Below are 72,089 nucleotides of genomic sequence, written 5' to 3'. Positions count from 1 at the left end.
TGGAGAATTATCAAGTTTATAAAATAAGGTATATAGTTCCTATCTTCAAAAGCTATCAATAGCTTTCACATACTCACTTTACAGTCAACTTCATTGGACTTTTTGTTGCCTAGTCTTGTTTTCAAGTCTAGAGAATGAGTTTGTTGGTTAGATGAGGAAATTTCTCTTTGACATCATCATGAACAAACTATTACTACACCTGCCCATATACAGCTGATTCCGTAGTCAACTATACATGTGTAATTCCAAATGAGATACCAGGAAACTGTGGAAGAACCTGAGAAAAGTTGGTATTTAGCCTCTAGTTATTGAAGTGCAAAGAAATAACTCAATAATCTACCTAGTTCGTACCAAGAGTGGCCCAGGCCCAGACTCAGGCCACCAACAGGATCACTCTAGACTTCTTTTTCTACAGTCACAGTTTAACATTAGCGTGAACTGCTCATTCTCTGGGTTTTTTTTTTTTTTTTTTTTTGGTCAAAGCAGTGTTTTCAGGATCATTAAAGTTTTTAACTTGTGTTTTTTAAAAAAATTATTAAGGCAACACATAGTTTACAATAATAGGGTTAAAAAATTTTGTTTCCTTTCCCAACCATTTCCCTCATGTTGTCTCCCACAAAATATGGCAAACACAGGCATATTTTGCTATAATACAATGTATGTATTTCTGAAAATCAACAATACTATGAAAAATTGCACAATTAATTCCATACGACTTATGGGGAAAGTGGAGTGAGGGGCACAACACTTAGAAACTTCATCATTGATGTTTAAAAAGAGATAGTGAGAAACCTAATAAAAACAGCAGCGTGGTTTTACATATATTAAGAAATATGTAAATACTACAATAAATACGGTGCTTTATCTTTAAAAAAAAAAAAAAAACCTGCAGTTTGCTTGAGGAAATGGGTATAGTATGGGTGACAGCCTATGAGCTATTGTGAAGTGGTGGAAGGAAAGAAGGTTATCTGAAATCAAAGGGAAATTTGTAACACCAGAAGTGGTACAGCGTAGCTTATAAGATACCTGGTGGACTGAGGTGGCGGGTAGATGTTTGAGGTACACAACCACTACCTCAGCGTTTTGTGTATTCCTACACAGCTGTGTTTAGCTGGTACAATTTTCTACTTTCACCTGGGGTTTTTGTTGATGAAACTGTGCATAAGCAAACACAAAATTATTATGTTCAAATTGTTCCCTAATATCATGTTCCATCAATCATGTTGGAACAATTCATGTTTTTGAAACAAGCAATAGAGCAGAACTGACCAGCAATACTAATCTCAGAATAAACAGACTTCAAAACAAAATCCACCACAGAATACAAGGAAGGATATTATACAATGACTAAAGGGACAATCCACTATGAGGCCATAACCATAATAAATATCTACACATCCAATGACAGGGATCCAAAATACATAAAACAAACTCTAACAGCAATGAAAAGAGAAGTTGACAATTCTACAATAATAGTGGGAGACTTCAACACACCACTCTCGGTAAAGGTCAGAACATCTAGAAAGAAACTTAACAAAGATATACAAGATTTAAAGACCACAGTCAACCAAATTGACCTCATAGATGTATACAGAATGCTCCACCCAACAGCAGTAAAGCTCACATTCTTTTCCAGTGCACATGGAGCGTTTTCCAGAACAGATCACAAAGCAACCCTCAACAAAATCCAAAACACTGAGATAATACAAAGCATCTCCTCTGACTACAATGCTATCAAAGTAGAAATTAATAATAGGAAGAGCAAGGGAAAAAAAATCAAATACATGGAAACTGAATAACACCTTGCTTAAAAACCACTGGGTAATAGAAGAAATCAAAGATGCAATAAAAAAAAAAAAAATCCCTTGAATCAAACAAGAACTAAAACACATCATACCAAAACCTCTAGGACACAGCAAAGGTAGTGCTCAGAGGTCAATTTGTAACAATAGATGCACACATCAAAAAAGAAGAAAGGGACAAAATCAACACATTAGCTAATACGACATGAACAAATAGAAAGAGAACAGCAAAAGAAGCTCACAGCCACCAGAAGAAAGGAAATAATAAAGATCAGAGCAGAAATGATGAAATAGAGAATAGAAAAACAATAGAAAGAATAAAAAAAAAGCTGGTTCTTTGAAAGGATAAAAAAATCGACAAACCATTGGCCAAATTAACAAAAGAAAAACAAGAGAGGACACAAATAACACAAATAAGAAACGAAATGGGGGACACTACAACATACCCAATTGAAATTAAAAGTATCATGAAAGAGCACTATGAAAAACAATACTCCAACAAATTTGAAAACCTAGAGGAAGCACAAATTTCTAGAAACACGCTAACTTAGGGCCATCACATAAATAGACATACGCATATCCATGTTCACTGCAGCATTATTTACAATAGCAAAAAGCTGGAAACAAGTGCCTATCAACAGACGAATAGATAAACAAACTGTGGTACATACCACAGTGGAATACTATGCAACAATAAAGAACAATGATCAATCTGTGAAGCATCTCAAAACATGGATGAATATGGAGGGCATTATGCTGAGTGAAGTAAGTCAATCACAAAAGCACAGATATTGTATGAGACCACTGTTGTAAAAATTCACAAAAAGGTTTACACACAGAAAAACAATCGTTGATGGTTACTAGGAAAGGGAGGGGTTGGGAGGGAAAAACACTAACTAGACAGTAGATAAGTGGTAACTTTGGTAAAGGGTAAGACAGTGCACAATACTCGGGAAGTAGCATAACTTGACCAAGGCAAGATCATGAAAGCTTCATAGACACATCCAAATTCCCTGAGGGACTGAATTACTGGGCTGAGGGCCAGGGACCATGGTCTTGGGGGACATCTAGCTCAATTGGCATAATGTAGTTTATAAAGAAAATGTTCTACACCCCGCTTTAATGAATAGTGCCTGGGAACTTAAAAGCTTGTGAGCAGCCATCTAAGGTATTCTACTGCTCTCACCTCAACTGGAGTGAGGGAGAATGAAGAAAAGTAAAGACACAAGGGAAAGATTAACCCAAAGGACTAATGGACCACAGCTACCACAGCCTCCACTAGACTCAGTTCAGCACTAGATGGTGCCCAGCTACCACCACCGAATGCTCTGTCAGGGATCACAACAGAGAGTCCCAGACAGAGCTGGAGAAAAATGTAGAACAAAATTCAAACCCACAAAAAAAGACCAGACTTACTGGTCTGACAGAGACTGGAGAAATCCCAAGAGTATGACCCCCAGATACTCTTTTAACTCAGTACAGAAGTCACTCCTCAGGTTCACCCTTCAGCCAAAGATTAGACAGGCCCATAAAACAAAATGAGACTAAATGGACACACCGCCTCAGGGGCAAGTACGAGAAGGCAGGAGGGGACAGGAAAGCTGGTAATGGGGAACCCAAGTTCAAGAAGGGGAGAGTGTTGACATGCCATGGAGTTGGCAACCAATGTCACAAAACAACATGTGTGTTAATTGTTTAAAGAGAAACTAATTTGCTCTGTAAACCTTCCTTTAAAATATAATAAAAATTAAAAAAATCATCTCACTAGCCCCTAATTCCCTTAAGGACAAAACTGTGTCTTTTATCTCATTATTTCCAGTAAATTGCACACTGCCTGACACAAAATAAGTCAGTCCTCGGTGATGTCTGCTGATTATAGGAGTGTACATTCTACTACCAAAAATCAAATTAAACCCATTGCCATAGAGTCCATTCTGACTCATGGTGACCCTAAAGGACAAAGTAGAACTGTCCCATAAGGTTTCCTAGGCTGTAATCTTTACGGGAGCAGATCACCAAGTCTTTTCTCCCATTGAGTGGCTGGAGGGTTCAAACCGCTGACCTTTCGGTTAGCAACTGAATGCTTAACCACTGCACCACCAGAGTAATGGTCATATCATATTTCCTAATAACCTTATTCTGTTTCAGAAGCTATAAAAGAAAAAATGTTTTGTACATAATAACTGGATACATAGAGACATGGTAACAATGTCTTAACTCAAAAACACCTGACTGTATCATAACGCAGCACAAGGATAGAGATGTTTCACAAGATGAAAGATGGAGGAACATGTAAATCTAAAGACGTATGGTAGAATTTAAGAAAAAGAGTGCCATCTAAATGGCAGACTCTAAAATACCAGACCCAGAGAGCCCTTTTATTACTTTACTTCTGTGGCAGGAATTTATGGCTCAGGGTTCCTACCATCAAATTCTGTAAACGTGAAGTTCCTTATCTGTGCTGACTTGTGTCCAAAATCTTCATCTGGTCCTTAAGAACCAAAGAGAAATTTAGCTTCTTTGAAAGGATTTAACAAATATGTAGCAGCTTCTAAGCCAAAAATGAAAAACTAGCTAAGCCAAGGAGACTATCCAGAAAGAATGTTTTGTAATGTTCTTTGTCTGAAGCACTAAGTAGACACTGTAAGTTCAGATGTTTTGTTCAAGAAACACCTACGTAGTTTGGTAACTAAGCTGTTTAATTAATTCCCTGTAATTCATAATATTTTCTCAGTCTTCTCTATTTGTTTTAAAAATATTTCAAATGGGAAGATTATCAGACAATCAGCACAATCTTAATATGAATAAGTTGGATTTTAAAACAGTACACGGCCAGTTTTTATGTTATAAGGTCTGTCTTCATTACCTAGTGCTCCCGTAACAAAAAATATAAGTGGGTGACTTTAAAGAACAGAAATTTAGGGTCTGACAGTTTTGCAGGCTAGAAGTCTGAATTCAAGGAGTCACAGGGCTAGCTTCTCTCTCTTTCTGTGGGCTCTAGGGAAAGATCCTTGACTCTTTCCGCTTCTGCAGCCCCAGGAGCTTCTCAGAGTTCTTTGGCTGCGTGTAGGTGTATCTTCACATGGCATCAGTCTTCCCGTGTGTGCGTCTGTGACTATTCTACTCTTTTTATAAGTCACCCTCGGAAGGGATACCCTACTCTGGTATGACTCATTAACATAACAAAGGAAAACCCCTTTTTCCAACCAGGGTCATGTTTACAAGCACAGTGGTTACGACTTCCACGTAACTTTTTTGGGGACACAATTCAATCCCTAATGAGGCCTATTTGAAACTACAAGATAATAAAATAAAATCCTACGTATTTGGAAAAATCTGTCATTAAATAGTTTGGGAAGATCAAAATCTATCGGAAAATTATCATTTTAAAGCAATTTTCAATAAAACCAATAAATTGGGGAAATAATATGTCTGTCAGCACATAGTAATTGTAAGACTACAAGGACCATTAGATATGCTTTTATTTGTAAAAGAAATGATTAAATACTATCCTTTGCACTAAATTGTAGATTCTAACTAGGAAGAAAGAGATACACAATGTACCATTCCCCTAGGGTCAACTTAACTTCAGTGATCAAAATGATTAATGGACTCCAACAGCAACAAGCACACCTAACACCCAGATCTGGGTTTCCTAATACTATTCTCCAAGAGAAATGGCTGATTCTAGAACTGAAGCAGGAAATATACAAGATGAGCCTGGAGCATCTTGTAGTGCCAGAAAGTAAGGGAGTGATAAACAAACAAGCAAACAAGAACAAAACAAAAAAAAAACCCACATTGATGAGAGAACATCAAAGGTACACAGGAGCCAACTGAAAAAAACTCTCAGTGGCCAAAGCTGGAACACTTTGAGCAACAAAATAAATAAAGTAATATTGAGTTACGACCTAAAGTATAAAGGTAATATCCATAAGCCCACACTGACACAAATAAATGATGGAAAAATTAATGAATTAAGGAGAAGAGACAAATTTTCCATGCAGGAGAATTAGAAATAAATTATTTCCCTATTCCACCCTGAAGGAAGGGGAGCCTAACTCCTACTCATTAAGTATAGACATAGTGATTTCCTTCTAAAGATTATAACAGAAAAGGGGAGGAAAAAAAGAGTAATGTTACAATGGAAAAACTTGACAAACACTACTTCAGCCAGGTGGTCAAGGTTAACATCAACAATCATAAATCATGTTGGTAGTATGTACCCTTGATATGATGTGATGAAAATGGCACTTTATCTCTGTAATATTCCTCCCAGAAACCCATAACCCCAGTCTAAGCACGAGAAAAACATCAGACAATCCCAACAGAAGAGCATCCTACAATATATGTGACCAGTAATATTCAAAGCTGTCAAGATCATCACAAACAAGAAAGTCACAACCCAGAGGAACCTAAAGTGACTAAATACAATATCGTATTCTGGATGAGATCCTGGAACAGAAACATGACATTAGGTAACATTAAGGAAATCTGAATAAAGTATGGATTTTAGGTAATAATATATCAATATTGGTTCATTAATTGTGACAAATGTTAGATGCCATCGAGTCGGCTCTGACTCATAGCAACCCCATGTACAACAGAACAAAACGCTGCCTGCTCCTGCACCCTCCTCACAATCGTTGTTACGCTCGAGCCCACTGTAGCAGCTACAGTGTCAATCCATCTCTTTGAGGATCTTCCTCTTTTTCACTGACCCTCTACTTTACCAAGCATGATGTCCTTCTCCAGGGGCTGATCCCTACTGATAACATGTCCAAAGTATGCGTGACACAGTCTCGCCATCCTTGCTTCTAAAGAGCATTCTGGCTGTACTTCTTCCAAGACAGATTTGTTCATTCTGTTGGCAGACCATGGTATATTCAATATTCTTCATCAACACCACAAATCAAAGCCATCAATTCTTCTTCAGTCTCCTTATTCATGTTTCAGCTTTCGCATGCATATGAGGTGATTGAAAACACCATGGCTTGGGTCAGGCTCACCTTAGTCTTCAAGGTGGCACCTTTGTCTTTCAACACTTTAAAGAGGCCTTTTGTAGCAGCTTTGCCCAATGCAATGTGTCTTTGATTTCTTGACTGCTGCTTCCACGAGTGTTGATTGTGGATCCAAGTAAAATGAAATCCTTGACAACTTCAATCTTTTCTCCATTTATCATGATTTTATCATGATGTGGTGCAGTGGTTAAGTGTTCAGTTGCTAACTGAAAGTCAGTGGTTCAAACTCACCAGCCAGTCCATGGGAGAAAGATGTCGCAGTCTGCTTCCATAAAGATTTACAGCCTTGGAAACCCTACAGGGCAGCTCTACTCTGTCCTATAAGCTCACTCTGAGTCGAAATAGACTTGACTGCAGTGAGTTTTTGGGTTTTTAATGTCAGGTCCTAGCAAGAAGTGAAATTCTGTGTGGGGCAGGGGGAAAGAGTATATGGAAACTCTGTGTCCTAAATATTTGATTTTTCTGCAAAGCTAAGACTATTCTAAAAAATAAAGTCTATTAATATATTTTTTTTTAAGGGCAAGAAGTACAAGTAGGACAAAGATTCCCCTAAAAATACTGATCTAGTTTCAGTAAGGACTAACTTGGTGGAAAACCAAGTGACGAAATGGAAGACAATCTAGTATATCCTTCCAGAAAGGATAAGTATGCTGCCTTTGTTATTACCTGCTTTTTCAATAAAAGTGCACTCGGCAGAAACTATACCTTGTCGCCTGTGATTCAGTTCTGACTCATGGTAACCCCTCGTGTTTCACAGTAGAACGGTGCTCCACGGGGTTTTCCTGGCTGCAGCTATCTTTATGGAAGATTGCCAGGACTTTCTTCCCTGGTGCCACTGGGTAGGTTTGACACAACAACCTTTAGGTTAGTAGTCAAGTGCAAACCATTTGTGCCACCCAGGGACCAGCAGAAACCGTATAAGGTCTAATACATTTCTGTCTCTTTGCTGCAAGAGATATGCATAGTGCATAGTGTATACCCTCTGCCTTCCAAGAATTTACAATCCAGATAAGAAGAAACAAGATTAAAAATACAAGAGCTAAATATATAACAACAGTTCAAGGGACATCACAAAACAATGCATTATCATTTATAAAGTGTTTGTGTAATCACAATCTTTGTCTTTCTTTTGAGAAAGTATATTTAATATCCAATTATTTTTACAGTTAGCCATGCCAAGCATTACACTGTTGTGCTTGCATGACAATAAATATTAACTTATTACAACATAAGATTCAGAACATAGCCAGCTTCTATAATGCAAATACTTCAATAAAAAGAAATGAATCCTTTGTCTCTGAGTCATAAAAACCTTAGGAGGGATTTATATATTTTTTGGCAAGATGAATTTTCAGAAGGCTTAAACAGAGAAGTACAAAGTTGATTTTGAATAAAAACAACAAATATTTTAATGAAGTGATTAACTGCTAATCACTGAGAAAATACATGACTCCGTATTCCTTCAGATTTGCCCAAGAACTTGGCTGTATGTGACCAACAAAGAAAAATCACTTGGATAATGGATCCCTTCACCCTCAGCCCCTACTTACTTCTCCCTCAGTATTGCTCACTTCAGTGAGTAACCTTTTCTCCCCCACCTCCCTAGTCAGTCAGACTTTCTCCCTGACTACTCCTCCAATAATGCTCTCAAAAGTTATTAATGACCTCCATGCTGCTACATTCAATGATCAATTCTCAGCTCCCATCTTACTTGACCTCTCGGCAGCATTTATCATAGTTGATCCCTCTCTCTTTCTTAATACACTCTCTTCACTTTACTTCCAGGACATTACAACCTCTTGGTTTTCTTCCTATCTCATTGGTTTCTTGGCCGTTTTTTCCTCTTTTCCCTCCTTAATGTTGGAGTGCCCAGAGCTCAGTTCTCTGACCTCTTGTTTTTTTATCTTCTTTTATTCCCTTCATGACCTCATCCATTCCTAATGGTTGTAAATACCATGTTTTTGGATTCTTCAGCTAAACAGTGGAAGAGATGATTTATTGTGCACATGTCACACTCAGCCACAACTGAGAACAGAACTGGTCCAGAATGTCATAGGTCCAGGGCAATGGATCTAAAGATATGAGCAAGGTGGACCTCTCAGAGGTGTTCCGACCAAATGGCGATGGAAGTTCTAGATCCATCAAGACAAGTTCTAGACAGCAGCATACAGTCAACAACTTGTACCAGTGTCCCCAGCCTCCAGCATTCCATATTCTCTTTACTGTGGCTTCCATGAGTGCACATGGTAGCATTTACTTGGACCTCTGTCTCATCTTCCTTCTTTTGCACTTCAGCCCACGTATTTGCTTCTTCCTTCACCTGGTGTTCATGGTTAGAGGTTTCTAACAAGATGGCATTAAGGCTGAAAGAGCGATGACCCCCAAATTTACATCTCCACCCAGACCTTTCTCCTGAGTTCTAGACCTGAATATCCTAATTTTTTTTTTTTTTTTGGATGTTCATAAACTGAACTAGCTACTGATCTCCCCCAACCTATGCTCAAATCAGAGCCTTCCCATCTCAGTTGAAGGCAACTCCATACTTCCAAAAACCTTGGAGTCATTGTTCCCTAACTTTTTCTTATTCCACATCCAATCTGTCAGGAAATCATGGAGGCTCTACCTTCAAATATATCTAGAATCTGCCCACTTCTTGCTACCTCCACTGCTATCACTTAGGGCCAAGCCACCATCAGCTCTCACCTAGATTGCTACAATACCCCCAAACAGGTCTCCCTGCTCTTTTCTGCCCTGTAATATATTCTTAGGAGCCTGGTGGCGCAGTGGTTAAGGACTTGGTTGCTCACCAAAAGGTTGGCAGTTTGAACCCACCAGCTGCTCTGCAGTGGTGGTCTGTTTCCCTAAAGATTACAGCCTGGGAAACCCTATGGGCAGTTCTACTCTGTCCTATAGGGTCACTAAGAGATGGAATCAACTCGAGGGCAATGGTTAATATATTCTTAGGAGCCCTAGTGGTGCAATGGTTAAGCACTTGACTGCTAACCCAAAGGCTGGTGAATTGAACACACTGGCAGCTACAGGGGAGAAAAGACCTGAAGATCTGCTCCCATAAAGATTTCAGCTTAGGAAACCCTAAGAGGCAGTTCTACTCTGTCCTATAGGTTCTCTAGGAGTTGCAATAAACTCAGTGACACACAACAATATATTCTCAGAAGAGCAACCAGAGTAAGATTTTAAACATAAATCAGATCATGTCATCCTTCCGCTCAAAACTCTGAAATGACTCCACATTTTATTCAGAATAAAACTCAAATCCCCCAAGGGCCTTCAGTGCCCTATGTAAGAAAGTCTACTGTTAACCTCTCTGACTTCATCATCCACCATTCTCCCTCTATGTGCTGTGGCCACACTGGCCTCCTTGTCCTTGAACAATTTTCGTCTTCTCTATGAGGATGACTCTGATCACCCTGTTTAATAATCTGCTCTGCCAGCTACTCCATTTAACCACCTCTGCTTTTGTTTTCTTTTTCCATATCACTAACACCTTCTATTTGAACTCACCCAGTAGCTTCGTGGAAGACCTAGCAATCCGCTCCCATAAAGATCAGATCCTAGCAGTTCTACCTTCTCACGTGGGGTCGCTATGAGTAAAAACGGACTCCATGGGACCTAACAATAACAACACAGCACCTTCTAGCATACTTTAAATTTTATTTATTTTTATGTTAATTTTATTGTCTTTCTCCTCCAATAGGATCTTTACTTATTTTGCACACTGACATATCTCAAGCATCTAGCACAGTGTGCAAAATAAGTACTTGTGAAAAAAAAATGAATAACTGGCTCACTCATTTCCCATTGGTTCAAACCAAATACATTGAAATCATCCTCAATACCTTATTTCCCCTACGTTTACTGAATTTATCAGAAAATTCTTGCCATTCCTGCCTCTAAAATATATCTAAAACTCAACCACTTCTCACTTCCTCCACTACTATTGCTTGACTACAAGCCACCATTACTTATGACCAGTACTGACACAATAACCTTCTACTTGACTTCCTCACTTCTGCCTTGTTTTCCATTACAATCTATCTTCCACAGAATAGCCAGAGAGATCATAAAAATCTTAATCATGTAGTATCACTCTTCTCTAAATCTTTAGTGGGTTTCCATCACACTTAAAATAAAAGCCAAAATCTTTACCTGTTTATAAGGTCCTACTTGATTTGGATCAACCTATGCTCTGAATTTATTTCTTGTCTCTCTCCACTTGCTCACTTCTCTCCACCAACGTTGACTTTCCTGCATTTCCTCAAATAAACCAAATTCAGTCTTGCCTTATTACCTTTGTACTTGTTCTTTCTTCTGACTCTTCCAGATTCCAGAGTTTCACAGGGATCAACCCCTCCATTCACTAAGTCCACTCTTCAATCTCAGAGGCTCAAGGACTTCTGTGACCAAACTATATTAAAGAGTCCCCTCACCCACTCCCAGTAACGCCCTCTATTCTGCTTTATTTTTATTCCTAGCATGCTGTTGTTCTTAGATGCCGTCTAATTGATTCCAACTCATAGTGACCCTATGTACTATAGAACAAAACAATGCCTGGTCCTGTGCCATCCTTACAACTATTGTTATGGTTGAGTCCATTGTTGCAGCCACTGTGTCAATCCATCTCATTGAGGGTCTTCCTCTTTTCTGCTGACTGTGTGCTTTACCAAGCATGATGTCCTTCTCCAGGGACTGATCCCTCCTGACAACATGTCCAAAGTGTGTAAGACACAGTCTCGCCATCCTTCCTTCTACGGAGCATTCTGTTTGTACTTCTTCCAAGACAGACTTGTTCATTCTTTTTAGCAGTCCATGGTATATTCAATATTCAATTCTTCTTCTGTCTTCCTTGTTCGTTATCCAGCTTTCACATCCATACAATGAGATGCAAAATACCATGGCTTGGGTCAGGCAGACCTTAGTCTTCAAGGTGACATCTTTGCTTTTCAACACTTTCAAGAGGTCCTTTGCAGCAGATTTGCTCAATGCAATGCATCTTTTCATTTCTTGACTGCTGCTTCCGTGAGTGTTGATTGTGGATACAAGTAAAATGAAATCCTTGACAACTTCAATCTTTTCTCCATTTATCATGATGTTAGCTTATTAGTCCAGTTGTGAGGATTTTTGTTTTCTTTTTGTTGAGATGTAATCCATACTGAAGGCTGTGGTCTTGATCTTCATCAGTAAGTGCTTCAAGTTCTCTTCACTTTCAGCATGCAAAGTTCTGTTATCGGCATAATGCAGGTTGTTAATGAGTATTCCTCCAATTCTGATGCCCCGTTCTTCTTCGTATAATCCAGCTTCTCGGGTTATTTGCTCAGCATACAGATTGAATAGGTATGGTTAAAGGACACAACCATGACACACACCTTTCCTGACTTTAAATCACTCAGTATCCCCTTGTTCTGTCCAAACAACTGCCTCTTGATCTACGTACAGGTTCCTCATGAGCACAATTAAGTGTCCTGGAATTACCATTCTTTGCAATGTTATCCATTATTTGTTATGATCCACACAGTTGAATGTGTTTGCATAGTAAATAAAATACAGATAAATATCCTTCTGGTATTCTCTGCTTTCAGCCAGGATCCATCTGACATCAGTAATAACATCCCTGGTTCTAGGTCCTCTTCTGAATCTGGCCTGAATTTCTGGCAGTTCTCAGTCAATGTACTGCTGCAGCCACTTTTGAATGATCTGCAGCAAAATTTTGCTTGCATGTGATATTACTGATATTGTTCGATAATTTCTACATTCGATTGGATCACCTTTCTTAGGAATAGGCATAAATATGGATCTCTTCCAGTTGCATGGCCGGGGAGCTGTCTTCCAAATTTCATGGCATACACGAGTGAGCACTTCCAAGGCTGCATCCATTTGTTGAAGCGTCTCAATTGATATTCCATCAATTTCTGGAGCCCTGTTTTTCGCCAGTGCCTTCAGTGCAGCTTGGACTTCTTCCTTTAGTACCATTGGTTCCTGATCATATGCTACTTCTTGAAATGGTTCAATGTTGACTAATTCTTTTTGGTATAATGTCTCTGTGTATTCGTTCCATGTTCTTTTGATGCTTCCTGCAACATTTAATAATTTCCCCATAGAATCCTTTACTATTGCAACTCGAAGCTTGAATTTTTATTTCAGTTCTTTCCACTTGAGAAATTCAAACATGTTCTTCCCTTTTGGTTTTTTATCTCCAGCTCTTTGAACATGTCGTTATAATACTTTACTTTGTCTACCCGAGCTGCCCTTTGAAATCTTCTTTTCGGTTCTTTTACTTCATCATTTCTTCCTTTTCCTTTAGCTGCCTGACATTTGAGAGCAAGTTTCAGAGTCTCCTCTGACATCCATCTTGGTCTTTTCTTTCTTTCCTGTCTTTTCAATGACCTCTTGCTTTCTTCACATTTGATGTCATTCCACAACTCATCTGGTCTTTGATCATTAGAGTTCAATGCATCAAAGCTATTCTTGAGATGGTCTCTTAATTCAGGTGGGATATACTCGAGGTCCTACTATGGCTCTCGTGGACTTGCTCTGATTTTCTTCAGTTTCAACTTGAACTTGCATATGAACAATTGATGGTCTGTTCCACAGTCAGCTCCTGCCCTTGTGCCGACTGATGATACTGAGCTTTTTCACTCTTTCCACAGATGTAGTCGATTTGATTCCTGTGTATTCCATTTGGTGAGGTCTGTGTGTATAGTCGCCATTTATGTTGGTGAAAAAAGGTATTTGCAAGGAAGAAGTCGCTGGTCTTGCAAAATTCTATCATTCAATCTCCAGCATTGTTTATATCACCAAGGTCATATTTTCCAACTACCAATCCTTCTTTGTTTCTAACTTTTGCATTCCAATCACCAGATATTATCAATGCATCGTGATTGCATGTTTGATCAATTCAGACTGCAGAAGCTGATTAAGACCTTCCATTTCTTCATCTTTGGCCTCAGTGGTTGGTGTGTAAATTTGAATAACAGTCATGTTAACTGGTCTTTCTTGTAGGCATATGGATATTATCCTAACACTGACAGTACTGCACGTCAGGATAGATCTTGAAATGTTTTCTTTTCCTTAATTTTTGTTGTGCTTTAAGTGAAAATTTACAAATCAAGTCAGTCTCTCATACAAGAATTTATGTACACCTTTTTTTTTGCTATATACTCCTAGTTGTTCTCCCCGCCAATGAGACAGCACACACTTTCTTTCCACTCTCTATTTTCATGTCCTTTCTACCAGCTTCTGACCCCCTCTGCCCTCTCATCTCCCATCCAGGCAGGAGCTACCCACATAGTCTCACTAGTTTACTTGATCCAAGAAGCTCACTCCTCACCAGTATCATTTTCTATCCCATAGTCCAGTCCAATCCCTGTCTGAAGAGTTGGCTTTGGGAATGGCTCCTGTCTTGGGCTAACAGAAGGTCTGGGGACCACAACCTCTGGGGTTGTTCTAGTATCAGTCAGACTATTAAGTCTGGTCTTTTTATGAGAATTTGAGGTCTGCATCACACTGCTCTCCTGCTCCTTCAAGGGTTCTCTGTTGTGTTCCCTGTCAGGGCTGTCATCGGTTGTAGATGGGCACCATCTAGTTCTTCTGATTTCAGACTGATGTAGTCTCCAGTTTATGTGGCCCTTTCTGTCTCTTGGGCTCATAATTACCTTGTATTTCTGGTGTTCTTTCTCCTTTCCTCGAGGTGGGCTGAGGCCAATTTATGCATCTTAGATGGCCACATGCTAGCGTTTAAGACCCCAGACGCCACTTTCCAAAGTGGGATGCAGAATGTTTTCTTAATAGATATTATTATACCAATTGATCTAGGTGTCCTCTGAAACTGTGGTCCCCAAACCCCCGCCCCTGCTACGCTAGCCTTTGAAGCATTCAGTTTATTCAGGAAACTTCTTTGCTTTTGTCTTAGTCCAGCTGTGCTGATCTCTCCTGTATTGTGTGTTGTCTTTCCCTTCACCTAAAATAGTTCTTCTGTACTATCTAATTAGTGAATATCCCCTCCCTCCCTCCTGCTGCACTCTTGTAACCATCAAAGAACATACTCTTCTCTGTTTAAACTATTTCTTGAGTTCTTATGATAGTAGTCTCACACAATATTTGTCCTTTTGCAACTGACTAATTTCACTCAGCATAATGCCTTCCAGATTCCTCCATGTTATGAAATGTTTCACGGATTCATCATTGTTCTTTATCGATGTGTAGTATTCCATTGTGTGAATATACCATAACTTATTTATCCATTCATCCACTTATGTACACCTTAGATGCTTCCATCTTTTTGCTATTGTAAACAGTGCTGCAAGGAACATGGGTGTACATATATCTGTTCATGTAAAGGCTCTTATTTCTCTAGGATATATTCCAAGGAGTGGGATTGATGGATTGTATGGTAGTTCTATTTCTAGCTTTGTAAGGAAGAGCCAAATCGATTTCCAAAGTGGTTGTATCATTTTACATTCCCACCAGCAATGTATAAGTGTTCCAGTCTCTCCACAACCTCTCCAACATTTATTGTTTTGTGTATTCTGGATTAATGCCAGCCTTGTTGGAGTGAGATGAAATCTCATTGTAGTTTTGATTTGCGTTTCTCTAATGGCCAATGATCCTGATCATTTCCTCATATATCTTGTTAGCTACCTGAATGTCTTCTTTAGTGAAGTGTCTGTTCATATCCTTTGCCCACTTTTTAATTTGGTTATTTGTCTTCTTGTAGTTGAGTTTTTGCAGTGTCATGTAGATTTTAGAGATCAGAGGCTGATCAGAAATGTCATAGCTAAAAACTTTTACTCAGTCTATGGGTAATCTTTTTACTCTTTTGGTGAAGTCTTTGGATGAGCATAGATGTTTGATTTTAGGAGCTCCCATTTATCTAGTTTCTTTTCTGCAACGTTAGTAACATTATGTATACTGTTTATGCCATGTATTAGGGATCCTAGTGTTGTCCCTATTTTTTCTTCCATGATCTTTATCACTTTAGATTTTATATTTAGGTCTTTGATACATTTTGAGTTCCTTTTTGTGCATGGTATGAGGTATAGGTCTTGTTTCATTTTTTTTTTTTGCAGATACATATCCAGTTATGCCATCACCAATTGTTAAAGAGACTGTCTTTTCCCCATTAAACTGACTTTGGGCCTTTGTCAAATATCAGTTGCTCATATGTGGATGGATTTATGTCTGGATTCTCAATTCTGTTCCATTGCTCTATATACCTGTTGTTGTAACATTACCAGGCTGTTTTGACTATTGTGGCAGTATAATAGGTTCTAAAATCAGGTAGAGTGAGGCCTCCCACTTTGTTCTTCTTTTTCAGTAATGCTTTATTTATCCGGGGCCTCTTTCCCTTCCATATGAAGTTGGTGATTTGTTTCTTCATCTCATTAAAAAATGTCGTTGGAATTTGGATCAGAATTGCATTGTATCTATAGATAGCCTTTCGTAGAATAGACATTTTTTACAATGTTAAGTCTTCCTATCCATGAGCAAGGTATGTTTTTCCACTCATGTAGGTCTCTTTTGGTTTCCTGCAGTAGTGTCTTGTAGTTCTCTTTATATAGGTCTTTTATGTCTCTGGTAAGATTTATTCCGAAGTATTTTATCTTCTTGGGGGCTACTGTAAATAGTACTGATTTGGTGATTTCCTCTCTGATGTTCTTTTTGTTGGTGTAGAGGAATCCAACTGATTTTTGTATGTTTCTTTTGTATCCTGATACTCTGCTGAACTCTTCCATCAGTTTCAGTAGTTTTCTTGAGGATTCTTCAGGGTTTTCTGTGTATAAGATCATGTCATCTGCCAATAGAGATACTTTTACTTCTTCCTTGACAATCTGGATGCCCTTTATTTCATTATCTAGCCTAATTGCTCTGGCTAGGACTTCCAGCACAATGTTGAATAAGAGTGGTGATAAAGGGCATCATTGTCTGGTTCCCGATCTCATTGGGAATGAGTGCAGGCTCTCTCCATTTAAGGTGATGTTGGCTGTTGGGTTTGTGTAAATGCCTTTTATTATGTTGAGGAGTTTTCCTTCTATTCCTGTATTGTTGAGAGTTTTTATCATGAATGAGTGTTGTACTTGTCAAATGCCTTTTCTGCATCAATTGATAAAATCACATGATTCTTTTCTTTTATTTATGTGGTGGATTACATTAATTGTTTTTCTCATGTCGAACCATCCCTGCATACCTTGTATGAATCCCACTTGGTCATAGTGAATTATTTTTTTGATATGTTGTTGAATTCTATTAGCTAGAATTTTGTTGAGGATTTTTGCATCTAAGTTCATGAGGGATATAGGTCTGTAATTTTTTTTTTTGTGGTGTCTTTGTCTGGTTTTGGTATCAGGAATATGCTTGCTTCATAGAATGAGTTTGGGTGTATTCTGTCCTATTCTATGCTCTGAAATACCTTTAGTAGTAGTGGTGTTAACTTCTTTGAAAGTTTGGTAGAGCTCTGCCATGAAGCTGTCCGGGCCAGGGCTTTTTTTGGTTGGGAGTTTTTTAACTACCTTTTCAATCTCTTCTTTTTTATATGTTTACTCAGTTGTTCTACTGGTGTTTGTGTTAGTTTAGGTAGGTAGTGTTTCTAGAAATTCATCCATTTCTTCTACATCTTCAAATTTTGTACAGTACAATTTTTCATAGTAATCTGATATGATTCTTTTAATTTCAGTTGGGTCTGTTGTAATATCGCCCACCTCATTTCTTATTTGGGTTATTTGCTTCCTCTCCTGTTTTTCTTTTGTCAGTTTTGCCAATGGTTTACGAATCTTGTTTTTTCAAAGAACCAGTTTTTGGTCTTGTTAACTCTTACAATTGTTTTTCTGTCCTCTCTTTCATTTAATTCTGCTCTAATTTTTATTATTTGCTTTCTTCTGGTGCCTGAGGGTTTCTTTTGTTGCTCTCTTTCTGTTTGTTCAAGTTGTAGGGATAATTCTTTGATTTGGGCCCTTTCTTCTTTTTGATGTGCGCATTTATTGCCATAAATTGACCTCTGAGCACTGCTTTAGCTGTGTCTCAAAGCGTTTTCATTCTCATTGGATTCTATGAATTTCTTTATTCCATCCTTAATGCCTCCTATAACTGAGTCATTTTTGAGCAGGGTATTGTTCAGTTTCCAAGTATTTGATTTCTTTTCCCTGCTTCTTCTGTTATTGATTTCTACTTTTACAGCCTTATGGCCTGAGAAGATGCTTTGTAATATTTTGATGTTTTAGATTCTGCTAAGGCTTGCTTGGAAACCCTGGTGGTGTAGTGGTTAAGTGCTGTGGCTCTGAACCAAAGGGTCGACAGTTCAAATCTGCCAGGCGCTCTTTGGAAACTCTATGGGGCAGTTCTACTCTGTCGTATAGGGTTGCTATGAGTCGGAACCAACTCGACGGCACTGGGTTTGGGTAAGGTTTGCTTTATGACCTAATATGTGGTCTATTCTAGAGAATGTTCCATGTGCACTAGAAAAGAAAGTATACTTGGCTGCTGTAGAGTTGAGTGTTCTGTATATGTCTATGAGGTCAGGTTGGTTGATTGTATCATTTAGATCTTCTGTGTCTTTATTGAGCTTCTTTCTGGATGTTCTGTCATTCACCAAAAGTGGTGTGTTGAAGTCTTCTACTATAATCGTGGAGCTGTCTATCTCACTTTTCAATGCTGATAGAGTTTGTTTTATGTATCTTGCAGCCCTGTCATTGGGTGCATAAATATTTAATATGGTTATATCCTCCTGGTATACTGTCCCTTTAATCATTACATAGTGTCCTTCCTTATCCTTTGTGGTGGATTTAACTTTAAAGTCTATTTTGTCAGAAATTAATATTGCCACTCCTGCTCTGTTCTGATTGTTGTTTGCTTGATATATTTTTTCCATCCTCTGAAATTTATTTTATTTGTATCTCTAAGTCTAAGGTTTGTGACTTGTAGGAAGTATATAGATGAATCATGTTTTTTTATCCATTCTGCCACTTTGTGTCTCTTTATTGGTGCATTTATTCCATTTACATTCAGCATAATTATGGGTAGGTATGAGTTTAGTGCCATCATTTTGATGTCTTTTTTTGTGTGTATGTTGTTGACAGTTTCTTTTTCCCACTTAAATTTTTTTGCTGAGTAGTTTATCTTTACATATTGTCTTTTCCTCTTATTCATTGTTGATTTTGTTTCTGCTGAGTCTCTGTTTTTTCTTGTACTTTATTTTGATGACTAGGATTGTTAGTTTCCTTTGTGGTTACCTTAATATTTACCCCTATTTTTCTAAGTTTAAACCTAACTTTTATTCTTTATATTACCTTGTCTTCCTCACCATATGAAAGATCTGTGACTACATTTCTTAGTCCCTCTTTATTGTTTTAATGTTGTTTTCTTTTCCATATTGACATCACTGTTTCCTTGTTTTGAGCATTTTTTTATCTTGATTTATTTTTGTGATTTCCCTATCTGGGTTGACATCTGGTTGCTCTGTCCTGTGTCCTAGTCTTGGGCTGATATCTAATATTATTGATTTTCTAACCAGAGAACTCCCTTTAGTATTTCTTGTAGTTTTGGTTTGGTTTTTATGAATTCCCTAAACTTCTGTTTATATGGAAATGTCCTAATTTTGCCTTCATATTTGAGAGACAGTTTTGCTGGATATATGATTCTTGGCTGGCAATTATTTTTCCTTCAATACTTTATATAAGTCATCCCATTGCCTTCTTGCCTGCATGGTTTCTGCTGAGTAGTCTGAGCTTATTCTTATTGACTGTCCTTTGTAGGTGACTTTTTGTTTATCCCTAGTCACTCTTAGAATTCTCTTTAGCTTTGGTTTTGGCAAGTTTGATTATAATGTGCCTTGGTGACTTTCTTTTGATATATACCTTATGTGGAGTTTGATGAGCATCTTGAATATCTTCTCATCTTTCACAATATCAGGGAAGTTTTCTGCCAACAAATCTTCAACAGTTATCTCTGTATTTTCTGTTATCAACCCCCCCCCCATTCTGGTACTACAATCACTCATAGGTTATTTCTCTTGATAGAGTCCCACATGGTTCTTAGGGTTTCTTCTTTTTTAATTCTTTTACCTGATTTTTCTTCAAATATATTGTGGCCAAGTGTTTTATCTTCAGTCTCACTAATTCTGCCTTCCACTTCCACAATTCTGCTTCTCTTTCTATTGAGTTGTCTAATTCTGTAATTTTATTGTTAATCTTCTGAATTTCTGATTGTTGTCTCTCTATGGATTCTTGCAGCTTACTAAATTTTGTCATTATGTTCTTGAATAGCCTTTTTTAATTTCTTTAACTGCTTTACCTGTGTGTTCCTTGGCTTGTTCAGCGCATTGCCTGACCTCCTTCCTGATCTCATTCCTGATGTCTTGAAAGTCTTGTAAACTAATCTTTTGTATTCTGCATCTGGTAATTCCAGAAAGGCACCTTCATCCACAAGATCCCTTGATTCTTTATTTTGAGAGCTTGTTGAAGGGTTAATTGTCTGCTTCTTTATGTGATTTGATATTGACTGTTGTCTTTGAGCCATCTACAAGTTATTGTATTAGTTTATGTTTGCTTACTATATCCTAGCTTCTTGCTTCATTTTGTTTTTATATGCCCAAATTGGTTGCTCGAATGAGCTAGCTTGATTATTTTCACCTTTGAAGCTCTAACGTACTGTCACCAGATGGCTAGAGCTTTCATCAGGTGTATGAGCCTAGGAGTCCTCTCAGTTTTCTTGCATGGATTCAACTCAGGTGTCCAGGTAGTTGGTCAAGTGTGTGGTACAGGCTCTGTCCTACAATCTTAGAGGGGCAAGCGTGATTGGTGTAGGTATAGGTATCTAGTTGCAGCAGGGGGTCAGGCTCTCAACAAGGCAGCGGGCTGACTACCATCCAATGAGTGCCTGTGAGGAAAGCAGGTCCTTGTTCCCTAGAGCACACAGGTGGGAGGGTTCTGCAGACACACCATGGGCACCCAATGCTTTTGGTTGTAAGGACCGGGAGGTACCAATTATCCCTGGACCCCTGTTATGGGTGGCTGGGTGACCTGAGTGGAGCCACCAGTCCTTAGGCCCCTGATGTGGATAGAGTGAGAACCCTTTTTAATATGCAAAGTGGTGTAAAACATCAAACACCCACCTCTTCACCACACAGCTGAAACAGATGCAGTCTGCCAACAAGGGCCTATTCTCCTGAAATAGGCCCACACAGGTCCATGCAGGGGGCAAAGGTATTCAAAGTCCACGGACCGTTTATGCCTGGACAGGAGGCACTTCTGTCCTGCTCTCCCCAGGTTAGTGGAGCTGGCAGGTTATCTTTTCCCCCAATTATGAATTTATTCTTTCTCCAAGGCTGGGACAATGGCTCAGAGTGCTCAGCAGGGCCCATCTCAGGCCCAGGGGAATTGACAGCCACTGAAGCTGGCCTTGGGGCTGGGGGTGCAGTAAAATATACACAAGTATTTAGCTTTTTTACTTAGCTTTTGCTGAGAGCGCCGCTCTTCTCTGGTTCCGGAGGTGTGAGTAGGCTGTGCAGCCAGCTTTTTCTCCCAGTCGCTCCCAGGAATGATGCCTGAGGGTTCTGGTGATTCAGATCCAGAACTCCTCTGTGCTTCTGAACCATCTCTCCCTCCCTCTGCTGCTCAATCCATTTTCTAACTTTGCCTTTGAGGGCTCGTAGCTTGTCGTAAATACAATCATTTCAGTTCTTTCTTCAGGTCTTTGTTGTAAGAGGGATCACCGGAAGTGTCTGACTACTCCACCGTCTTGACCCCACCTCCTTGAAATGCTCTTTTTGATGATGAGTGCAACACCATTCCTCTTCAAATTTGTCATTCCCAGCATAGTAGATTATATGATTGTCCGATTCAAAATGGCCAATACCAGACCATTTGATCTCACTAATGCCTAGGATATGAATGTTTATGTGTTCCATCTCATTTTTGACAACTTCCAATTTTCCTAGATTCATACTTCGTACATTTCAGGTTCCAATTATTAATGGATCTTTGCAACTGTTTCTTCTTATTTTGAGTCATGCCACATCAGCAAATGAAGGTCCCGAAATCTTTATTCCATCCACATTATTAAGGTCAACTCTACTTTGAGGTGCAGCTCTTCCCCAGTTGTATGTTCAGTGCCTTCCAACCTGGGGGAGCTCATCTTCTGGCACTATATCAGACAATGTTCCATTGCCTATTCATAGGGTTTTCACTGGCTAATTATATTCAGAAGTAGATTGCTGGGTCCTTCTTCCTAGTCTGTCTTAGTCTGGAAGCTCAGCTGAAACCTATCCTCCGTGGGTGGGCCTGGTGGCATTTGAATACTGCAACATGCAGGCTCCCACAGTACAACAAATTAACAGACACATGGGGGATATATATATATAGAAAGGGAGGGAGAGAGTCCTGGTGGCATAACAGTTAAGCATTCAGCTGCTAAATGAAAGGTTGGTGGTTCAAATCCACCCAGCAACTATGTGAGAGAAGGACCTGGCAATCTGCTTCTGTAAAGATTATTGCCAAAACCCTATGGGGAAGTTCTATTCTGTCACTTGGGTTATTATGAGTCAGAACCAACTCAATGGTACCAAGCAACAATAATGTATATACATACACACACACACATATATGCATTAAAATATTATATATTTAAATATATTAAAATATATAATAATGTTACCATATTTTATATATGTGGTATACGTGTATGTACCCCCCACAGAGAGGTATCTTCATAAGCGTGCTACGCTAATTTTTTTTTCGAAGCAATATGTGGAAGAGGATTGGCATGGCAGCACTTGTGAGGGTGCCTCGAGGTGGGGTGGGACAGCTGGCAAACAAATGCAGAAGGTGTGCATTATTTTCATAAAAACGCAGTATATAGTGACATTGTTACATATTTTTTAACTGGTGCTATATGACCCAAAAGAATATACTGTCCATGAAGGCTTTTTTTCTGCTCACTATTCTAACCCTGGTGTCTGGAACAGTCTTAGTACACAGTAAACCAAAACCAAACCAACTGCCATCGAAGCGATTCTGATTCATAGCGACCCTATAGGACAGAGTAGAAGTGCCCCAAGGAGTGCCTGGTGGATTCGAACTTCCAACCTTTTGGTTAGCAGCCGTGGCACTTAACCACTACACCACCAGGATTTCCTAGTATATAGGCACTCAAGAAATATTTACTGAATGAATTACTAAGAGATTTGCTTTAATCCTTAAGCTGGATAAAATAACAAATGGAAAGGTCTTTATATAAGATGCAGATTCAGTTAACGAATTGAGCTTTGGTTACCAGAATAAAGTATGAGGCCACTCAAAACAATTCCCACTGCTACTTGGTTCCAAGGCACAATGTAAATTTTGGGCATAAAAAATGTTCTGTGTTCTTATGAAGAAATGATTTTTATTCTCTGCTATTCAGTTATTACCTCATGGTACATTCTAAAATGTAAGAAAAATGCTTATATGAGACTGAATGACCTAAGAACAAGGTTTCGCTTGACATCAGAGTCATAAATCATAATCACTTGGACACGGTCCCATCATCCAGATGCTCAAACCTCTCCAGCGCCACTGGTGTCTCATGATGATCTTTGCTTTTCCCAGGTTCCTCCTTTTTTAAATGCAGGCACTGAACAATTCTAACTTTTTTTTTTTTTTTTTAATGCTGGAGGCAATAGCCTGTGCTGACCCAGGGATTCACAAAGAAAAATTTCTTTGAGGTTTCTCCTGCTACAAATTCTTGCATCACAGTCAACACTTTGCTAAGTTTTTATGGCTCAAGCAGACAGATCAACTCATAAACCATAACGAAACTTCAATGTGCTAGTTCCTGCAACATTATCATTCATATACCTAGGTTATAACCAGAAAAAAAAGAGTGATAAGGAAAAAAAAGAAAGTAAAAGAAAAGATATTTACTGACATATAATTGCTATGGTTAGTTTTATTATGCTTTGGGTTTGAGTTTTGACTTTGCTGCCATAAATGTTGATTTCTGATAAAGTTGCATCAAAATGTTGAATTTCTTCCCCTAGTTTTTAAGTGCTAACCACGTGGAAATAATTACAATGTACCATTATATATACATAAATTGTTTTATTACAATTCATAATAGAACACAGAAACATCTTCGAGAATTGGCCAAAATCTCAACGATGGTGTACGCGGTAATCCCTGAGCTATTTGCTAAATATATGAGCAAATGGAGCACTGTTTATTTAGTTCTTATTAGCTTCCCATGTGCATTCTTGGAATGAGTTTGTAAGCTTTCTGTTTAAGGGAGACCACAACCTGAAAATCTTAAGGCTGAACGGAATCGTTTGCAAAAGTTTTCTCTGATCTCCTTGCCTGTTTTCAGTGACTTCTCCAGCGCCACTGGTGTCCCAGAATGATCTTTGCTTTTCCCAGGTTCACCCTTTAAACGCAGGCACTGAACAAGTCTAACATCGTTTTTTGACTGCTAGAGGCAATGGCCTGTGCTGACCTGAGGACTCACAGGACTTTAAAGTCATGTGTCCCAGAGAAAAATGATCTTCACATGGCTGGGCTGAAGAGGTCCCAGGCTTGTTTCTGATTGTTCCTTGCTATGATTTCATCTGTAAACACCCACTTCCCAGTTTAAAATATCAGGGGGAAACATTTTCTCCTGTAGGTTCTCTTTTGGTCCTTCTTAATGTTACTCTAAATACAATTAGAGCTTTTGGTATCTTGAAAACTAAGGGTAGAATGAACCTGAAGAGATTTTTCTAATTCATCTCCCTTCCTGAGGGAGGATAACTCCTTAAGGATCCCAAAAAAATAGTAACTTGGTACTAATACTGCTTGGAAGTAAAGATAGTTCTATCCTAAGCTAGCCAACCTAATTGACTGTTTTACAGTCTGGGCCTCTCTCAAATCATGTTCATCAGGGAAAATCCACAAAACTTTTCATGGAGAAAAATCTTTAAGCAATGTATTTAAGAGCCATACTATGGTGTATTGTCTTGTCATTATCATTTATAATTAAGAACATTCAGCATGTATGAAAATTGTGTATGTAAAATGGACTAACGTTTGCCACATTTGGGTATAGAATATTTTATAAAGTAGTGACAACACATATCCTTTGCAATGCAATGGCCTCGAGCAATTTTTACTGGAACTATGTAAATAAACCAGATCTTTGAAATTGAAGCATCAGAGAGGTTACAGGATGTTTTATGGATTTGGACCTTTGCGACCAAGTTTCCAATTTTTCTTTCAAAACACAGAAAGAGAGAACAAAATTTATACCAACATTTCTAACACTAGTAGGTTATTTTCAGCTATTTTATTTTAAATAATTTAATATTGTACAATTATACAGAGATATATGAACAAATAAAAATATTCTTTAAACTTAGATACAAAATTAGTTTTTAATTTTAGAGCTGTCATTTGAACCGGGACCAGCTAGTGTTCTGGGGGTGAAATACAGGGAGAAAAGTCAATTAAACTATTGGATTACAACATAGGGATATTTCAAATAATAATATACAATGGATGCCTTTCAGGGTTTTAGAAATCACATACCATTTGATACTAAATTATTTTGTCCCATTTTTTCTCCTTTCTCTGTATCTAGTATCGTTCAGAGCTATATTAACTTATCAAGCTCTATTCTTCTCATTCCTATGTCACATCTGTATTAAGAAATTAGGTACTGGAGTCTATAAACTCTGAAATGATTAAAACCTGTTTAAGAAAAGAGTTTTGTGACTCTCATGTGTTAACTGGAAATGTCTTACCACTTAAAGCCTAAGTTGAATTTGTTTGGAGCTTGCTCCATTCTCTCTGGAAGATTTCTGCAAATTCATGGGGAGCCTATATTTTCATGGTTAGCAACCCTGCTGCTTCTGAATTAGTTCAGTTCCTGGATTATCACACTGTCCTATAAATGCCAACCATACATTCTACACATCAACACAATCATGGGACTTTTTCTCAGTCCTTCTTACTCATCCCTCTGCCCTCACAAAATACCGCTCACATAAGACATCTGTGTGTGGAGACTTGACTGATTATTTGGGGAGATGGAAAGAGCAATGGTGGCCCTGTTTTTAAAGGTTTTTCTGCATACATACACAGAGAGAGAGAGAGGGAGGGAGGGAGGGATGGAGGGAGGGGGAAAGAGACACAGAGAGAAGCATTTGAAATGAGGCTAGTGGCTAGCAGAGTCCTACAACATACACCAGTAAGTTTTCTTTTTATTACCTAATTTTAAGTTTTTTTTTAATTTTAAGTAAGGAATACAGTTCCATCATTCACACATCAAAACCAGACAAAAAAAGCATACACCCTGTCTACCATACTCACCGATCCACCAGAGTTAGCCACTTTTATTAGTTGCTTGTTTATCCTCTCAGTGTCTGTGTTTGCAAGAACATAAAAAAAAAACTTGTTGCCATCAAGCTGATTCTGACTCACAGCGACCCTATAGAACAGAGCAGAACTGCCCCATAGGATTCCCAAGGAGTGCCTGGTGGATTCGAACTGCCAGCCTCTTGGTTAGCAGCCAAGCTCTTAACCACTGTACCACCAGGGCTCCTTGCAAGTATATATGCAAATATAAATATATGCACATGTTATCTACTTTCTTAAACAAATGATATATTGTATACATTGCTTGCATCTTGCTGTTTTCATTTAATAATATATCCCGGAGATCTTTCCCAGTGTTACATGAAAAGCTTCCCCATTCATCCCTACAGTAGTCCATTATGTGAATGTACCATAGTTTTTTAACCACCCTCCTATTACTAGACAAATTGGGCAATTTTCAGCCTTTGGCTATCACAAATGTTGCTACAATGAGTGACCTCTTCTATTCACCATTTTTTACATGTTACTGTTGTTTTCATGTGCTGTCAAGTCGACCGTGACTCAAAACAACCCTATATGACACAGTAGAACTGCCTCATGGAGCTTTCCAGGCTATAATCTTTATGGGAGCAGATCACCAGGCCTTTTCTCCTGCAGAGCTACTGGATGCATTTGAACTGCCAACCTTTCAATTAGCAGCCGAGCACTTAACTGATGTGCCACCAGACATAATTTCTAGCATAAATTCCCAGGAGCAGAACTGCTAAGTCAAGTGGTATATGCATTTTTCATTTAGTTCGGTATGGACAAATTGTCCTTCATAATGCTTGTACCTGTCTTTACACTAGCAGGGTTTAAGAGTGCCTGTTTCTTCAGAGCTCTGCCAGCACAGCATGTTGTAAACCTTCTGGATTTTTGACAATCAGATGCATGAGAAGTAGTATTTCAGGGTAATTTTAATTTGCATTCTCATATTATGCATGAGCCATTCCTATTTATTTTTCTCTAAACTTTTGGTTCATGTTCTTTCCCATGTTTTTATTGCTTCGTTGGCAATTTTCTCCTTCTGTATTTCTAACAGTGTTTCTGTATTAGAGAACCCATATGCTCTTTAGCAGGGATAGGAGTTGCAAATGTCTTTTCTAGTTTATAATTTGCCTTTCAAATTCATATAGCCATGAAGAAATGTTCGGTTAATTTTTTCCCACAGAGTTAAATTTATCAGTTTTTTTTGTTGTTTTGTTTTGGTTGGTTGGTTGGTTGGTTTTTAATGGCTTCCATATTTTGAATAATTAATAGGAAAGTCCTTTCTCACTCTAAGTTTAAAAAAGAAATCTACCCATGTTTCAATCTAATTCTTTTATCCTAATGTAAAGGTTTGAGATATCTATACATATCTTTTTCCAGGTAGCTAGCTCTTTCAACACTATTCTAAGGAACGGAAAGTCTATTTTACCCCAATTATGTGACATATCACCTTAATTACGTTCTAAAATCCAAATGTGTTTGTGTCTATTTCTAGACTTTTTACTCTCTTCCTTTGGCCTGTCACTTTCATATACTGGTATTATATGGTTTTGATTATTAAGACTTTATCATGTGTTTTACTATATGCTAGGAATAGATCCCTTCGTTGCTCTTCGATAGTTTTCCTGGTTGTCCTTACTTGGATATTTTCCCAGTATCAGCTCATTTAGTTTAAAAAAAAAAGAAAAATTATTCATATTTCTATTGGGATCATAGTAAATTTTTAAAAATTAATTTAGGTTGACTTCTATCATTCTCTCCAAGAACAAGGTATGCCTTTACATTTTGAAGTCTATTTTTGAGTTCCTTGGGACTGTTTCAAACTTCCATCACATAGGGTTTTCACTTTTCTCATTAACTTTTTTACTAAGCACCAACTCTTGGTTGGCTAGAATTTGTCCTCTAGTAGTTACTGCAACAGGACACACGTCAATAACATTTCATGGGTTCTTGTGTGTTCAAGACTGAAGTAGAGCAAGTACCTTTGTACTTAAAGGACAACTTGCCTGGATAAAAAATTCTTGGCTTCTACTGTCTTTGCTTGAACAGTATTTTTGCAACCTCTCCTAGCATTAAATAATGCTGTAGAGATGCATGATGCCAGCCTGATTTTCTTCGGCTTATGAGAGACTTGATCTTTTGCTTGGCAGTCTTTTAAGCCCATTAGAGTTTAAAGTCCGAAAGTTTAATTACACGTATCATGGTGTTGACTCTTCTGTATCAATTATTTCTGAAAAATTAGATAGCTTTCAAATATGTAGAATCAAGTCTTCTTTAATTTCAGGAAAGTTTTCTTAAATCATAGTTTTAAGTATTTAACTCAAAGTCCTCTTTCAGCTCAGCTCTCCTATACTGTATTTCATATTTTATTCTATTTCACTGGCAGACTCTAACACTTCGGAGTGCCTATTTAATATGAGACTCCATGAGCTATTTTACATATGTTATCACAAAACATGGAAACCCTTGTGGCTTAGTGGTTAAGTGCTATGGCTGCTAACCAAACGGTTGGCAGTTCAAATCCGCCAGGCACTCCTTGGAAACTCTATGGGGCAGTTCTACTCTGTCCTATAGGATCGCTATAAGTCAGAATCAACTCGACGGCACTGGGTTTGGTTTTTTTTGGTTTATCACAAAACATATGTATATATGTTATCACATAACCTGTGTACATATGTTACATATTTACAACCCTGTGAGAAGGGCACTGCTATTGTTGTTAGGTGTCTTCAAATCAATTGTGACTCACAGTGATCCTACGCACAAAGGAACAAAACACTGCCCAGTCCTGTGCGATCCTCACAATTGTTACACTTGAGCCCACTGTTCCAGCTACTCTGTCAATCCATCTCATTGAAGGTCTTCCTCTTTTTCACCGACCCTCTACTTTATCAAGCATGATATCCTTCTCCAGGGAATGCTCCCTCCTGATAACATGTCCAAAGTACGTGAGATAAAGTCTCACCATCCTTGCTTCTAAGGAGCATTCTGGCCATACTTCTCCCAAGACAGATTTGTTCGTTCTTCTGGCAGTCCATGGTATGTTCCATGTTCTTCACCATAATTCAAGGGCATCAATTCTTCTTTGATCTTCCTTATTGATTGTCCAGCTTTCACATGTGTGTGAGGTGATTGAAAATACCATGGCTTAGGTCAGACACGCCTTAGTCCTCAAAGTGAAATCTTTGCTTTTGAACACTTTAAAGAGGTCTTTTGCAGCAGATTTGGCCAATGCCATACATCATTTGATTTCTTGGCTGCTGCTTTCATGGGCATTGACTGTGGATCCATAGGCACTAATATTCCCATTCTACAGATAACGGCCAAGGCTGAGAGAAATTAATTTTCTTACCTAAGATCTCAAAGCTAGTAGATGTCAGAGCTAGGATTTGAACCCAGGTGTTTTTTCTCCAAAAACCATATGCTTTCCAACATATTATCATTATAAACAAAAGGTAGACATACACAAATTATATAATTACATACAAAGGAATATTCATATAGTTATTCTCATGCGCCCAATTATTTGAATACAAGGTGTGATACTTAATTTTGTGTGTCAATTTGGCTAGGCTATGGTGTACAGTTGTTTTTTCCAATGCAAGTCTACACGTTGCTATGAAGGTATTCAGATATAATTAACATTCACAATCAGTTGACTTTAAGTAAAGCAGATTACCCTCCATAATGCAGGTGGACCTCATCCAATCAGTTTAAGGCCTTAAGAGCACCTGAGATTTCCCTAAGAAAGATTCTGCCTTAAGACTGTAACACAGAAACCCTGCTAGTTTCTAGGCTGCTTGGCCTAAAGATTTTGGACTCGCCAGCCCCAAAATCAACCAATCAATTATTCTCTCTCATTACGTGTGTGTGTGTGTGTGTGTGTGTGTGTGTGTGTGTATCCTGTTACTTTTGTTTCTCTGCAGAGCTTTGACTAATATACAAGGCAATGTGAAAGAATCTAAAATGGCAAATTTTAACAGGTTTTGTTGTTTTGTGTTTTTTTTTTTTTTTTTTGCTTCCATTTGGTTATTTTCTTAATTATGGACACAGCCATGTTTAAGGTCCAGATTTCCTTTCAGAGAGGAAAAATGGTGTGAGAAACAGTGATTTTTTAACTACAGAAATAGATGGCTCTGGAAAATCACAAGTATGATACACTTTTCTCATAATAAACAAAGTACCCCCCAAAAAAGTGACCCATTTATTCACCTAACTTTTAAAAAGAAAAAGGCAATAAGATGAAGTTCAAGATGAGTCTGAGTCCAAAAAAAAAACTATCGAGTTCAGTTTCCTTATTCCACAGATAAGAAAATTGAGACCCACAGACTTGAAAGCAAGTGTCCAAGACTATGGAATCATGGGTTAGATTGAGAGCTGGGGCTTCTTTGAGCCTTTGAAACAGTCTCTGATATGAGAAGAGAGAGAGATTAAGGGGAGTTTGGTGTAATTTTAAACTATTCTCACCTTACAAGATGATTTGCCTTCCTAATTCTGACCTTCAAGAACTGGATTGAATAGAGGAACTATGACTCACTGTAGCACCTGCCAAACTTTTTCATGTTTATTGTTTTAATGACAAATTTTTAGTGCTTGAAAGACTGTTAGTTTGACCTTCTATGTAGAGGCAAGCAATGGACACACGGCTAAGCCATCCTGTATCATTCACTAACGGGTGCCTTAGCCACTTATTCAGACTCTCACACTGTCCCTTTGTCAGTTTATGGAGCTCTTCACATTAGCAAACCTATATATTCTCTTATTGACTTCCCATTTCAGTAAGGAATTGATTAATATTTTAGCCAGGTATGGATAAGAGAAACATCTTGGTTTGTTGCCTGTCTTATTCCTTCTACTTTTGAAGCACTGGTTTGCTAATCCTCTTCCTTTTGGTATTATAGTCTTCTAAATCCAGTCTACTTGAAGTAAAATTGCTGTTTTCATAGTTGGGTTAAATATAAACTGCAGATATTATTCAGTTTCTTTGTGTATGATTCAGACTTACTTGTGGCTTTAAAAGATCATTCTGACTGCTGTCTGGAGTAGCTTATAAAGGAAACAACAGTGGGGGTGAGAAGACCAGCATGTGGTGGAGATGAAACACAAAGATAGTTTAGACAAGGGTGGTGGTAGTAAAGACAAATAAAAAAAATGTAGATTTTTTTTTTTAATGAGGTAACTGTAGAACTTACTGATGCGTGAGTGCAGCAAAGAAAATAATCAAAGATAATGCCTATGTTTCTAGCTTAAACAATTTAATAGAGAGTAATGTTCTTTTTTTTAATGATTTTTACTATAATGGATATGACTGGAATAAGAACAGTAGTGGTGAAAGTGAGAAATCAAGGGTTTGATTTGAGGAACATTAAGTTTAAGAACCCTATTAGACATCCACGTGAAGTTATCAAGTAGGTGGTGGCAAAAGAGAAGAAGTTCCAAGTGGAAGTAAATTTGGGAGGTTTCGGCGTATAGGTAACATTTAAAGCTGAAGGGAATGGATATAATGAAGATAAAGAAGAGGATGGGTATAATGAAGAGAAGAGGGCCCAGAATCCAGCCCTGATGAACTTCAGCATTTGGAGGCTGGTAGAATAGCAGCCAGATACAAAGGCAAACCCTGAGAGAGACATCTCTTGAAGGCCAGAGCAGGGCTCTGAAAACAAGGAAATGATCAACTGTGTCAAGTACTGCTCAGAGTTGAAAGAAGGTAAGAAATGAGTCAACTAGGCTGTTCAACATGAAATTAGTGACATGGCTAAGAACAGTTCTGGCAGACTGGTGGGACCAGAAGTAATACTGCAGAGAGGTAAGGCATGAAAGGGAAGCCAAGTAAAGACAGAGTGAGTCGTCAACACTTTGGAAACATCTGGCCGTGAACAGAGACAGAGAGACACGACTTGTGAAACAAGTTGTGGTCTAAATTTTACATGCTACCTGGTGAAAAGGTCCTTGTCCTTTTTGATGTCCATGTATTTTCAAATTTCTCCCTTGGCTACAACTAACTGTTTTTGTTTTGTTTTTACTATTTATTTTCTGCCATATAGATTAGGCGACATACCACCTAATGAAGGGATTGTTCTCGATTTTTCAAAAGCCAGTGGTTCTTTTTTTCTTTAATGAAGAATATATGGTTTATTTTGTATTATATTAAATAATAATACTAATATTACTTGATTCCTTACATGCAGCAGTGTTATAAGGGTTTCACGTATATTTATTCACTGAAGTCTCACAATACGAAAAGATACAGTTACTATTTCCATTTTATAGATGAAGAAACTGAGGCTCAAGAGAGATTGAGTAACCTGACCAAACTCAAAAAGTCTAAAAGTAACAAAGCCATCTACTCCAGAACCCACGTGTAAAGTCAGTGGTTTTACATGTTAAAAGACAAGGACTCTTTTATGTTGTAATACTATATTAGGCAGCACTTAGTACTAGCAAAAGAAAAAAGGTGCTGAAGTCAAGCACCTCAGTGACTCAGCATCTTCCCTTGCCTATTGGCTTGCTCTCTGTACCTCTCCAAGGGCAGCCCCTGATGAGGTTTCAAAAAAACCTAGGGCTGATTGATCTGATGTGGAATGTCACTCTTGCAGGCTCCATTCATGTAATCACATTTGTTTTGACTTCATATTTCATAATTATATCATATCTAATTTACCATGAATTCTTTCTAATCCAAATGTTCTCTTCTTAATTTATAATTATTTTTGACATTCCTTATTGAACTAGTTAGAACTTCTTAAAATGTTGCATGCAATATTTTTTGCCTCCTTATACCACTGTGATGAAACAAATTTGAAACCAAATTCATTAGAAATAGCAATTAGCTTTTCAAGTAAGTGGCATGCCCAAAAAGTTGTAGAGTTCTCTTTCAAGCAAAGTGTATGCATGCCACTATCTCTCCTTAGAGTAATTATCATTTTGTGTTATGATATACAGTATCATTACCTATTTCAGGGTTACAAAATTCTTCATGAGGGTTTTAGAAAATAGTCCTTTATTGTTGTGAGTTAGAAGGGCAGTGTTGAAAACTTTTACTAGGAAATTATTTTTCAGTACAATGAGTTATTATTACTATTATCTTATATTATGGATTAAATTGTGTTCCCGAAAAATGTGCATCAACTTGGCTAGGCCATGATTCCCAGTATTATGTGGTTATCCTCCATTTTGTGACCTGATGTAATTTTCCTATGCATTGTAAATCCTAATCTCTGCCTTTTATCTTACAAGAGATAAAAGAAGAGAGAAGGGAGCAGAGAGAGAGGGACCTCCTACCACCAAGAAAGAAGTGCCAGAAACAGAGTGCTTCCTTTGGACTTGGGGTCCCTGTGCTGAGAAACTCCTAGACCAGGGAAAGATTGATGACAAGGACCTTCCCCTAGAGCCAACAGAAGAAGCCTTCCCCCGGAGCTGGCTCCCTGAATTCGGACTTCTAGCCACCTAAACTGTGAGAGGTACACTTCTGTTTGCTAAAGCCATCCACTTGTGGTATTTCTCTTACAGTAGCACTAGATAACTAAGACACCTTACAAGTAGGAAAGTGTGTTAATTCATACATGTAGTAGTCCAAAAGAAGAGAATAATACTGTTTAAAAATAGAAGATACGTTAAAGACATCTAAATCCCTTATTTCGTGCCCTCAGCCATACTTACTAATTGAATGAAGTCATTTACTTACCTCTTATTCGTATTACTCCTCAGAGAGGCTGCACTGAGGCTGTACTGGAAATTTACTGGACTTAATGTCACAAAACTGATGCAAGTGGGGAAAAGAATCAAACAACCAAATAATTTCAGAGGCTGCACTACTGACTTAAATATTTTGACCAATTCGACAAAAGTTGAATTTCCCCTCCACCAAAAAAAAAAATCCAATAATAATTACAAGTCTCCATTTATTTAAATATTGCATACAAGTTTATGATAAAAGCTTATTCTCCTTCATTGGTACAAAACAAAATAGAAGGAACATACTGCTTTATCTTAAAAAGCACTCCAATATCTGTAGAAACTTATTTAACCATTTTGGCAGGTCACTAGGTTTTGTGCAACTAAAAAGGCACCTGTCCCTTATCCTCTCAGGGGATAAGCTGCTCCTTTCTTTAACGGGGCTGGGCTTATTCAAATTTCTGAAACCAGCGTTGTTTCTCTTCAGTCACACCCTCTCTGCTCATCTGCAGAGAAATGCCAGTGATTTATGTTTCCATTGTTTGTCTTTACACTGAGCACCAGTAACTGAGCATGTTAATGGATAAGTTCCTGATGATGAGCATTTCTCCTAGAGGTTAAGAGAGCGATCTCTCCCCCACTTCAGTCAGTTTGTACGACCTTACATCCAGTAAATGTCCAATATCTATGTTCACTGCACTATGATTTAACGTAATTTGAGGAGAATGAGCATGTTTTCTTTAGGGGAAAATGGTGTCTTGAAATGTGGCAGGAAACTTTAACCAATTATCTACGGCACACACACAAACTCTGTTAAGAAACATATACTTATTAGCCACACCTCACACTTAAAATAGTATTGCTGTGATTTTGTGACCAATTTGGAAAAAAAGGCGGGGAGAGTTTTGGGTGATTACTGGTCAGTACAAACCTATTATGCCAGGTTTCAATCTATCTATGCAATTCACTCAAAAGAAATATTTTTAAATACCAGGAAAGATTATTAATCTTCTTTAGTATATGAAGGAAGGTACTTGTTGGTTTTATATTATTTTTGCTCTGTTAATCAAGGTAACATGATGCTTAGGGGGGAAAAAAGACAGATTCTGAATTTTATTCACACTTAGAATGTTGCCTTCCTGCATATAAGGCTTTGGTAATTAGCAAACTCTATCTATTCTAGTCCTTTATATGAGGGAAGAAAACAGTTTCAGGTATCTCAGATGGCAAAACAAGAGGTTATGCCCAGTGTAAGACTTGCATACATAGTGCAGAATTCAATTACCTGTGGATGAATTCAACATATTACAGATCATGTATGTTGTCCAGGATATTTGGCATTATAATTTAACTGCTCCAACCAACTCTCCAAAAAATTCTGCTGTTTCCTGCAAGGTATCAAATTATGCAACGACAATACAACCTTAAGGATATTCCAGGGGACTGGGATAGATGTCAAAGGCCACACTGAAGTAATGAGAATTTAGGAGTGTGATCACTTATGGAGACTCTAATTCTAGGATTTCCTAGAAATCTCCTCTGGGCACTAGATCTGTAGTTTAGGTGGAAATATGCTCATAGTCCTTAGAATGCTTAACAAAAATGAATGGATTTTTTATGAGTTCATTCATTCATTTGTTCATTCATTCAACAAACACTGGTCAAGCTTTTGCTGTTTACCAAACAAAAACCCAAACCTGTTGTAATGAAGTCGTTTTTGACTCATAGCAACCCTACAGGGCAGAGTAGAACTGCCCCAGAGGATTTCCAAGGAGTGGCTGGTGTATTCAAACTGCCAACCTTCTGGTTAGCAGGCAAATGCTTAACTACTATGTCACCAGGCCTCGTTGCTATACTAGGTACTATCAAAGTTCACTCTACAAGTATAAAGTAAAATAAAAATGTGGCCATCTCCAGAAAAGATGTCTACTCAGACCCTTGTTAATAGAAATGAATATACATAGGCTTACACACATGTACATACATACACATACTCAAACAGGTGTGTAGGTGGGTATGGGTACATGTCCTCCGGCCACTTGCTAATAATTACTTGTAGCTTCAAAAATATACTAAGCTGTGAGATTTTTTTTTTTCTGTTTCCTTTTGGATAGACAAGTCCAAAGAGGCATTTTAGACAATATAGACTTGTGTCTCAACAAAAAATTACGTCTCTATTTTCAAGGTGCTTTTAAGTATATTTATGAGCCTCTAAGCTGGGGAGATGTCCCATGGAGACCTGACAATGTTTCTTTCTCTGCCACTTCAAGACAAATATCCAGGAAGACCCCTCCCCAACCTCTGGCCAGCACACCAGATCCACAGCTGCCCATTAGAGAACTCAAGACAATAAAGAGAGGTATCATCCTTTTAAAATGAGAATATATATAAACTGCCTCTGATGGTAGCACTGAGGGGTAACTGTTGAGGGCCTGTGGAGGTAGATATTGTCAACCTTGAAAGGTGAGGAAATATTCCCCAGATATCACTACTGTGTATCTGTCAACCGTGCATTTAGCTAAATGTATCTTACTACATAGAAACTGAATTAAACTTAGACTCTGATTGTGGAAATGATTAGAAAATCCACTTAATCTTTCTAATGTTATATTATGTGGATTTTTCAACAATGAAATGATTTTAATGTGATACTGATGTTCATGTAATATTCTCTAATTTTACATTCTGCATCAAGAAGTTCGTTTAAACCACCTAAACAGGTGGTTTAAGAGTCCCTAGGTGGTGTAAACAGTTAATATGCTTGGCTGATAACCAAAAGGTTGAAGGTTCGAGCTCCCCCAGCGGCACCTTGGAAGAAGGGCCTGGTAATCTACTTCTGAAAACTCAGACACCGAAAACCCTATGGAGCACAGTTCCACTCTGACACACATGGGGTCACCATAATTAAAGTTTATTTGATGGAAACTGGTAATAAGTGGTGTGGAAATTCAGAAAAGGCCTTAAAGAATAAGTTTCAGATGAAATGGGAAAGTTTTAAGATTTCTCTTAAGATTAAGATTTCTCTGGATTCATTTCTGTCCTTTTGATTCCTTTGTTGTGACAATGGAATCCTTATGCCATGTTCATGTTCCTGGTTAAGGGATTTCTGAATGAATCCCTATAACCACAAAAATTAGCAGTAGCTTCTTGATAATGTTTTCCATTTACATCACTCTAGTATAGTTGGGGAAAATTTTTATCCCTCTTAACAGTAAACTCATGCTAAAAGGAATCATGATTTGAAGGCAAATACAGAATCGATAAAAAGGCAACCTCACTTGGCCTCTTGCAGCTTCTTTCTTGCTTGGCCCAATGGCATTTCTGCCTTCCCCAGACAGCAAAAATCACTCCAGTCATGAAATGAGAATTAAGAAATTAGTATTTGAATTTCCCAACAGCTAATTATTTGAATTTCCCAACAGCTAATAAGTTTGTTTTTTTTTTTTAAGAAGTATAAGCAGCCCTGGTGGTGTAGTGATTAAGAGCTCAGCTGCCAACCAAAAAGGTCAGCAGTTTGAATCCACCAGCTCCTCCTTAGAAACCCTATAGGGCAGTTCTACTCTGTCCTATAGGGTCACAGTGAATTGGAGTCAATTTGACGGCAATGGGTTTTTTTTAACAGGTGTAAATAACTACGAAGCCCCACATGTCTGTCAGCTTGCCTGTTGCTGTGATGCTGGAAGCTTTGCCACTGGTATTTCAAATGTCAGCAGGTTCACCCATGGTGGACAGGTTTCAGCTGAGCTTCCAGACTAAGAAGAAGGATCTGGTGGTCTACTTCTGAAAAAATTAATCAGTGAAAACCCTATGAAGAGCAGTGGACCATTGTCTGATGTAGCGCCAGAAGATGAGCCCCTCAGGTTGCAAAGCACTCAAAATACAACTGGGGAAGGGCTGCCTCCTCAAAGTGGAGTCTATTTCAATGACAACGGTGGAGTCAAGCTTCCAGGACCTTCATTTGCTGATGTGACATGACCCAAAATGAGAAGAAACAGCTGCAAACATCCATTAATAATCAGAACATGCAATGTAAAAAGTATGAAACAAGGAAATTTGAAAATTGTCAAAAATGAAAGAGAACGCATAAACATCGATATCCTAGGTATTAGTAAGCTGAAATGGACTGGTGTTGGTCATTTTGAACTAGACAATCAAATGGTCTACCATGCTGGGAATGACAAAGTGAAGAGTAATGGCATTGCATTCATCATCAAAAAGAACATTGCAAGATCTGTCCTGAAGTACAGTGCTGTCAGTGATAGGAAAATATCCATACATCTACAAGGAAGACCAGTTAATACGACTATCATTCAAATTTATGCACCAAACACTAAGGCCAAAGATGAGCAAACTGAAGATTTTTACCAACTTCTATACTATAAAATTGACTAAATATGCAATTGAGACCAAACCAAAACCAAGCCCAGTGCTGTCATGTCGATTCCAACTCATAGCAACCCTATAGGACAGAGTATAACTGCCCGATAGAGTTTCCGAGGAGCACCTGGCAGATTCGAACCGCTGACCCTTTGTTTAGCAGGCATAGCACTTAACCACTATGCCACCAGAGTTTCCCTCAGAACTAAAAAAAAAAAAATCTTAGTGGAATGCCTAGCACAAAATAAATGTTCAAATATATTAAAAAGCAAGCAAATATATTAAAAAGCAAGAACAGACAAATAAAAGCATCCTGGGGATGGGAGGAATGAAAAAAAAATTCTACTTTATAAAGACAAATATCAAATATTTAAAATCTGGGCCAAAATCAGCTAAGAAGGGCTATAATGGAATTCTTAAGAGCATAACGCAAAGAAGTATGGAGGGAATATGTCAAGATGACAGATTTACGCACTAGAAATATATAATAGGCTATTAGAGAAAAACTGGGATGCTTTGAGGTCTATTCATGGTATTTTGAGAAGTTAGGGAAAAAAAATATGACCCTCTTGCAAACTCTTCTTTGGCGCTATTGTTGAAGACAGAAGTCTAGCTTAATGCACTACAGCAATTTTTTTGTCCACTGATGAAAATTAGTATGAGGCAGAGAGAAAGTTTCAGTGAAAAAAAGTTACTATTTCAAGACAGCGCTGAGTCCAGTCATCTATTCACTAAGTAAACAAGGATACTGAGTCCTATCGATGTGCAGGCAGAGTACAAGGAATGGGAGAGAAAAAGCAGTGAACAAAAGCAAATGTGGCCCAGGCTCTCATGCTTCTCACACGCCATAGACAGAGGTCGGACATTATAACCATGGCATTATTAGTATGGCATTTAGAAAGTTCACTTTTAGCAGACATCATTTGGCTAGTATAACAAATAACAATCCATATGATTGTTTATTACAAACTGGGACAAAGTGTTATGAAAGAAAGAAATGTGATTCAAAGAGATCATATGAAAACAGAAATTTCTGGGGTCACAGTATATGTAGTATGCAGAGAGGACAGATTTGGACTGAAATGTGAAGACTGAGTAGCAATTAACTAGGTAAAGAGACTGAGCAAGGGGGGAGGAACTGTGTTTCCAGCCCTAGAGACAGCATGTGCAAAAGCCCTGTGGTAGGAGAGAGCATGGTTTGTCTGAAAGGCCAGTGTGGCTGGACGCAGGAAGTGACGGTAGAGAAGAGAAAACACAATCAATGACTCTCCACTTTCTGCTTTAAATCAACCTGAAATGAATAAGACTTTGAGTTGAGGGCTCAATGAGGAGTCATAGGAGTCTGAAAAAAATTCAGAATGTCTCTCTTTTCTGGACGAGCCAGTACTTAGATTCTCATGATCATCATGAAACAGAAATTTCAGTAAATCAAGAGGCTGAGAACTGTCAAAGAGTTTCACTCTTCTGTTGTTCTTTATCAATTTCATTGTTGAGAACTATCCAGAAAATTCCCACATTGCTCCTGTGCTTTGTCTGAAAATGAGATTTATCGGCTAGCTTTCTAAACCATCACAGGGCCCCAGAGTTGGTGTGGTTCACTCACAGGCAACCTCTGCAAGCAGGTCTACCAGCTGCCATCAAATAGCTATTGCTTCATGGCAAGCCCGTGTGTGTCAGAGTAGAACTGTGCTCTACAGTTTCGAATGGCTATTTTTTTAGAAGCAGATCACCAGGCCTTTCTTCTAAGGTGCCTCTGGGTGCCCTATAACCTCCAACCTTTTGCTCAGTAGCCAAGTTCATTAACTGTTTGCACCACCCAGGGACTCAAGAGTGAAGAAAATTTCCTGACCCATTTTCACTTGGGGTAGAAAGTAAGGGTGAATGATGGCGATATGGAATTACAGTCTTTTTTTTTTATTTGATTTGAGAAATTGTTGGACCAACTGCCTTTTATTCTTTTATAAAAACTTAAAAGTAAGCAGCATAATTTCTATGGGAGAGACATTTTAAAGAGACATTTTAGACCTTATGATTCTCCTCATTTGTTACAAATGGCAAACTAGTTCTAAGAATGGCCCATTGGCTTAAGGGCAAGAATGGAAAAGATTCAGAACGGTTAATCTTATCCACTTACCATGAGAAACCATGATATGGTGGCATTGGGATGACTCAAAGCCCACGCAGGGGATTTTCCTGAGCAAGCCTCATAAACTAGCTGTTGTGACAACATAGGTAAGAGACTGGAAACCCTGGTGGCGTGGTGATTAAGAGCTACAGCTGCTAACCAAAAGGTTGGCAGTTCAAATCCATGAGGTGCTCCTCGGAAACCCTATCTGACAGTTCTACTCTGTCCTATAGGGTCACTATGAGTTGGAATCGACTCTACGGCAACGGGATCATAAAAGCCTGAAAAGGCAACAACACGAGTGATGAAGAACAAGTAGATTGCAAAAGTTTAAATGGTTATATTGCCAGAATTTGTGCCTGAAAGTGTTTTATGGGAAGAGGGGAACTTATGTTACTAATTTGGGTGACTTAGGGGTTAGTTCCACCACCTATCAGTTTGTCATACTGCAGTGGCTTGCATATTACTTGGTGCTCAATGCTATGCCACCACTATTTCACATACCAGCAGGATTACCCAAGATGGACAGATTTCAGTGGAGCTTCCAGACTAAGAAAGACTAGGAAAAAAGACCTGGAGATCTATTTCCAAAGATTTGCCAATGAAAACCTTATGGATCACAACAGAACATTGTCTGACTTATTTGCTTCGGACATGTCACCAGGCAGGATCAATAGCTGGAGGATAACAACACGTTTGGTGCACAGAGGGGCAGCGAAGGCAAGGTAGACCCCCAGTGAGATGGACTGGCACAAAAGCCACAACAATGGACTGGAACATGCTGGTGACTGTGAGGATGACTCAGGACTGTGCGATGTTTCACTCTGATGTATATAAGGTTGCCATGAGGCGAAGTCAACTCTACAGTTGCTGTTTATCTAGGGGTTAGCTGGAGAAAGAATGTAAGATTATTTCAGGGCATTTTGAGGTTAAACACCTGAAGAATATACTGACACATTGTCCAAAAGCAACTGGATTTTAAAGCCTAATGCTCAGAAGTTTCTGTCCTGAGGCTATAGACTTAGGATCTCTTAGAATAAAAGTGGTGATTTTTATAAGATGAGGTGATAAAGGCACCCACAGAAAGTAAGAAGAGTGACGAGAGCAGAGAAGCCAAACAATACAACATACAGAGTAAGCTGTCAGAAACTATGGAGTTTGGTAAAGGAGGAAATAATCGATGATGTTAAAAGTAACAAAGGTAAGTCAGGTAAGATCTGAAAAAGATCACTCATTGTATTTGGTAATTAGTAAGTCCTTGGTGGTCTTAGCAAGAATGAATTCAGTACAGCACAGGCAGCAGAAGGCAGGTTTCAAATGGCTGAGAAACAATGGAAAGCAAGAAAAGAGAGATGGGGTGTAATCAATGGTTGTGAGATGCTTTGATGAAAGAGGGGGAAAGTATTTGATGATTATTAGAGGGAAGTCACAGATCAAGGCGTTTATTGTTCTTGTTATTGTTGCAAGCTTTTTTAAGGAAAAGGCTGGAATAGAGACACTTAACAGGAATCAGGGTTCAAAGTTTCATGTCAGTTACCTTACAAACTGGGTAAAGTAACTTAATTCCTTGAGCACTGACGCATTTTATAACTGTAATTAAATGTATGTCTGTATAACTTCTCTTAGAAAGGGTCAGGGCTTATTTTAGGAGAACCTGGGAGAGCCACTTGGTACCTTGACAAGAAAGACTCCTTCTCCATGTTTGAAAAATAAATGTTTTTACCCCAGGACAGCAATTAGAGTGAACATGGCTTAAGATTAACTCTGTGAGGCCAAACTAAGTAAAGCCTTTGCCCAAGGCTCCAGAAAACCCATTTCTGGAAGATAATAATGTCCAAATAACTGTTTCTAAGGGGGAAAATGCAATTTTCTCCTCTTGGGAGTAGGCATTTTTGCCTACTCATTCTTTTTTCTAATTATGGGTTTCATTACATTTCATCAATTTGAAGGCTTATCTCCGGTTCAAATGTGTCTGTCAGTGCTCCTATTTACTGTGTCTGAGATTTATCCTGTGTTTGCTGACTTCTGGCACAGCTCTGCCAGGGCTGGGTCACCATCTTTTCACTGAGCCTGTCTTGATGGATTGTCTTAACCAAGGTTCTCCTAAGCATGGAGGATGTCCTTGCTCTGAAACTTTCTGTTTACTTTTGGCCTTAGTGGCATTTGCCTAAGGCCTGGCCCCATTCTTTCAGTATCCCTGGACCCTTCCTTTCATTATACTCTCCAGATTATACCTTGGCTACAAGCAGACTCTTTGTTCCAACTACTATTTGTTTAGAGAGCTTGGAAATTTATCAAGTGATCCAGATGAATGTGTCTCAGAGCCTATAATCAGTTTGGTGTTCAAATAAAAGTACTACTTTGTTTCAGACCTAATATTACTACAGATTGAAATTATGAATGTACCATCTTGGAGGATTTAAAAATAATTTTAAAAAGAAAGAAATTTACAGAGACCTATAAAGGACAGACTGTGCTTGCTAGAGAGACAAGGTAATTTGTATGTTCTAGAGTGATCAAATGACGAGATGACTTTGACTTGGGAAGATAAAATAAAGACGTATGCACACTTATAGGCATGAATTCTGTACATAACTCCAGAGCACTGCTAATGACAACTGTGGTCTGATAATTTTCAGATATTTGGTAAATTTTGGTTAATATGCCTTAGAAATTGCATTCATTTTTTATTCAAACAAATATTTATACTTACTAGGTGACAAGCATTGTTCTAGGTTGTAAAGTTAAAACAGTGAACAAAAGATACAAAGCTCTTGTCCTCATGGAGCTTACATTCTAGTGGGGCAACAAAATATGCCAGTGAATATACAATGTGTCATGCGGTGTTAAGAGATAAAAATAAAGATGGGGAGGTTGGTGGAGAGGTGCTATTTTATGAGGTGTGATAAGGAAAGGCGTCACTGAGAAAACATTTTAGCAGAAATGAAAAAGAGGTGAGGAGGTGAGCCATGCAGGATTCTGGGGGCGGAAGGGAACATTTCAGGCAGAAGGACCAGCATGTACAAAGGCCCTGAGGTGAGAGTGTGTCTGGTGTATCTGAGGAAGAGAGTAAGTGGGAAACAGGACATGAAATCAGAAAACTAAGAGAGTGCCAGGTCATGTAGGCCTTGCAGGACATGGCAAGAATTCTGGCCTTTTATCTGCATGTAAGCTTGACAATGAGTGGGGAAAAACTGGATATGGACAACTCTAAGAGTTTTGTTTTAAAGGGAAAGAGAGAAATGGGCAGTAGCTGAAGAAGGATACGGACTCAAGAAATGTTTTTTTCAGATAAGATATATAATAGCATGCTTTTATGGTGATGGAATCAAACAGTGAAGAGGAAAAAACTGATGCAGAAGAGAAAAGGAAGAAACCCTGGAACAATGTCCTTGAGGAGGTGAAAGGGATGGGATCTATGCACAAATACACTGGTTGATTTTGGGTTAGAGCCAGGAAAGTCACCCATGGCAATAGGAGGAAGGTAGGGTGTAAGACTCAGGCATAGAGAGGTGAGTAGATGTGCTGGTGGGGGCTTATCGAAGTTATATTCCGAATGCTATTTTCTTAGTGAAATAGGAAGCAAAATCACCAGCTAAGGCTGAGGAAGACAGAGAAGAGATTAGAGGCTTGAGAATCCAAGAAAAGATATAAAATATTTGTCAAAAAGAATGTAAGATTGAATAAAAAAAAAAAATTAGATGAGGGAAATTTAATAGGATTTCCAGGTAGTACTGAGCACACATTTCAAGTTGGCTGTCATGAATTTAAAGTACCATCAGTCTGCGTGGTTCTGTTTTTCTGCAGTCATGTTCAGCTGAACCACTGCAGGAGCAGAAGAGACTAAGAGTTTAAAGTAATCCACCATGGGGCTCTGCCAGGCAAGTACAATGGAGGGAGAGAGTGATGAGGGAGTTGAGAGTTCATGCAAAGGAGGGATTATAACGATAAACTGGGTTCTCTAGAGAATCATGTATGTATGTGTATAAAAAACCAAAACCCAGTGCTGTCGAGTCGATTCCGACTCATAGCAACCCTATAGGACAGAGTAGAACTGCCACATAGAGTTTCCAAGGAGTGCCTGGCAGAGTCGAACTGCCAACCCTTTGGCTAGCAGCTGTAGCACTTAACCACTATGCCACCAGGGTTTCCATGTATTTATATATATATATATATATATACACACACACACACACACACACACATATATATATATGAAAAAAAAAAACCAGTGCCATTAGGGTAAGTCAAAAAGTATTGCTACTAGAGTTTTAGTTCATACATGCATCCATTTATTCAAAAAAAAAATGTGTTTAAACAGGTCTTTGTGGTCAGTGGATGGCTGCAGATAAGTTCTCTCAGTAATACACTTGTCTTAGTCTCATTAGGGTGCCTTCAAAAAAAAAGGATTTTTTTGTGCCATGAAAAAATACTATTTTGAGGTCAGGGCTAATATAAAATTTTTAACAAAACTCAAGTGGACATCTTCCCAAATCACTGAAGCTTTGCAACAAGTTTATGGTGATGCTGTCTCACATAAAACAGTTTTTGGATGGATCAAGCATTTTAAGGAAGGTCGAGAAGTCCTCAAAGATGAGCTGAGAGAGGGAAGGCCACTTAGAAAATTATGGCAACTATTTTGAATTCCAAAAGGGTAATCTTGATGGATTTTCTTGAAGGTCACAGGATGAGATGATCACAGGGACTTATTATGAAGAAGTTTTAAGAAAACTGAAAACTGCATTGGTGAGAAAAAAGGCCAGGAAAATTGCACCAAGGAATTTTTTTGGTCACAACAATGCACCTGCTCATTCTTTGACGGTAACAAGGGCTGTCCTATGAGAACTTTGTTGGGAAACCTTACCCCATCTACCCTACAGCCTTGATCTTGCTCCTTCAGACTTTTTTGTTCCCAAAACTCAAAGAACATTTAAAAGGAACAAGATTTGAGTCCCTTGAGGGTGCCAAAACTTCCATTTTGACGTGGTGTAAATTGAAGAGTGCAGAATTCTTCAGGGAAGGGTTAGAGAAATGGAAATACCACCTTCAGAAGTATATAGACCTAGATGGAGGAAATGTCAAGAAACAATAGTTTCACATTTGATATTTTTGTTTAATAAAGTTTTCTATGATTATGTAGCAATACTTTGACTTATCCATACACACACACACACACACACACAGAGAGAGAGATAGGAAGACGGAGAAAGAGGGGGATTTATATCAAGAAAATGGCTCCCGCTGTTGTACAGGCTGGAAAGCCCCAAGTCCGTAGGTCAAGTTTAGGTTGGAGGCTTCTCCTGACTCATACAGCTGCAGAGGCTGATGAACCCAAGATTAGCGGGTAAGATTGCGGGCTGGTGGCTCAGGTCCCAAGAACTGGAGTTCAGATAATGATAACCCAAATGAAGGATCTACAGCAGAGCAAAAGCCAGTGAGCTTTGCCAGAAAGTCCATATATATTGGATGTAGGCCATACCCCCAAGGAAACTCCCTTTCAACTAACTGGCTACTAATAGCAAATCTCATCATGGAGGTGATTACATCATTACATAACTGCCAAACTACATCATAACTGCCAAACCACTGAGAATCATGGTCCAGCCAAGTTGGCACACAACCTTTACCATCACATAAGCCATAAAATTTAACTGAGTAAGAAAGGAAATAGAATATGATGGTGATAAAAGATAGTAAAAAGATGGTAGGATCAATAGACTGTAGGTCTTGCTGGGACAGAGGAATTGTTGAACTGGGGTACCAGAGTGAGTGAGCTGGTAAAGCTAGGAAGAGATGATTGGAAATTACGGAAGGGTTTCAGTTATTGATAAATAATGTAAAGTTCTAAAGTATGCATGGCTAAGGATAGGATCACTGAAGAAAAGAGGTAAAGAAATTGCAAAGCCAGAAACTGGAGACTTCATTTATGAAAATTGGAGAGAGTGACAGTGAACCAGGAGCTGAAATTCTCAAGGAATGTAGGAAATGACCTGGAAACTTCATGGATGACTACAATAAGAAGGGATGGTGGACTGGACAGTCCCATGGCATGGTACTCACATTAGATTAGATGGCCCCTAGACAACCTCTAAATTGAGGGGTTGCAGGAAAGAGTAAAAAGCATGATCTAGAAGTTGCAAGAGAAGCAAAAAGTAAACTTACCCCATTTCCAGACCCACTGGAATGAAGGTTGTGGGAAACAGCTACCACCAGAGATGGCTGCAAGCCATGTGCTCAGGGTTGGTTAAGGTTTTAGTCAGAGCAAGCGGGTAAAGCTCAGTTTCAGAGAAGAGGTTAAGGATATAGGAGATGTTGTAGGTTACTGACCAGGAGATCCAGAAGGTAGTAGAATAATGTCAGGATTTGGGAAAGGTGACAGGTGAAGTGGGGAAAAAAATTTATGGTGATTAGAGTCTGGGGATAAGGATTTCTGTGTTTATTGTGGGAACTGATATGATTAAGAATAAAGGATATAATGAGAAAAATTGCGATGTTCTCAAAGCAAATAGTTGATATTGCTAATGTATGTTGCTATATAGTATATACTACTGTAAGTTTGTAGAGTAAGGGGGTAAGTTTCAGCAGGAAACGACAGAGTTCTAGGTCCTGGCTCCACTCCCGCCTATGGTGATATGGAGACAGGAAGGGACCATCTAATCTAATCTGAGCACCTTGAACTCCTCACTCCCTCTTGACTCACTCTCAAATTCAGGAGGACACAGAGCTCTGGGGGTCATGCTTGCCTTACAGTATAATTTTTTTTATTCTCTGCCCAAGTGCTGAGTCTCTTAATCCAACATGACTTGGACTCAGTGCAAAAGACTTCTGTGAACATTCCAGCTGATGGTCAATGTCCTTAATTTTGTCAGAACAACTCTGTCTTTCTCAGCAAAGAACCTTTTCTAAGGTTCAGCTCCTGCTGTGATTTCATTTGTGCTGAAATAAAATGCCAGAGTCAGGATGGCCTAGAGATCAGAGCAGTGGTATGAGTGGGAGGAAACTTGGGCTCCAATTCTGCCTTTGCTGCTTAGGGAAATCCCACACCATCCTGAGCTTGTTTCTTCAGCTATCAAAGGGAAGTGATGAACTGTGAGGCAGGTTTACCTCACAAAATTCTATAATGGTACCTGTGCTGAAGGACTATTTTTAAAAAGAACTATTCAAGAAAATTAGAGAAATTAAGATCATTTTCTTCAATGCTGTGCTCTACATCAAAATACTAATGTCTGTACCTCATGGGATTTGGTTTCTTGGTTTGGAGGTCTAGGGTCATGGTTTTATGGGACACCCATCCCAGTTAGTTGGCCTAATATCATTGTTAGTGCTTCTGTTTTATCTCCTAGTTCATAGTGCAGTGCCTGGGGTCTTAAAAGCTTGCAAGTCACCATTCAAGGTTCAACAATTGGTCTCCATTTGCCTGGAGCAACAGAGAAAGAAGGAGAGTCAGGAACAGGAGAAAGAAAAGGAATGTGTGGCTAATTGTCTCCACGAACAACTGCCTCTTTTTCCATGAGACCAAAAGAAATGGATGGTGCCTGGCTACCATTACTGAATGTTTTGATCAAAGATTTGATAGAAGAATCCTGGTCAAAAGGGAGAAAATATAATACAGAATTTCAAATTCTCACGGAATTCAGACTTTCTGGAGAAAAGGAGGCTGGATGAACTCCTGAAACTATTGCCCTGAGATAATCTTTAAATTTTAAATCTTATATCAAAAATATCCTCTGAAGTCTTCTTATAATCAAACAATAATTTAGCTTAAGTCATAAAGAATGTCTGCCTTGAGCATTGTGCTCTTTTAAGAACTATCCATATGGGATCAAAGTGACAACAGCAACTCAAAAGATTAGATAGGAAGCTTAGGGGGCAATGAGTTTATGTTAATGAGAGAGGAACAATTCAGAAAAGGAGTGTGAGAATGGTTGCAAAACTTGAAGAACGTAATAAATGTCACTGAATTTTACATGTAGAAATTGTTGAATTGGTGTACGTTCTGCTGTGTATACTCTCAATGGCAAAAATAAATTATAAAAGGGAAAAAAAGCTATTACATAAAATATTTATCCACTCTCTCACATAGAATTAATGTTGTCTCCTCTAAGCTGCCATAAATGTTTTTATCTTTACAATAAAATGCTCATATTGGATTGTAAAAAAAAAAAAAAAAGACTAACGTCAGATCCTTTTGAGAGCATTTCACACAGGCAGGGCAGGACTGAGGGACAAGGCCCAAATTTCCAACCCATAGTCATTAGGAATGGTCTGGAGATTTGGAGAAACTCTTAGCGATCTAGTAATTAAGAAACAGAGGTCACGAAACTGAAAGCCTAATAGAGCCTAGAAGGAAGCATAAATAAGGAACATAGGCTAACTATAAACAATAGGGTATAGTGGCAACTATGGCAAACTAGAGAATGGGTGCCTGTTTTAAAGACAGACATTAAGTAGCTCCAGTTGATTGCTGTCTTCCAGGAATGCAGGTCTTCTGCAGCCAGATCTTCTGTTTTTAAAAGCAGGCAGAATTGTGATTTCATGTGAAATCTCCTTATTTGTAAAATCTGCAATTTAATCGAAACACTAACACACGCATGGAAACAGACGTATGGGCAGATTGGACCAGCAGGTTACCAATGTGCAAACAGTTCTAAATTTATAGATGGTGGTGGTTCCAAACAGAGTTCAGGGGGAAAGATCAGTTTAACAAAGACACCATGAAAACGCTGGCATCCTTTGATGTCTCCAGTCATGGAATTACAGAATCATATGATTCTTGGAAAATAGTAGGTTCTCATTAACTATTTGTTGAATGAATGAACACACACAGAGTTAAAGAATGGCAACAATCATACAGTCTAGTAGTTTTCAAATATTTTTTAGCTTCTCTTCTTTGGTCACATTCTCTGGGAAATAGAATGTAAGTTGGAGATTTGAGTGCAGGTTATTTACTGGGGAGACACTCAGGAGCCACACCTACAAGGGAGTGAGGGAAGCAGGACTGGGCAGAAGAAGGAGGTGCCTCTGAGGCAGTTGCAACAGAGGCCTAAGCCAATCCAACAGGGAGCTCTGAAGCTGAGTTGGCCATTCAATGATATCCTGAATTGTGGTTAGGGGGCCAAAGCTTTGTCACTGGAAGTATGTTCTCCCCAAGAAACGTGCATCTAGAGATAGACTTACCTGTGAGCTGTCATCAGGTGATACTCAAAGCAGCTGAGGAAATGAATGCCTCAATCCTAGAGGGAGCCTCTGGACAGCACACTACAGCATCCACTATACTTTGCAACCCTTCTGTAAATGAAATTGCACAGGGAAGTCCAATACAAAGTAAAGTAAAGTGGAGTTGCTCTAATTATAAATGGAACTGAAATCCTACCTCACCTTTCCCATCCCTTTCCTCACCTTCTTCCTGCAAGACAGCTTATAAGAGGGCATCATTTATTGTGGAAACAGCCCTCAGAAGTTACTGGTCTTGATCCTCAAGAATCTCCTCATCTGAGACCCCAGAGAAGACCCTTTTGGGGAGGCTGCTCCCCACCTTCAAACTAAAGAACAGATCTGTTCCCTTTCACTTCTCACCTCAGTTATCAAAACCCCTCATGACGACAGAGGTGGAGCCAAGATGGCGGAATAGACGCTTCCGGTGAGCCCTCTTTACAAAAAAGACCTGAAAAAACAAGTGAAACGAATATATTTGAGACAAGCTGGGAGCCCTGAGCATCAAAGGCAAGCTTAGACAACAAACTGAGGGGCAGGGGGAGGAAGAGGCCGTTCAGAAGTGGAGAGGAGTTACCGGACCTAACTGCGGGGAGACCACAGGCACCATTCCCGGAGCAGCGGTGGCAGTGACGGTGGCAGGCTGGTACTAGCGTTCAGCCACGGTTTCCTAAGGGAGAAGCATCCAGCCACACAGCCTGCTCACACCTCCGGAACCTGATAAGAATGGCACTTTCACCAAAAGCTAAGTACTTGTATATATTTTACCATGCAGCCCCCAACCCCAAGCCGGCTTCAGTGGCTGAATCCCTGGGCCTGAGATAGACCGTGATGAGCACCTAGAGCCATCCTCCCGGCCTTGGGGAAGGAAAAATATTGCAACTGGGGGAAAAGATAATTTGCTAGCTCCATTAACTAGGGGAGCTCAGGACAGAAGCGGCTCCTATCCAGGGATAAACCGTCCATGTACCTTGAACACCTTTCCCTTTTGGATGGACCTGTGTGGGCCTATTTCGGGAGAATAGACCCTTGTTGGCAAACTCCAACCATTTTAGCTGTGCAGTGGAGAGGTGGGTGTTTGACGTTTGGCATTCCCTATCAAACAAGGTCCTCACCTACCCACATCAGGGACCTAAGGACTAGTAGCTCCACTCAAGTCACCCAGCCACCCGTGACAGGGGTCCAAATATAACTGCTACCTCCCAGTCCTTACAACCAAAAACTTTGGATGCCCGTGGTCCCTCTACAGAACCCACCCACCAGCACGCTCTAGGGAACACAGATGTGTTTTCCTCAGAGACACTTGGGGGTCGGTTCTCAGCCTGCGGCCTTGTTCAGAGAGTGACCCCCTGCTGCAATCAGATACTGGTATATATGCCAATCACCCCTGCCCCTCTAAGACTGAGGGAAAGAGCCTGACCACACACTTGATCAGCTACCTGGAAACCTGAGCTGAATTCATATAACAAAACTAAATGGACTCCTAAACTGATATACCTGATAACAGCTCTAGCCAGCTAGAAACAGGACACCAGAGCTCCAAAGGCAAAAATAATCAAGCTAGCTCACTCAAGCAACCCATGGGGTATACCAAAACAAAACAAAGCAAGCAGCTAAGACAAAGTAAGCAAGCATAAACTAATATAATAACTTATTGATGGCTCAGAGACAACAGTCAATATCAGGTCATATAAAGAAACAGACCATGATCACCTCAACAGGCTCTCAAAACAAAGAATCCAGGGATCTTCTAGATGAAAGTGCATTCCTGGAATTACCAGATGCAGAATACAAAAGTTTAATATACAGAACCCTTCAAGACGTGAGGTAGGATATGAGGCAATACACAGAACAAGCCAAGGAACACACAGATAAAGCAACTGAAGAAATTAGAAAGATTATTCATGAACATAATGAAAAGTTTAATAAGCTGGAAAAATCCATAAGTGGGCAACAATCAGAAATTCAGAAGATTAACAATAAAATTACAGAATTAGACAACTCAGTAGAAAGTCAGAGGAGCAGAATTGAGCAAGCAGAAGCTAGAATTTCTAAACTCGAAGATAAATCACTTGGCATTAGATAAAAGAATTTTAAAAAATGAAGAAACCTTAAGAATCATGTGGGACTCCATCAAGAGAAATAACCTATGAGTGATTGGAGTACCAGAACAGGGAGGGATAACAGAAAATACAGAGAAAATTGTTGAAGATTTGTTGGCAGAAAACTTCCCTGATATTGTGAAAGATGAGAAGATATCTATCGAAGATGCTCATCAAACTCCACATAAGGTAGATATAAAAACAAAGTCACCAAGACATATTATAATCAAGCTTGCCAAAACCAAAGATAAAGAGAGAATTACAAGAGCAGCAAGGGATAAATGAAAAGTCACCTACAAAGGAGAGCCAATAAGTATATGCCTGGACTACTCGGCAGAAACCATGCAGGCAAGAAGGCAATGGGATGATATATTTAAAAAATTGAAGGAAAAAAATTGCCTGACAAGAATCACATATCCAGCAAAACTGTCTCTTAAATATGAAAGTGAAATTAACGCATTTCCAGATAAACACAAGTTTAGGGAATTCGTAAAAACCAAACCAAAACTACAAGAAATACTAAAGGGAGTTCTTTGGTTAGAAAATCAATAATATCAGGTATCAACCCATCACTAGAACACTAGGCAGAACAACCAGAAGTCAACCAAGACAGGGAAATCCAAAAAAACGAAGCAAGATTAAAAAAAAAAAGCACGAAACAGGGTAACAGTGATGCTATTTTATAAAAGAAGACATCATTAAAATAATAAAGAGAGACTAAGAAATGTAATCATACACCTTCCATATGGAGAGGAAGATACGGCGATACAAAGAAATAAACATTCGTTATAAATTTAGAAAAATAGGGGTAAATAATAGGGTAACCACAAAGGAGACAAACTATCCTACTCATCAAAATAATATACAAAGGAAAAATAGAGACTCAGCAGAAACAAAATCAACAACAAATATGAGGAAAGGACAATATATAAAGAAAATCTACTCAGCACATAAAATCAAGTGGGAAAAAAGAAACTGTCAACAACACACAAAAAAAGACATCAAAATGATAGCACTAAATTCATACCTATCCATAATTACCCTGAAGGTGAATGTACTAAACACACCATTAAAGAGACAGAGAGTGGCAGAATGGATTAAAAAACAAGATTCATCTGTATGCTGCCTACAAGAGACACACCTTAGACTTAGAGACACAAAAAAACTAAAAATCAAAGGATGGAAAAAAAATATCAAGCAAACAACAATCAAAAAAGAACAGGAGTGGCAATATTAATTTCTGACAAAATAGGCTTTAAAGTTAAATCCACCACAAAGCAAGGACACTAAATAACGATTAAAGGGACCATATACTAGGAAGAGATAACATATTAAATATTTATGCACTCAATGACAGGGCTGCAAGATACATAAAACAAACTCTAACAGCAATGAAAAGTGAGATAGACAGCTCCACAATTATACCAGGAGACTTCAACACACCACTTTCGGTAAACGACAGGACATCCAGAAAGAAGCTCAATAAAGACACGGATGATCTAAATGCCACAATCAACCAACTTGACCTCATAGACATATACAGAACGCTCAACCCAACAGCAACCAAGTATACTTTCTTTTCTAGTGCACATGGAACATTCTCTAGAATAGACCACATATTAGGTCATAAAGCAAGCCTTAGCAGACTCCAACACATTGAAATATTACAAAGCATCTTCTCTGACCATAAGGCCATAAAAGTGGAAATCAATAACAGGAAAAGCAAGGAAATGAAATCAAACACTTGGAAACTGAACAATACCCTGCTCAAAAAAGACTGGATTATAGAAGACATTAAGGATGGAACAAAGAAATTCAGAGAATCCTATGAGAATGAAAACACTTCCTATCAGAACCTTTGGGACACAGCAAAAGCGGTTCTCAGAGGCCAATTTATATCAATAAATGCACACATCCAAAAAGAAGAAAGGGCCAAAATCCAAGAATTATCCCTACAACTTGAACAAAGAGAACAACAAAAGAAATCCTCAGGCACCAGAAGAAAACAAATAATAAAAATTAGAGCTGAACTAAATGAAATAGAAGACAGAAAAACAATTGAAAGAATTAACAAGACCAAAAGCTGGTTTTTTAAAAAAAATCAACAAAATTGATAAACCACTGGCCAAACTGACAAAAGAAAAACAGCAGAGGAAGCAAATAACCCAAATAAGAAGTGAGGTGGGCGCTATTACAACAGACCCAACTGAAATTAAAAGAATCATATCAGATTACTACGAAAACCTATACTCAAACAAATTTGAAAACCTAGAAGAAATGGATGAATTCCTAGAAACACACTACCTACCTAAACTAACAGAAACAGAGGTAGAACAACTAAACAGACCCATAACAAAAGAAGAGATTGAAAAGGTAATCAAAAAACTCCCAAGAAAGAGCCCTGGTTCGGACGGCTTCACTGCAGAGTTCTATCAAACTTTCAGAGAAGAGTTAACACCACTATTACTAAATATATTTCAGAGCATGGAAAAGGACGGAATACTACCAAACTCATTCTATGAAGCTGCGATATCCCTGATACCAAAACCAGGTAAAGACACCACGAGAAACTTATAGGCCTATATCCCTCATGAACAGAGATGCAAAAATCCTCAACAAAATTCTAGCCAATAGAATTCAACAACATATCAAAAAAATAATTCACCATGACCAAGTGGGATTCATACCAGGTACGCAGGGATGGTTCAACATTAGAAAAACAATTAATGTAATCCACCACATAAATAAAACAAAAGACAAGAATCACATGATTTTATCAATTGATGCAGAAAAGGCATTTGACAAACTTCAACACTCATTCATGATAAAAAACTCTCAGCAAAATAGGAATAGAAGGAAAATTTCTCAACATAATAAAGGGCATTTATACAAAGCCAACAGCCAACATCACCCTAAATGGAGAGAGCCTGAAAACATTCCCCTTGAGATCGGGAACCAGACAAGGATGCCCTTTATCACCACTCTTATTCAACATTGTGCTGGAAGTCCTAGCCAGAGCAATTAGGCTAGATAAAGAAATACAGGGAATCCAGATTGGCAAGGGAGAAGTAAAAGTATCTCTATTTGCAGAAGACATGATCTTCTACACAAAAAACCCAAAGGAACCCTCCAGAAAAGTACTGAAACTAACGGAAGAGTTCAGCAGACTATCGGGGTACAAGATAAACATACAAAAATCAGCTGGATTCCTCTACACCAACAAAAAGAACATTGAAGAGGAAATCACCAAATCAATGAAATTTACAGTAGGCCCCAAGAAGAAAAAAAACTTAAGAATAAACCTTACCAGAGATGTAAAAGACTTATACAAAGAAAACTACAGTACACTTCTGCAAGAAACCAAAAGAGACTTACATAAGTGGAAGAACATACCTTGCTCGTGGATAGGAAGACTTAACATTATAAAAATGTCTATTCTACCATAAGCGATCTATACATTTAATGCAATTCTGATCCAAATCCTAATGACATTCTTTAATGAGATGGAGAAACAAGTCACCACCTTCATATGGAAGGGAAAGAGGCCTTGGATAAATAAGGCATTACTGAAAAAGAAGAACAAAGTGGGAGGCCTTACTTTACCTGATTTTAGAACCTATTATACCACCACAGTAGTCAAAACAGCTTGGTACTGGTACAACAACAGATACATGGACCAATGGAACAGAATTGAGAATCCAGACATAAATCCATCCACATATGAGCAGTTGATATTTGACAAAGGCCCCCAAATAGTTAAATGGGGAAAAGACAGCCTTTTCAACAAATGGTGCTGGCATAGCTGATATCCACCCGCAAAAAAATGAAACAAGACCCATACCTTACTCCATGCACAAAAACTAACTCAAAATGGATCAAAGACCTAAATATAAAATCTAAAACGATAAAGATCATGGAAGAAAAAAATAGGGACAACATTAGGAGCCCTAAAACATGGCATAAACAGTATACAAAACATTATAAAGAATATAGAAGAAAAACTAGATAACTGGGAGCTCCTAAAAATCAAACACCTATGCTCATCCAAAGACTTCACCAAAAGAGTAAAAAGACTACCTAAAAAAACTGGAAAAAAGTTTTTAGCTATGACATTTCTGATCAGCACCTGATCTCTAAAATCTACATGATACTGCAAAAACTCAACTGCAAAAAGACAAATAACCCAATTAAAAAATGGACAAAAGATATGAATAGACACTTCGCTAAAGAAGACATTCAGGTAGCTAACAGATATATGAGTAATTGTTCATGATCATTTGCCATTAGAGAAATGCAGATCAAAACTACAATGAGATTTCATCTCACTCCAACAAGGCTGGAATTAATCCAAAAAACACAAAATAATAAATGTTGGAGAGGCTGTGGAGAGATTGGAACACTTCTACTCTGCTTCTGGGAATGTCAAATGGTACAACCACTTTGGAAATCGATTTGGCACTTCCTGAAAAAGCTAGAAATAGAACTACCATACGATCCAGCAATCTCACTCCTCGGAATATATACTAGAGAAATAAGAGCCTTTACGCGAACAGATATATGCACACCCATGTTTATTGCAGCACTGTTTACAATAGCAAAAAGATGGAAGCAACCAAGGTGCCCATCAACGGATGAATGGATAAATAAATTATGGTATATTCACACAATGGAATATTATGCATCGATAAAGAACAGTGAGGAATCTGTGAAGCATTTCATAACATGGAGGAACCTGGAAGACATTATGCTGAGTGAAATTAGTTGCAAAAGGACAAGTATTGTATAAGACCACTATTATTAGAACTTCAGAAATAGTTTGAACTGAGAAGAAAATATTCTTTTGTGATTACAAGAGGGGGGAGGAGGTGAAGGTGGGAGAGGGGCATTCACTAATTAGATAGTAGATAAGAACTACTTTAGGTGACGCAAAAGACAGCACACAATACACGGGAGGTCAGCACAATTGGACTAAACCAAAAGCAGTTCCCTGAATAAACCGAATGCTTCAAACGCCAGCATCGCAAGGGCAGGGTTCTGGGGACCATGGTTTCAGGGGACATCTAAGTCAATTGGCATAATAACATCTGTTAAGAAAACATTCTGCATCCCACTTTGAAGACTGGCATCTGGGGTCTTAAACGCTAGCAAGCAGCCATCTAAGATGCATCAATTGGTCTCAACCCACGTGGATCAAAGGAGAATGAAGAACACCAAGGACACAAGGTAATTACGAGCCCAAGAGACAGAAAGGGCCACGTGAACCAGAGACTACATCATCCTGAGACCAGAAGAACTAGATGGTGCCCAGCTACAACCTATGACTGCCCTGACAGGGAACACAACAGAGAACCCCTGAGGGAGCAGGAAAGCAGTGGGATGCAGACCCCAAATTCACGTAAGACCAGACTTAATGGTCTGACTGAGACTAGAAGGACCCCAGTGGTCATGGCCCCCAGACCTTCTGTTGACCCAGGACAGGAACCATTCCCGAAGCCAACTCTTCAGACATGGATTGGACTGCATAATGGGTTGGAGAAGGATGCTGGTGAGGAGGAGTGAGCTCCTTGGATCAGGTGGACACTTGAGACTATGTTGGCATCTCCTGCCTGGAGGGGAGATGAGAGGGTGAAGGGGGTTAGAAGCTGGCGAAATGGACGTGAAAAGAGAGAGTAGAGGGAGAGAGCGGGCTGTCTCATTAGGGGGAGAGTAACTGGGAGTGTGTAGCAAGGTGTGTATGGGTTTTTGTGTGAGAGACTGACTTCATATGTAAACTTTCACTTAAAGCACAATAAAAATTATATATATATAAAAAAAAGACCCTCATGACAATCTACACAACTCTTCTCTTGGGAGGGGAGCCAAACTGCCTCAGGGGAATGTCTTAAATAGTTCCTGTCACCTCCTTAAGTAAATATTTGAGGGTAGTGAGTGAAATGATGTGAAAATCATGATCAAGGGTTCTTTGATTTTGAATGATTCATCCTTGTGGAGACTGTTCAGGTTTCCTTTCTCCACAGCATACTTGGTTTCCCCTTTGAAGAACAGTATAATTATAGAAAAGAACAGAGATCATGCAGATTAAAATGACAGGTTCTTAGTCCTTACAGAAACCCTGGTGGTAAATTGAACAGCATTCAAATGCCCTTTAGTTCACCTTCCAATGTGAGCTTCTTCAAAACTGGTAACTCCTTCAAATGATACATACTAGCCGGCTGAACTCTCTTTTCTTTCATTTAACCACTTACCTTCTCTGCCTCATGCTAATTGCCTTCTTACCTGTTTATTTTCCCCAGACATTACCTCTCTCTTGGCCCTTCACTGAGTTTCTTTGATATCTTTGTACAAATAAAGAATAATACATTTGAGTCACTGCTATGATATTTAAAAAAAAAAAAGGTACTGGCTTCTCAGAATGGTCCACACACCGCATCCATCACTTGCAAGCTCTTTCCACAAAACGAGGTAGGTTTTGTATTCACAGTGCTTCTCGTTTCTTCTTCTTCTCTGACCATCCCCTTGCCTCTCCTCACTCTTCTTCACCCACTCAAGCCCACATATTCAAATCGCTAAGGGCAACTCTAACAGCGGAACGTATGCTTCCTTGTCACAGCCATGCAACACTTTTTGCTCATTTTCTGTAACAGTGTATTTGGTTGGATGCCTACTTGTTTATCCTGCTTACTCAGCTAAAACTTGTAGTCTGGAAAGATTTCAACTATCAAACTCAAGAAAGTGGTTTTAGCACAGTGCTCGAAAATGGAGACACCTATATTGACGCATGGATAGATCCACAGTTTATGTCATCTTCAAGAACTGTGTGCTGGGCTATCTCTTTCATCAGGTGCCAAAATAAGAAAGGAAGATACAAAACAGCAAAAAAGCATGCCGTGAAGTTACCAAGGGGCTGACACATTGGGCAGAAACTATAGAAAGCTGCAGTCTTGCCTGTAAGATGCAACCTTTTCTTTTAAAGTAGTATTTTTTCTGAAAAGGTGGGAAAGATTGCTTACATTTTTTAGGTTTGTATGTTAAACATCCTAGAAAAGAGCACACAAAGCGCTTGTTTGTTTAAACGGAAAATTTTCTAACTCAGTAACACAAGCCCCCTACCTCAAAATAATATGATTCCCAAGTGCTGCCTTCTTTAGTATTCTGTGGAAGCCCATGACTCCTCACTTCTCCTACTGTTAACTAGAAAAGGAACCTCTATCTACGGCAGTGGGTGGGTTTATCCCCCCTATTTAGATAAACTTAACAGACCCAGTAGTCAATAGCCACACCCTCTAACTACCTCAGCTGAATCTTGTGAAGCCATTATGACAAGAATCATCCAGTGAAAACACAAAGCAGCAACTACGTGCCACACCAGAATAAAAAACTGTCCATGTACAAGCCACAGATCTCTTTCCCTCAAGGGCTAAAACTTTTGATTTCACCCATAAATCACTTGTAATCAAGAAATTCAAGCTCACATTTCAAACAGACTGAAAGTTTTGCTCCTGAAATTGTCAGGGATCAATTTGTCAGATGTACATTTGCATGGAGAGGAACACTGGTGGTACCGTGGTTAAGTGCGCAGCTGCTGACCAAAAGGTAGGTGGTTCGAACCCACCAGTCATTCCACATGAGAAAGATGTAGCAGTTGGCTTCCCTGAAGATTAAAAAAAAAAAAAAGCAAACCCATTGCCATCAATTTCTACTCATAGTGACCCAGTAATACAGAGTAGAACTATCCTATAGGGTTTCCAAGGAGTGGCTGGTGGATTCGAACTGCCAGTCTTTTGGTTAGCAGCCACACCTCTTAAGCATTGTACCACCAGGACTCCTCCATAAAGATTACAGCCTTGGAAACCCTATGGGGCAGTTCTACTGTGTCCTATAGGGTCACTCTGAGTCTGAATAGACTGACAGGAGTAGGTTTGGTGCTTTTTTTTTCTTTTCTTTTCTTTTCTTTTGGTCTTAGACTTCATGGATAAACAGCAGAAAAGGAAGATCCATTATCTTCGAAATTTTTTTAAAAACTGGAAATATGACTCAGACATAAAACTAAAGTTTAAAGTTTATTAGGATTTGTTCTTCTCTTTCTCAAACCCTACAACTTCTCCTTCTAACACTGATGCTTTCATCATGATCTGAAAGGTGTTTCTGTGGGAGTCACAGCCATCTAGTCCAATCTGTGTAGCTTTACTAGAAGAAAGACTTCTTTTTATATTCCATCAACCGCATAATCAAATTAATTTTAGATAGTTCATGTAGAAAACAGTGATTTTTTTTAAATCAGAGTTTATCGATGTATATCACCTAGAAACACCTGCAGGGTTACATCCATTCTCACAGTCCCCAGGTCTAACTAAAAGAAACATGGAAATAAAGGAGGTTCATGTTTTTAAAGAAAAGACAGTTGTTTTTACCTACACCAAAAATCAAGAGATGAGATGATCTCTATGATACGCATTCTCCTTAATCCAGGATGGGTGCCGTATAAACCAATCTATTTTGAAAAGGTCAAAATTGAGAGGTATTTAGAACTAGAAAAGATTTCCTAGCCCCATCGCCTTTATTTTACATTTGAATCAACTGCGGCCTAAAGAAATCACAGATGGAACTTCTATACCTCCTTCTTAAGCTAAACTCAGGAGACCCAATAGCCAACAGTCCCTCCCTCTACCTACTTCAACTGAAACTTGCAGAGTCATGAGAAGAATCTTCCAGGGAGGAGTCAAAGCAGCAAATACACACCACACCAGAATGAAAGCTTTTCCCTGGTCTTCTCACTCAGAGTTTAATGAGTTTGTACTTCATGCTACTCCCTTAAGAAGAAATAGTATTCATTTTTCATCAAACAATATGACAGAATACACTGCTTTGTAAATGAGCAATAATGTGGCAGATAGAGATTATTAAATTACCAACACGGGTTTGCTTACTTGGAGATGTGAGCTGGTCAGAAAATTCTCATATCCTGTGGTCTGATGGTAATCACTTGCCGTAACAAGAGGGATTGAATATCAACTGAGGGAAGAATCAGAAAGCCAGATTCATGCTGGACTGAATGGGTTTTTGTTTTCTTTTTGGTATTTTATATAAAAGGGGAGGAGATAAAATGGTAAAGATTTTTCTTATTTTTAAGCAATGTTAACTGAATAAATCTTATAGTTAGTCACTGTAATTTTCATGTCTTTTGGCAATTCACCCTCCTCTGCTTTATAGGTTACACTTAATAACAAGGCCACCTAACTGAGTATCTTGTGACTTCCCTGTTTAAATGTTTGCCAGTTCCAGGTTATTTAGAAATATGAGATTTCCTAAGAAGGAAGTGAGATTGAAATCAGCTCTTTTATTCAGTAAGCTCACTTTAACTTGAATGGAATCTTGAAATCAGTACTTTAGAGGGGGAAATATTTTCTTGCTGGTACATCTTCCAAATCACAATTATTGAAAGATGAATACTTCTTACTTCTATTTAAACCACTCTTTCAGGATACGGAATAGTAAAAAATAAACTTCAGCTTGTATCATACAAATAATGAATATAAAAATAGAATACATTACAGACTCAGTGAAACAAAAATGTTGAAGTCATTCCAATTGCCAAGGTCAACCTACAGATGTAATAGTGCAATAAGCCAAAAAATAAAAGTTGGTAATATTCCTGACAGAGTTTTAGGAGTTGATATGGTCGGTCCCGACCACTATCTCTCTTGGTTTTTACCTCATTTTTTGTGGGTTTAACAAAGGATAAGACAATTGATACAGGGCAAAGGAAAACTATAAGGAGAAGCCATACAAACTGAAATTTATAGTCTATAAAAGACAGTTCAGGGGAAATTTAATTCTGATACATAAAGCCTTAACCAACTTAGTTAATGCCAAACACAGTTACTAGTTCTTCAGAAAATAGATAAGACACCACACATAAATGCAAAATAAAGAAAAAGTCATTTGAAGCAGATGTCATAAAATCCCCTCCCTGTACCTTTCATGAGTTTGTATGTAGAATAGCTTACCACGAAAAACAAAACTTAAACACTGGGAGATCTTTCAAGAAACAATTAATGTAACTGGAGTCTTGAGGGAATTGGAATATTAAAGGAAGACTAACATTAATGGACTGAATAAGCTCTAATTATTCCCTGAAAATGAAGTTTTTCATTTTCCCAAATATTAAAGGAAGTACATTAAGAAATGATAGAAGGGCCCAGGCAGGGCTAAGTTAAATTTTTTTTTCCTATAAACTTGATTAGTAACGTAGAACCAAAGTTCAGCTCTGTATGTTTTTAAATGTTTGAGAGGGTCAGACTATTTTTTCCCCCTTCAGGAAAATTCAGTGGCTTCTACTTTTGCCTGAATTTGTTCCAACTGCTCCTAATAACTTCTTAATGTTGGTTCCACAACTGGGAAATTTAAAAAAAAAAAAAAAAAAAAATTCAGATCCTAATAAATACGCAAATTCTCACTATGAAACGATGAAATGAAAAAAGGGAACTCATGACAAAACGTTCCACCCTCTCACCAAATTTCCAGATAGTGTGTTTTGACACTGATATTTTGCTTCAGAAGGTTTAAGTGATTAAAAAAAAAAAAAATCTACCAGGTTAGCTTTATTTCCCAGGTGGGAACTATTTTAGGGAAAAAGATCTCTCTCATCATTTTAGTGGTAAAGTTTAAATTATAAATTACATTTAATGGAGTGACATCAGCAAAACAGCAGAATAGGAAGCTCCAAGCTCCTGTCCCTTCAAAGCAACATCAAAAAACAAGTAGCACCTGTCAGAATCGGCTTTGTCAGAATTCTGGAAAACAGTCAAAGGTTTTCAGCACCCAAATGAATGCTGAAACAAGAAACAGGCATTGCTGGTGGGATGTAAAATAACGCAGTGCTGTGCAAAACAGTTTGGTGGGTCCTTGAAAAGTTAAACATAGTAATTACCATTCTGTTGTTGTGCTTGTTAGTTGCTGTTGAGTCGATTCCAACTCATGGCAACCTCACAGGTACAGAGTAGAGCCGCTCCATAGGGTTTTCAAGACTGTGACTTTTCGAAAGCAGATTGCCAGGTCTGTCTTCCGAGGTGCCTCTGAGTGGGTTCAAACCACCAACCATTTGGTTGAACTGTCTGCACTACCCAGAGACTCCGAGGAGTACCATATGACCCCTATGATTTCCACTACTATGACATACTTACTCAAAAAAATCAAAAATAGGAATTCAAACAGACACTTGTACACCAATGTTCACTGCAGCATTATTCACAATAGTCAAAAGGTGGAAACAAGACAGTGTCCGTCAACAGATGAAGTGATAAACAAAATGTGGCATATCCACACAATGGAATATTATTCACCCATAACAAGGAACAAAGTTCCGATACAGGCTACAACATGAATGAATCTTAAAAATATTATACTAAGTAAAATAAGCCAAACACAAGACAAGTATTGGATGATTCCACTCATATGAAATACCTAGAATAGGTAACTGCATAGAGACTGAAAGTAGATTAGAGGTTATCAGGGCCTAGGGGGAAGGAGTGATGGGAAGTTATTGCTTAAGGGGTATAGGGTTTCTATTTGGGGTGGTGAAAAACTTTTAGAAATTGATAGTGGTGATGGTTGCACAACATTGTAAATGTAATTGATACCACTGACCTGTACACTTAAAAAAGATTAAAATGGCAAATTTTCTGTTACATATATTTTACCACAATAATAAAAAAAAAAACTTGAAAAATAATTACATTTAATAGCTGGATAGAGGGATGGATAGAAGGATAGATTCACAATAAAACAAATATGAAAATAATCAAATCCAGTAGGTAGAAAAACAGGTATTCACTGTAAATCTTTTTTTTTTTTTTTTTAATTTTACTATATATTTGAAAATTTTCATAGTTAAATATAGGGGAGATCACAGTGAAAAAAGAGTTTTCTGAACAACAAAAACAAAAAGGCTTATTTCACCAACTGCAAGTCAAACCAAACAGCAAAGACCTTTCAAATGATTCCATGATGGGTGCTTAGCTTACATAATGTAGGGGTATTAGACACAGAGAGTTGGGTCCAAATTGAAGTTGCACTTGGCAGATAGTTCAGGTCAGTAAAAAGACCAAATGTGTATGAGGACTGAATGTTAGTCACTAAAAAAATACATACACTACTCTATCTGCACAGCCTCTACCCTAGAGACAGATTAGGCACTCAGAAGACCATACAACATCTAAGGCAGAAGAGTAGATAGGTACAGACAACCAGGAACTCAGGGATCCAGGCCTTCCCTTACCATCCGAGGTACCTCTGTCCCAAAACCTTGATCTCTCTTCTCTTTTCCCAAGACTGGAAAAGTCTATCAGTTGAAAGGGCCTGGCAAAAACCTTGGCTTTTAGCAAGCAGCAGGAAAAGATCCCTGGTTCATAGCATCCCTAGTAGGGAAGATGAATGTATATGCGGGTAGGAAGGAGCAGGGCTTATGGTGAATTCAGGTATACCACCAGAGTCTGAAGCCCAGACAGATCAGGAAAAGGCCCCTGGTTCATAGTACCCCAAGTGGGGAACATGAATGTATATACAAGTAGGAAGGAGCAGGGCTTACCATGGATTCGGGTATGCCACCAGAGTCTGAAGCCCAGACAGGTCAGGAAAAGCAGCACAGGTAAACAGTTTCTGAATTCTGGCCAGCTTTCTGCCTCAGATTTTATCTTTTAGCCAGGGGAGGTAAATGAGACTTTCAGGTATATTTTTGCAGATAGGGGAAGTTCCAGAGATGTTAAGGGCCCTAGATTACCAGAAAGCAGTAGTTCTCAAGGTTTTTGACCTCAGGACTCCTTTACATTCTTAAAAAACTATTGAGGACGCCCCTGAAGTGCTTTTTTTATGAGGGTTGTCTATCAATGTTTACAATATGAGAAATTAAAAGAGAATTCTTGAAATATCTGTTTATCTTTAAAATAACAATAAACTCATTAGATGTTAATGTTAAATAATCCATTTTTAATGAAAAATAACCATAAAACAAAATAAAATTTAGTGAGAAAGGTGGTGTGGCTTTTACATTTTTGCAAATTTCTGTAATGCCCGGCTTAATAGAAGACAGCTGGATTCTCATTCTGCTTCTGCATTCAATCTGTTGCAACATCATACAACATGTAGTCTCTGGACAATTCTACTAATGTTCACTTGTGAGAGAAAGAGGGTCAAAAATAAATAAATATCTTAATACAATTATGACAATAATTTTGACCTTGTGACCCACCAAATGAGCCTTTGGGACCCTCCTACCCTCAGTATTCGCTGGAAACCACTGCAAAGGGTTAAGATTTCAGGGTTCTTAATAATATCTGCCCATGGGAAAAGTTGCCTTCAGAATAGTAAATATAGTGTATACAAAAAAAAAAAAAAAAAAAACTTTGTAACAGTGAGGAACTTCAGAGAAAGGTGAGTATTCTTACATGCTACCAAACATGATTAAGAAAGATAACTTGGAAATAGTAGGCAGATTATTCTCCAGATTTGAGTTCTGGAAAGGATTTTGCTCTCATTCCCTTCTGAGCCTTTAAAACTCATCTTTTAACAATTAGCAGCTGAGAAACACAGCTGCAAATGATTTTCTCATACTTCTCAACCCCCTGATATGGACAAGAAAATTGACTAAACCCAACACAAGTCATCAGTGGCGGGAACCCTGGTCTGTACCATGCAATGGGCAGTCAGGTAACAGGTATCACCTGCCTTTCTGCACAGGCCTCGCTAAACTCTCATTAACCCCCCCAGACATACCAAGAACTAGGCTACTGTTCCTTTGCTCATGCCCTCTGTCTTGGTAGCAAACTCCTACTCATTCCAAAGGCCATCAGAATTGTATTTGGCAAACTTTTAGCACTTCTCATCTAATACCTCAGAAATTCTAAGCCCTGTTTTTAAGAAAGAACAAATGTAGCCATGGGGAGGAAGGAAATCTCCCATGAGCCTATACTATTAATTGGCCTAGACAAGAATAATACGAAGGTCATCTTTGATCATCATCATCCACAATCCCATTAATTGCCTCCTGTGCTTCTGTATGCAAAGAAGCGTATTTTCCTGGCTCAATAAGTCAAAGGCATTTGTCCTTCATGCTAAAACTTAAAAAAAAAAAAAAAACTTAGAAGGGTATTTATTTGTTATACTTCTTTGTACTTGACTAAAACAACGCAGATTTCTATAACAATGAACATGATTTGTGTTTAAATTTGAACTGGTTTTCAAGAGCAAAGCCTGTGTCCTATATTTTTCAGCTTTTCCTCTGTGAATTTGCACAGTACTCTCTCATATTAGGAAACCCTGGTGGCATAGTAGTTAAGTGCTATGGTTGCTAATCAAAAGGTTGGCAGTTCAAATCCACCAGGCACTCCTTGGAAACTCTATGGGGCAGTATTCAGCTCTGTCCTATAGGGTTGCTATGAGTTGGAATCAACTCAATGGCAACAAGTTTGGTTTTTGTTTGTTTGTTTTGGTTTCTCTCATATTAGTGATTACTTAAGAGTTAAAGCACAACTCTATATTTTGTCTCCTATTCAAAATTAACAATTCAATTTCAGCACTAATTTTTTCATTTGTTTACTCAGCCAACAAATATTTATTAGACATCAGTCAGGTGTTTTAGATGTTGGGGTGTTTTAGATGGTCTCCATGCATCTTTCTTACAAGGTTATTCATATCAGCTAGGAGCTCCAGAAAGCCCTGTGACTCTGTTAACATTGCTGTGACTCTGTTAACATTGCTGTGCCTCCAAAACCCAAAGTCTTGAAGCCTCTCCACCACAATCTCCAAGGAAACCCAAAAACCAAACCTGTTGCTGTCCAGTCAATTCCAACTCATAGCAACCCTATAGGACAGAGTAGAACTGCTCCACAGGGTTTCCAAGGAGTGGCTGGTGGATTCAAACTGCTGACCTTTTGGTTAAGCAGCTGAGCTCTTAACCACTGCACCACCAGGGCTCCAATAATCACCTAGATGAAACAAAATGGTTAACATTTACCCTAGACCAAAGATGAGAAGGCAAGGGGAATAGGGAAGCTAGATTAATGGAAACAGAACAACCAAAATGGAAATAATGAGAATGCTGATATATTCTAAAGAATGTAACCAATGTCACTGAACAGTATGTACAGAAATTGTTAAATGAGAACTTAATTTCCTCTGCAAATTTTCACCAAAAACACAATAAAGTATTAAAAAAGAAAAAAGGAGAGCCCCATCGTTTGCATCATTCATACAAGGTGCCCACTTCCTTCTGTACAACCCTATCTGATACAAGCTGCCACTCTCCTCATCACCTTCTCACCTCCTGAAACCCTTCCTCACACCCTCGGTAACTCACAGCAAAATCAGCTAAAAGCTCTCCTTTGAACATTCCTTTCAATTAATTGTCTAAAACCTGGTTCAGAGTAAGAACAATGCTCCTCTGAAGCCCTTTTAAGTGGAGACTGCTTCTCTTTCATACCACTGGAACCACTCCACCTGGAGGTTAGGTGGGTGTTCTTGTTCATCACTACTGCTTCCAGACTTTCGTTCCTCTGTCCTGTAAAACCTACAAGCTTTAAAGCTCATGCCATCCCCACAGAAACAAATATATATTGAGCACATGCCACTTTTCAGACACTGACTTGGGCATTGGAAATTCAGCAGCAAACTTGAGTAAAATGGAGCTTACAGTCTAGTAAGGGAAACATACAAAATAAATAAATGAAGTATATAGTATGTTTATTAGTTGCCATCGGTCAGCTCCAACTGATAGTGACTTTATGTAAAATAGACTTAAACGCTGTCCAGTCCTGTGCCATCTTCACAATCATTGGTAAGTTTGAGTCAATTTTTGCAGCTATTTGTAGTGACTTCCAATCTAGGGGGCTCCTCTTCCAGCACTATATCGGACAATATTCTGTTGTGATCCATAAGGTTTTCGTTGGCTAATTTTCAGAAGAATATCACCAGGTCCCTCTTTCCAGTCTGTCTTAGTCTGGAAATTCTGCTGCAACCTGTCCACCAAGGGTGACCCTGCTGGTATTTGAAATAGTGGTGGCATACCTTCCAACATCAGAGCAACATGCAAGCAACCACAGTACAACAAACTGACAGGCGAGCGGTAGATATAGTATGTTAGATGATGACTGTTCCTATGGAGAAAAATAAAGTGGAAAATGGGAAAAAAATAATAATAACATGCTAAGGCGGATGGGGAAGAGTTGACTAGAAAGGTCAGAAAAGATCTTACTGAGAAGAAGAAATGTGAGCAAAGACCAGAATGAGCCGAGGAAGGAAAAGGTAAGCATTTCATGCAGAGAATGGAAAGAACAAAGGCACAGCAAAATTGTGCCTAATATGTCCCCAAAACAGCAATGACATTAGGAAGTTTATCTGATCGCCTCCTTGTTAAAGTTATTTATCACCTCTGGGCCTCTCCCATCATGCCTTAAAGGTTTAGCTCCTGGATCATTGTTACTACCTTTAAAACTGCTTTCATCATAACTCTTGGTAATTTCAATATTCACATAGCTGTTCCTTCAATACCTAGCCTCTTAATTCCTTGAACTCCTTAAACTCCTTTCTCCTATGATCTTCTCCTCAATCTTAACCTAATAGATTCACCTCCCTGGTCATATCCTGGATTTTGGTCATAACCATTAACCCAAGCCTTCCAGTACCTCAACATGAAGCATCTTATCCTCGGATTCCACCTTTTTTCTAATATACTACATCTAATTCCCCACCTTCAACAATGCTTCAACTCCGACAGGCCATACAGTCCATAAAGACTTGCACTTTTTCACTGTGACTCAACCCCTCATGTCCTCATTTCACTCCTTACCCAGCCTAGCATCCACAGTCCAATATTACAATCGCTCCCTTAGATACAACCTCAGCTCTTTTGCCCTCTCTCTCTCCACTGTACTTCCTCAGAACAATTCCAATTCTGGTTAAATCTAACTCTCTGCCTACCCCATGCCTGTACCCATTGGTCAAAAAGAAAGAAAAAAAAATACAAAACCATGATGGCTGGTCTCATGTCAAATTTATGACCACTAACCTCAAGTAGGTTAGTGTTGTCTAATATTCACACACTTTCTTAGCCTCTTAGGAATCTTTGCCACTCTCTCAGAGAATTATTACACGCCTCATCTTTCCTCCTATCTCCAAACTTCCTCCCGTCCTTAATCTCAGCTGATGACCTTGAAATTAGAAAAGAACTTCCAGTCTTCTACCACTATATATGCTAACCTACAACATCTGTACCCAGGCATAGAGCCTTCCCTCCCCTTACTAAAGATACTAATGATCAGAGATCCCTGTTTCAATCCAGGACAACCACTCTATTTGTACAAATGGATTTCACCCTCTCTTACATACTCAGAGACATACTTTTAGATGCTGCTCCCTCTCTCTCCTGTATCTTCCATTTTTTCCTCTCTTCTGTATCATTCTGTCTTAGGCTGGGTTCTCTAGAGAAGCAAAACTAGTCAAGCACATATATAGAAAAAGATTTATCTCAAGGAAATGTGGTTGTGGAGGCTGGCAAGTCCCAGGGCTCGTGGGTCAGGTGTTGGCGGGAGGCTTCTCCTGACTCAAGTGGTTGCAGAGGTTGACAAACCCGGAATTGGCAGGTCAGAGCGCAGGCTGCTAGCTCACAGGGCTGCGGAAGCCTACAAATCTCAAAGTTGGCAGGTCAGACAACAGGCTGCTGGCTCAAGTTCCAAGAACCAGAGGTCAGATGAGTCAGAAACAGGATCCAGAGCAAGCAAGCAAGCTTTGCCAAAACATCCATATACATATTAGGTGCAGGCACACCCCTAAGGAAACTCCCCTTACAACTGATTGGCTGATCACATCAGATCACATCATGGAAGTGATTACATTATATTATTTATGGGAGATCACAAAACGGAGAATAATTATATAATACTGAGAATCATGGCCTAGCCAAGTTGACAAATAACATTAACCATCACACATTCTCCTCAGCAGGTAAGTATGCAGTAATACCTGAAGTCATAGAAAACAAATTATTCCTTAAACTCACATTTTTTCTTCCAGCTATTACTCCATTTCTGAGCAATACTTTAAAGAGAAAAATCCTCATAAAATTTTCCCTTTCTATCTTCCCTTTTTTTTCTGTACAGAGCAATTTCTATTTTTTTTTAAATTGTGGTAAAAATGTATTTAACAAAACATTTGCCAATTCAACAATTTTTACATGTATAATTGAGCAACACTGATCACATTCATCATGTTGTGTAACTATTACCACTATCTTTTTCCAAATTATTCTACCACCATTAACAGAAACTCAGTGCCCCCTAAGCAGTGACTCCCCTTTTTCTCTCCCTCCCATCCCTCGTAACAGTAAGCTTTAGTCTGTATACATTTGCGTATATAAGTGGGATCATAAAGTATTTACCCTTTTGTGATTAACTTAGCTTACTTGGCAAAATATTTTCAAGGTTAGTTCATGTTGTAGCATCTATCAGGACTTCATTTCTCTTTATGGCTGAGTAATAGCCCATTGTATGTATATAACACATCTTGGTCATACATCCATCTATTGTTGGACATTTTGGTGGTTTCTACTTTTTATTTTTATGAAAAGTGCTGCAAGAACATTAGTGTACAGGTTTCTATTTGCATTCCTGCTTTTGGTTCTTTTGGGTACATACCTAGGTTTGGGATTGTTGGGTCATTGGTAGTTCTGTGTTTAACTTTTTGAGGAACTGCCATACTGTTTTCCGCAGTGGCTGTACCATTTTGCATTCCCACCAGCAACAGAAGAGGCCTCCCATTCTATCTTGATCTTACTTCAATGAGGCTTTTATCCCCACCTTTCCAGTGAAATGACTCTTGTCAAGGTCACCAGTGATCATCTCCACATCGCCAAATCCAAGGGTCATTTCTCAGACTCTATTTTTCTTGACCCATTATCAGCATTTGACCTGGTCTGCCACTCATTTTTGAAACACTTTTCTGCACTTAGCTTCTGGAGCACCACTTTCTCTTGGTTTTCTTCCTGCCTCACTGCTGCTTCTGTATATGTCTTTTTTCTTTATCCTCTTCAACTTCCCAGGCACTAAACTGTTCATGGTCGCTTCTCTTTTCTATCTGCTCTCTGGGTGATCTCATCCTGTCCCCTGGCTTCAAATACCACCTAAATGCTGACAACTTCCAAAGCATAAATCTACCCAGGACCTTTACCTTTACTCAAAAGTCATCTTTTCAGAGAGGCCATTTCTGACCACATCATATGAAATAGTACACCACCCCAACCCCAGCCCCACCATTTCCGGCATTGTCTATCCTCCTTACCCAGGCTCTTAGTCTGGATTGTCCTTAAAAGCAACTCTTGAGACAAGAATTTAGATACAAGTAACATTTGGGAGGTGCTCTCAGAAGCATTGTGAGGGAATGGGGAAGTGAGACAGGGAAGGGGTAAAGACCACAGAGGATATGTTAATGAATTGGTTATCTCTGTAGGCAACTGAAGCTCAATCCCACTGGCGACCCTTTGAGAAATCATGTAAAACACATATCAGAGGAGTAAGGAAACTTGAGATACATATCCACCAACTCCTGTCCTTGCTGACAGACAGTTGCTTCTGGATCTTTTAACTCCCTGGCATTTCTGGTCAGAGAAAGCCATCTGCAATAGCATATGAGAGAATAGCAGACTTCCAGGATTAAGTACTGTGTCCTGACATATTCTACACAAATTTGTTCATTCTTTTATTGCCTGATATCACCCACTAGTATGTAAGCTTCATGAGGGTAAAGACCTTATCACTTTTATTCGTATATCTTCAGCACTTAGAAAATTTCCTGACATGTAATAGGTATTCAAAAAATAAATGAATTGAGTGTGTCTCCAATATCCTGAATCCTCTGTTTCTTTTTTATCAACTTTATTAAGGTATCATTTATACACACTAAAATTCACAGATTTTAAGTGTAAATTTTGAAAAATGTATATTCTCACATAAACAACTCTCCATCAAGATAAAGAACATTTCCATCCTCCAGAAAATTCCCTCATCTCCCTTTCCAGTCAATTTCCTCAGGCTCAGGTGACCACTGATATGACTACTATCACCATAGCTTATGTGTGCCTGCTCTAGTAAGCCATGTAAACAAATCATTCAATATATGCTCTTTTGTACCTGATTTTTTTTTCACTCAGCCTGGTGCTTTTGAGATCTTTGCATGTTACTGTGTACAACAGTAGTTTACTCCTTTTTATTGCTAAGTACAGAAAATATCCCATGAAGCTGGACTATATGAAGAAGAATGTGGCATCGGGATTGGAGACTCATTAACAACCTACGATATGCAGATGACAATATCTTGCTTGCTGAAAGCGAAGAGGACTTGAAGCCCTTACTGATGAAGATCAAAGACTACAGCCT

Source organism: Elephas maximus, chromosome 4 (assembly GCF_024166365.1).
Source record: "Elephas maximus indicus isolate mEleMax1 chromosome 4, mEleMax1 primary haplotype, whole genome shotgun sequence".
Taxonomy (NCBI): domain Eukaryota; kingdom Metazoa; phylum Chordata; class Mammalia; order Proboscidea; family Elephantidae; genus Elephas; species Elephas maximus.
This window is presented reverse-complemented; position numbering follows the sequence as displayed.